At 47.4% G+C, this 64,714-nt stretch overlaps 1 protein-coding gene and 1 pseudogene across 10 annotated transcripts; one reads left to right on the top strand and one right to left on the bottom strand.

The window, feature by feature from the left end:
- Positions 1–14,025: 14,025 nt before the first annotated feature.
- LOC114200634 (protein FAM156A/FAM156B) lies at positions 14,026–63,391 on the top strand. 10 transcript variants are annotated; one of them, XR_015767524.1, is made up of 5 exons: positions 14,057–14,291; positions 22,282–22,444; positions 57,946–58,027; positions 61,064–61,130; positions 62,039–63,391. XR_015767524.1 is itself a non-coding variant. In XM_028092857.2 (4 exons), the coding sequence occupies exon 4, from the start codon at positions 56,015–56,017 to the stop codon at positions 56,654–56,656; it is 642 nt and encodes a 213-aa protein (XP_027948658.1). In that variant the 5' UTR covers positions 14,068–14,291; positions 22,282–22,444; positions 22,701–22,797; positions 55,894–56,014; the 3' UTR covers positions 56,657–57,337. The 10 variants fall into 10 exon arrangements, 6 of the variants coding, with proteins under 6 accessions (XP_027948660.1, XP_027948658.1, XP_027948657.1 ...); XR_015767523.1 differs by lacking the exon at positions 62,039–63,391 and adding an exon at positions 61,288–61,710; XR_015767522.1 differs by lacking the exons at positions 57,946–58,027; positions 61,064–61,130; positions 62,039–63,391 and adding exons at positions 22,701–22,797; positions 22,924–23,643 and having other exon boundaries at positions 14,058–14,291.
- On the bottom strand, positions 28,561–29,336 carry LOC114200633 (transcription initiation factor TFIID subunit 9-like; annotated as a pseudogene).
- Positions 63,392–64,714: the final 1,323 nt, after the last annotated feature.

Below are 64,714 nucleotides of genomic sequence, written 5' to 3'. Positions count from 1 at the left end.
CTGTCCCCAAAGAAGGCTCAAATGACTGAATAATAAAATGGGAAGAGATAGTCAAGTTTCTAGTTTCTGTGTCTGATCAAGTAGAGAAAGTGCATGTAGTCACTAATGCTCAAGGCAGCTGTAAGATACCTATGCTAAGCACGCTCCTTGTTCCCACTGTCAGTCTTCATGAGCTATGGATGGTATGATATAATCACCTCTAACCATCTCAAACATGGCATATTATTAATTTTTGCCTTGAGGCATAAATTAATAAGATTTGAAGTCCAAAGACCAGTATCTTAATAATTCCTGACTAACCAACTTAAGTATGTTTTACACGTGTCTTCCAAATTGCTGACCGTTAATTATAAGAGCTTCTGAGTTTAAAGGAAGCACTTGATGTTTAGGGAATAAATTACCATGTATTAGTATACTTAAGCTTTTTGTTCTAAATTGTTGAACCGTTCCTTTAGACTATTTACATTAAGAGACAGTTTTCAGACTGCTTCCAGGAGCCTATTTTACATGGCTAGAATATACTCATAGGAGGATCACAGCCTTTAAATGTATGTTTTTAAATAGATAATACATTGCATGACCATCCAATATAAAAAGTAAGGAAAAAAAGAGCAACAGAATAATCCTAATGGAAAAAGAAAGAGGTACTTAATAAAAGGTATGAATCATTAGTAAAAAGAAAATACAACTAATAAATCGAAAAGTTGCTCTTTCTAAAAATACTTATGAAGAGTATCCACTAGCGTACATAATCTTGAGGAAAATGGAAAAAGCCCAAATATATACACCCAAGTGTATGTAATATTGAAAATGAACAAGACACTGACATTGAGTATTTTATGTAATTTAAAGTGAATACATTTTTGAACTCTGATGTTTTCAAAATATGGATCCATTTGATATACTAGGAAAACATATTTAATAAATCCCAGCAGCACCTAATTATGTAAACATCACAGAGACCATAGGAAAGCTTATGAAATTTGTCAGAGTTGTCCCTCACAAGTATTTACTTTTAGAAGATAAGATGGTATTGTATACTTGAAAGGTGATGAGAATACATCTTAAGCATTCTCACCGCAAAAAAAAAAAAAAAAAGAGTTAACTACATGAGGTGATAGGTGTGTTAGTTACTTATGTTTATCTGGTAGTCACTCCATAATGTAAATGTGGAACAAATCATCATTTTGTACACTTTAAATATATACAATTATATTTGTGAATTATTCCTTAATAAAGGTTTTTTAAAAAGTACTTACTTTAGAAACAAATGTCTGACTTTTCTAGATATCTTTTTATCCCCCTCTCTCTCCCTTTTCTTCTCCCTCCCTGTCTCCATTCATTTCTTCCTTTCTTTTTTTTTTACCATGCTCTAAGACACAGTATACATGAGCTTCACATTTTCATATCAGAAATGAAGGCAATGACTCAAAACTAGTGTGATTATATAATTTATTATACAAACTCAACACTGTCAAGTGTGAAAAAAGACATTATTCATAATCACACTAGGACTACAGGTAGAAATGGGGACAAAATGGTTATCCTACTTAGCCATTCACATCAGCACTAAAGTAAACCAAAGAAACATTTTTGCACTTCTGCATAATAAAGAAAAAACAATTGTAGTACTGGAATTTCTATTTACTCAAGCAGTAACAAATGTGACATTACTGTTTTAATATCTTATATTCAGAATATTTTTCGAGTTGTTTTACTTAAATAATATTGATTTATAAATTTCTTTTATTTCAAGTTGATTTGTGTGTTATTTGGATTTTTAGTAAAAGTACACACAATTTTTGCCTTCATTTATAACTACCTTTTAATAAGTTCATTTCATTTCATATGTTTTGAACATGAACAACCTTTTTGTTTCCTTATACCAATAGAAAGAGTGGTGTGTTTAAAATACATTAGTAAAATATGTTTGGAAGTCTATCTTATAAAACAAAAACTGTGGTGTCCTTTGTATAACATTAATGTCATCTAAATAAAATTCTACTAAGTAAAGTTCCCAAATCTTATTTTGTCTTACAGGTGAAGGGCAACCACATGTTTAAATAAAGACAAGCTAAAACCATGCAAGCTGTTCTTTGTTAGATATTTGACAATAAAATTATCTTAATAAAGTTTTAAACTCTCATCAAAACATCTTGTAAATATTTTATTAAACTTATAAATATTTGGTGTTACTGAAAATTATATCACTTTTTAAAATGTTATATTCTGATTGAACTAGTAAACACAAATATATCCAGACATCGATATTCTTTCCAGAAACCTTGCTAAATATGACTTAATTCCACAAGTTTATATCTAGATTGTTTTTTATTTCAAAAATTAAGCTATTAATAAACTACTTCTGACCGGAATCCTAACCACTAAAACATTCAACACATATTTTTTCTTCTTTTTTTTAAAGATTTTATTTATTTATTTGAGAGAGAGAATGGGAGAGAGAGAGCACATGAGAGGAGGGAGGGTAAGAGGGAGAAGCAGACTCCCTGCTGAGCAGGGAGCCCGATGCGGGACTTGATCCTGGAACTCCAGGATCATGACCTGAGCCAAAGGCAGTCGCTTAACCAACTGAGCCACACAGGCACCCACATATTTTTTATTCTTACGTATTATATACTGTATTCTTAGAATAAAGTAATCTAGAGAAAAGAAAATGTTATTAAGGAAATCATAAGGACTTGAATTTCCCTGATGGCTAATGACGATGAACATTTTTTCATGTGTCTGGGAGCCATTTGTATGTCTTCTTTGGAGAAGTGTCTGTTCATATTTTCTGCCCATTTTTTTACTTGATTATTTGTTTTTTGGGTGTTGAGTTTAGAAGTTCCTTATAGATCTTGGATACCAGCCCTTTATCTGTAGTATCCTTTGCAAATATCTTCTCCCATTCTGTGGGTTGCCTCTTTGTTTTGTTGACTGTTTCCTTTGCTGTCCAGAAGCTTTTGATCTTGATGAAGTCCCAAAAGTTCATTTTTGCTTTTGTTTCACTAGACTTTGGAGATGTATCTTGAAAGAAGTTGCTGTGGCCGATGTCGGAGAGGTTACTGCTTATGTTCTCCTCTAGGATTTTGATAGATTCCTGTCTCACATTGAGGTCTTCCATCCATTTTGAGTTTATCTTTGTGTATGGTGTTAGAGAATGGTCAAGTTTCATTCTTCTGCATGTGGCTGTCCAATTTTCCCAGCACCGTTTACTGAAGAGACTGTGTTTTTTCCATTGCATGTTTTTTCCTGCTTTGTCCAAGATTATTTGACCATATTGTTGAGGGTCCATATCTGGGCTCTCTATTCTGTTCCATTGGTTTATATGTCTGTTTTTGTGCCAGTACCATGTTGTCTTGGTGATCACTGCTTTGTAATATAGCTTGTGGAGAAAGGGGAACCCTCTTACACTGTTGGTGGGAATGCAAGTGGGTACAGCCACTTTGGAAAACAGTGTGGAGGTGCTCAAAAAATTAAAAGTAGAGCTACTCTATGACCCAGCAATTGCACTCCTGGGTATTGACCCCAAAGACACAGATGTAGTGAAAAGAAGGGCCATATGCACCCAATGTTCATAGCAGCAGTGTCCGCAATAGCCAAACTGTGGAAAGAGCTGAGATGCCCTTCAACAGACGAATGGATAAAAAAGATGTGGTCCATATATACAATGGAATATTACTCAGCCATCAGAAAGGATGAATACCCAACTTTTACATCAACATGGATGGGACTGGAGGAGATTATGCTAAGTGAAATAAGTCAAGCAGAGAAAGTCAATTATCATATGGTTTCACTTATTTGTGGAACATAAGGAATAGCGTGGAGGACATTAGGAGAAGGAAGGGAAAAATGAAGGGGGGGTGGTATCCAAGGGGGAGATAAACCATGAGAGACTATAGACTCTGAGAAACAAATTGAGGGTTTTAGAGGGGAGAAGGTGGGGGGATGGGTTAGCCCAGTGATGGGTATTAAGGAGGGCATGTACTGCATGGAGCCCTGGGTGTTATATGAAAACAATGAATCATGGATCACTACATCAAAAACTAATGATGGATTGTATGGTGACTAACATAATAAAATAAAATTTTAAAAAAAGAAATAAAATCTTTTAAAAATTAAAAAAAGGAAATCATAAGGAAGAGAAAATATATTTACATTACTGTATTATCAAAAACATTGGGGTGCCTGGGTGGCTCAGTCAGTTAAGCATCTGCCTTCAGCTCAGGTCATGATCCCAGGGTCCTGGGATCGAGCCCCATGTTGGGCTTCTTGTTCAGCAGGGAGTCTGCTTCTCTCTCTGCTCTCCCCCAACCCCCGGCTTGTTCTCTCTCTCTCTCTCTCTCTCTCTCTCTCTCTCAAATAAATAAATCTTTAAAAAAATCTGCTATATAAGTGGACCCACATAGTTCAAACACATGTTGTTCACAGGTCAGCTGTAATCAGAATAGCCCCTTTTCCTTAAAAAAAAATATCTATCCATTCAGTTATTTCCATTTTATTAAGGAGATAACAGAATAAAAGAAGATAGTATCTTATTCAAGATCAACACATTAGTCTTCATAATTTCTTTAATCAGTATTATGATTTTCACTGTAAAGTCTTTTGCCTCTTTGGTTAATTTTTTTGTTATTTTCATTTTTTTATTTATTTTTGCTGTGAAAGTTTGATGGAGTATGCTTTTTTCCAAATGTTTATTTAAATTCTAGTTAGCATATAATGTAATATTCGTTTTAGGAGTAGAGTTTAGTGATTCATCACTTACATATAATACCCAGTGCGCATCATAACAACTACCCTCCTTAATACCCATCACCTATTTGGCCCATCCCCCACCCACCTCCTTCCATCAACCCTGTTTGTTCTCAGTAGTAGTCTCTTATGGTTTCCCTCTCTATTTTTCCCCTTCCGATATGTTCATCTGTATTGTTTCTTAAATTCCACATATGAGTGAAATCATATGGTATTTGTCTTTTTCCAACTGACTTATTTCACTTAACATCAAATGCTCTCGCTCCATCCACATCGTTGCACATGGCTAGACTTTGTTCATTTTGATAGCTATGTAATATTCCATTGTATTTATATATGCCACATCTTCTTTGTCCATTTATCTCTTGATGGACATTTGGGCTCTTTCCATAGTTTGGCTATTGATAATGCTGCTATAAACATCAGAGTGCAAGTACCTCTTCGAGTCTGTATTTTTGTATCCTTTCAGTAAGTACCTAATAGTGCAATTGCTGCATCCCAACTTTTTAACTTTTTGTGGAACCTCCATACTGTTCTCCAGAGTGGCTACACCAGTTTGCATTCCCATCAACAGTGCAAGAGGGCTCCCCTTTCTCCACATCCTCACCAACACCTGTTGTTTCTTGTGTTTTTAATTTTACCCATTCTGAGATGTGTGAGGTGGTATCTCATCATGGTTTTGATTTGTATTTCCCTGATGATGAGTGATGTTAAGCATTTTTTCATGTGTCTGTTAGCCATCTGGATGTCTTCGTTGGAAAAAAAAAAGTCAATTCATGTCTTCTGCCCATTTCCTAACTGGATTATTTATTTTAGGGGTGTTGAGTTTCATAAGTTCTTTATAAATTTTGGATACTAACACTTTCTCAGATATGTCATTTGCAAGTATCTTCTCCCATTCTGTAGGCTAACTTTTCATTTTGTTCATTGTTTCCTTTGCTGTGCAGAAGTTTTTATCTTGATGAATTCCCAATGGTTCATTTTTGCTTTTGTTTCCCTTGCCTCCAGAGAGATGTGTAGAAAGAAGTTGCTACAGCCGATACCAAGAGTTTGCTTCCTGTGTTCTCCTCAAGGATTTTGATGGATTCCTGTCTCTCATTTAGTTCTTTCATCAATTTTCAGTTTATTTTTGTGTATGGCTAATAAAGTGGTCCAGTTTTCCCAACACCACTTGTTGAAGAGACTGTCTTTTTTCCATTGGATGTTCTTCCCTGCTTTGTCAAAGATTAGTTGACCATTTAGCTGTAGGTCCATTTCTGGGTTTTCTATTCTGATCCATTGATCTATGGGTCTGTTTCTGTGCCGCTACCATATTGTCTTGATGACTACAGTTTTTAAATATAGCTTGAGGTCCAGAATCATGATGCCTCCAGCTTTGCTCTTCTTTTTCAGGATTACTTTTGACTCTTCAGGGTCTTTTGTGGTTCCATACAATTTTAGGATTGTTTGTACTTGCTCTCTGAAAAATGCTGGTGGTGTTTCTTAGGGATTGCATTAAGTGTGTAGACTGCTTTGGGTAGTACAGACATTTTAACAATGTGTGTTTTTCGAATCCATGCACATGGAATTTTTTCCATTTCTTTGTGTCTTCTTCAATTTCATTCATAAGTGCTCTGTAGTTTTCAGAGTACAGATATTTTACCATTTTGATTAGGTTTATTCCTAGGTATCTTTTTTTTGGTGCAATTTTAAATGGGTTGATTCCTTGATTTCTGCTACTTCATTATTAGTATATAGAAATGCTACAGATATCTTTTCTTTTTTCAAAATTAAATTAATTAACATATAGTGTATTATTAGTTTCAGAGGTAGAGTTCAGTGATTCATCAGTCTTATATAATATCCAGGGCTCATTACATTACATGCCCTCCTTAATGTTCATCACCCAGTTACCCCATCCCCTCACCCCCTTCCCCTCCAGCAACCTTCAGTTTGTTTCCTATGATTAAGAGTCTCTTATGGTTTGTCTCCATCTTTGATTTCATTGTTTTATTTTTTCCCCTCTTCCCCAATGATCCTCTGTTTTGTTTCTTAAATTCCACGTATGAGTGAGATCATACAATAATTGTCTTTCTCTGATTGACTTATTTCGCTTAGCATAATACCCTCTAGTTCCATACATTATATATATATACACCACATCTTCTTTATCCATTCATCTGTCGATGGACATCTTGGCTCTTTCCATAGTTTGGCTATTGTGGACATTGCTGCTATACACATTGGGGTACAGGTGCCCCTTCTGATCACTACATTTCTATATTTGGGGTAAATACCTAGTAGTGCAATTGCTGGGTTGTGGGGTAGCTCTATTTTCAACTTTTTGAGGAAACACCATACTGTTTTCCAGCGTGGCTGCACCAGCTATTGCAAGAGATTTCTGTACATTGATTTTATATCCTGCAACTTTGCTGAATTCATTTATCAGTTCTAGCAATTTTTTGATGGAGTCTTTCAGGTTTTCTTTCTTTAAGATTTTATTTATTCATTTGACAGAGAGAAAGAGACCACAAGCAGGGGAGCGGCAGGCAGAGGCAGAGGGAGAAACAGCCTCCCTGCTAAGCAAGGAGCCCGATGTGGGGCTTGATCCCAGGACCCTGGGATCATGACCTGAGCTGAAGGCAGATGTTTAACCAACTAAGTCATCCAGGAGCCCCTTAGATTTTCTGCATAGAGTATCATGTCATCCATCTACAGATAGTGGAAGTTCAACTTCTTCCTTGGCAAATTGGATGCCTTTTATTTCTCTTTGTTGTCTCATTGCTAAGGCTAAGATTTCTAGTACTGTATTAAATAGTAATGGTGAGAATGGACATCACTGTCTTTTTCCTGACAGTAGAGGAATAATTCTCAGTTATTCCCCATTGAGGATGATATTAGCTGTGGGACGTTTGTATAACGCTTTTGTGATATTGAGGAATTTTCCATCTATACATACTTTGTTGAAGGTTTCTACCAAGACTTTATGCTGTATATTTCTCCTCATTTATGTCATTTATTTCCTTCCTTAAGTTAACTTTGGACTTTGTTTATTCTTCTTTTTCTAATTCCTTCAGATGTAAAGTTACATTGTTTATTTGAGATCTTTCATCTACACCCTGAATTCATGGACTGGAAGAGTTAATATAGTTAAACTGACCAAAATGACTAAAGCCATCACATACACACACACACACACACACACACACACACACACACACACACACAAATTCACCCCAGGTCCTACTATGACCATCTCCCATTTTTTCACTGCCCCCTCTCCACCACTAACAGCATGTCCTGAAGAAGAACCTTGTGATCAGTATAGACTAGTCCTGTCATTCAGTTCCAAACTCAGTGGGCCTTCCATGGTAAAAGATGAGCCCTTCATCTTTCAGATACCATACAATGATCACTGACTATTAATGGACAGTTAGAGGTTGTTCCTGATTGAATTCTACTACCTTCCTTGAATGTACAGCTCTGTTCATGTGGGTGTTGATTATACATTCTTTTAAGAGGAATTACTGGGTCAAAGATCAGTCATTCAGGGTGCCTGGGTGGCTCAGTCGGTTAAGCGACTGCCTTCGGCTCAGGTCATGATCCTGGAGTCCCGGGATCGAGTCCCACATCGGGCTCCCTGCTCAGCAGGGAGTCTGCTTCTCCCTCTGACCCTCTTCCCTCTCGTGCTATCTCTCATTCTCTCTCTCTCAAATAAATAAATAAAATCTTTAAAAAAAAAAAAGATCATTCAGTGAGCATTCAGTCAGTGCCCACTATGTGCTAGGCACTACAGAGACTAAGGATATTGAACAAAAACAGTCCTTGTCCTCACGAGCCTAGCTTTGCAAGGTTTTTTCAGGTTGATAGATGGTGCCATGATACTGTTCATCACTGGTCCAGGGTAGGGAAAGTGTATTGACTGGCATTCTCACATCATTCATGGGGCAGGAGCTCTGATGCAGAGTACTAGACACTTACAAATTTGACCTCATCAAGATCTTCAGGGTCTAAGGATAAGATTCTTCATCTGGGTGTGTTATGGGGTGAGGAGGGAGAGAGACAGGAAAGGACTGGTCCACTAGTAATGAGGTGGAGGGAGATGAGAATCCGAGTCCACTCAGTCATATGAGAGGGAGGCTGAGCCTGGTTAGAAATGAAAATTCCTGGACCCCACCCCTGACACACTGAATCAGAAACTCTGGGGGTAGGGCCCAGCAGTCATGTTTGAACAAGACCAACAGGTGATCTTGAAGTTTTACCTTAGCATTAGAACCACGAGAATGATCCACAGGACTTAAGTGAGAAACAGCCCCTCTGAGGTCTCACCTCCTGGGGGTGTACCGGGGATGAGGTATGAGGATGAAACTATCCCCTGCGAGACTTAGCACTGTGGGTACAGAGATGGACCACAACCACTACAAATACTGTGTATGCAGGGGCAGGAAAGTCCACCCCACCCCAGGGTGATTAGCCCCAGCTTCTGACAGAGGTGACGATGATGCTATCTTGCACTCCAGACTGCTAGCCCGGCTGCGGGCAGACACCCATTCTAGGACATTGCCACTCCAGTCCCATTTTGGCCATGCCACCTCCTACACATCTGAATGATACAGGAGGTGGCCAAGGGGAAGGTGGCTGGTGGTGGGATGAGGCAGGCTGGAATCCAGGGTGGCTCTGGGTGGCCCACCCAAAGACAGCAAGCTCTGGCTCTTGCAAGGCCGAGGGAAGGAGCCCCAAGCCCGGTACCTGTGCTCACATGGTCAGGCGCTATGGTCCATGGCTGGGCATTTGCAGTGGAGGCCTGAAGGACCAGTCCAAGCCGGTCTCCAGGAGTGGTCCACTGTCCAGTCAACAGGGCTGAAGATGCTGGCCCATCCATGCAGGGTTTAGTGAGATCACTCTAGGAGTCAGCACCCCATGCACCTGGCTCTGAGTGTTAGGTGATCACTGATCGGTTTTGCAGCGTCCTAAGAACTTCCTAGCTGCCAGCTCACTTAATCCTCACTAGGCCCCCTTAGAAGAAAACCCGGTCACCAGCGAGGCCACTTGGGCCGAGACAAAGCAGGTAACAGACTCGGGTTGTCCAGCTGCCTTGGGGCATGGCTGGCCAGAGGCTAAAAAGCCCATAAGGACAGCCATGGGAATACTAATGTGATCATGCAGCCCCAGTCCCTCCCAGGGGCCCTTCTCTGTGCTCACAGACCCAGCCCTGCACAGCGTCATCCCACCTCCTGAAGGGACACTCACCGCAGCTCCTCCTCTAAGAAAACCTTCCCTTTACTCTCAGCCCTGGGGAATTGCCTGGGACTCCCAGTCTGGCGCTGGAGTTTCACCTGCATCCTGGAGAATTTTCAGTTCCTCCCTAACAAGGACGTTAGGAGAGACCCCTGCGTGATGAAGGAAAGAGATCTATCCTGCACAACGTTGTGCACTTGCAAGGGAGAAGGAAAGGTCCTGAGTGGGTGCTCTGAGGCAGAGCTGGGGTGCTGGTTGACAGGATGAAAACGGTAGAGACGGGTGTACCTGAGGCCCCGTGACTACGGCTGGGGAAGGGAGCTAAAGAGGCTCGGGGGTGGAAGGGGATGCCTGGTGCAAGCAGAGCAGACAGGTGTCTGCAGAGAGAGGGTGTAGCTGATGCCAGCAGAAGAGGCGGTTTGGGGAAACGACAGGGCCGTTCAGAGGGATTTAAGGGGGGGAGTGCCAGAGGCAGTGAGAAGGAAAGGCCTCTCCACTCTGCAGGATACAGTATCCTACAGTGGGTGCTAAGAGATGGCAGAAATGACAGGATCCACAGGTTTCCATTTATGGATCTAAGATCACCATAAGACCCGAAGGGGCAGGATGCAGAAGTCACTATGACCAGAGGTGAGCAGGGTGGGTCAGATAACAGGCATCCCCAGGATCCAGACCTGAGAGGTCACTCTCAGAACCCTTCGGTCCCAGAGAACTCCCCAGCCCTGTGGTGAACCTGACTTCCGGATGACACGGTGTGACTGCAGACAGCGAGGAGGGCAAGACACCAGGCCTCTCCCCCACTGGGTGGCCGGAACAGAGACTCCCTGTCACTGCCCTCACAGCAGCCCTGAGCTCAAAATTCGTGGCACTGTGTCACAGGGTGCAGCCCGTAGGCTCTGGGAGTCGGTGTGCAAGGCCTCTGAGCAGAAGGGCAGCTGTTACTAGGACTAGGAAACCTCTCAGCCAGTTGACACTATGTTGTCAGGTTGTGACAGCTTTGAGCTGTTTGTGGCTGGTGTCTAGGTTGAGAGAAGTCTGAACGATTTGTGAGTCTCTATCCCAGGGTATGAGGTCTCTGAACTATTCGGTGTGGGGGGAAGGGGGGTCTTTGTCCAGAGAGCTGGGTCTCTGAGCTGTTCGCATATCTGCATCTGAGAACGTGATTGCGAGGAAGGCAGGATGGACCTCACGCTCACAGGGCTCTCAGCACTAGCCTGGGAGCTCACATTCGCCGTGCTGCCTCCCACGCCTGCCCCGCTACCACAGGAATGAACGTTTAGTGTCCCCATCCTCAGGGAGGGCCTTTCCTCAGTCCCATGCAGCTCCTAGGAGCCCGTGGTAACAATACAGGTAAAAGGAATATCTGCTAACATTACCCCCACCCCTGCTAGGGGCCAACCGCTGTCACAAACCTATGTACATGTGCTAACTCAGTTAATTGACAAACCCCTAAGGAGAAGGTCATCGTCTGCACGTAAGGGGGCTGAGGCCCAGGGAGGAAGGGCACTCTCAGCTCTTGAGGAGGGAGGAAGTGGATGTGACTTAAGCTCTTTGAAGGAGGCAGGCAGAACTCAGCACAGCAAGGCCTGGTAGGGGGTGACTAGGAAGGGGGAAGGGTGAGGGTTGCCCAGGGCCACAAGGACCCTGTAACCGACTCACTTTCAGGATGTCTCTCTGTCTCTCACGCACACACCCTGTTCCCCGGCCCAGTACTTGAGGTATGAAATGCGGAGGTGGTGGTGGAAGGTAGAGAGGTGAGGGAAGCACCTCAGTGCATCAATTTGCACAAAGCCTCAAGCAAACCTAGAGATTCCTGCCTTAGCTTCCCTCCTTGCAGCATTTTTGGGCACTGAGATCAGCAGGAGGGCAGTCAAGGGCATGAGGGGTTGTGAGGAACCGTGCGTACAGCATATGCCTCCCCATAACTGAAACGTGTCCTTGTCCTTAGGGGCAGAGAGTCCCTATGTAGGACAAGGTGGTGTGACTGAGGGCCAGACCACAGGCAGCTGAATTATTACGTCAGGTGCCTCTTTTGCTCTGGAGAGACAGGCACGTACATCATCCAGTAGCAGAGCTGGGGGCCCATAGGTGGGTACTAATTCAGTGGGGACAGTGTGCGGCCAGAGAGTCTCTCGGTCCTGGTCTCTCTAATGCTCTTCTTTCTCTGGCTTCTCTGTGCCTGTGACTTTGTCTCTGTTGCCCACCCACCTGGGTGGGACCTCACTCATGCCAGAGGGCCCTTGCTTGGTCTTTCCTGAGGCTATCATCCTTTGACAGGGATGTTCATGGGGGAACCGTGGGGGGTTGCTCATGAGTCTATGGAACTGTCCAAGGAAGGTATGTTCAGCTGCAGAGGCGTAGAAGGGAAGTTCTCTCCTGGGGCAAGCAGAGAGCTGCTCCCCATACACTGGGTGGCCTGGGCCTCTGGCCTCTGAAAGAACCTGAGGGGCTTTTCTACTACAAACAACAACAAAACAAACCAAACCAAACCAACCAACAACAACAAAAACCCCAAACCAAAACCTCCAGGGCTCAAACAGAGTAAATCAAAGTCCTCACCAAGGCCCTGAAGGTGCTACAGGATCTGGCCTCCCGCCTCATCTCCTACCTCTCTCCCTCAGCCTTGCTGAGCCAGCTACATTGGCCTCCTCACTGTACCTCATACACCCTGGACGAATTTCCACTCTCGCACTTTTCCATCGGCTCTACCTCTGTCTGGGATACTTTTCTTGCAGATATTCATGTCCTCTAGGTGTCCGCTCAAGGATCACATGCTTTGAAAGACTTTCCTTGACCTGTTTCTAGAAATTGACCCCTCTATTTCGTTTTTCTGATTTAATTTTTAATCGCAGCCATTGCCAAAACCTGACAACTTCCTTACATTTTTGTGCTGTATGATCCCAATAGAATGTAAGCTCTGTGGGAGCAAGGTTTTCTTTTTTTTCTATGTCCGTTCGATTGTATTCCTAACAGCCACAATACTGCCTGACACCTAATTTGGAGGGAATTAATGAACGAATGAGAGAATGAGTAAATAAATGCAAGGCTGTGATGAGGCACATAGCTACACAGGCTAAAGGATCCTCCTAGGGAACATGTTCACGGGTGACAGGCTGGTGACGGAGTCGGAGGTCTTTATCTCACTTTCTCAGTGTCCTTGGGGCTCCTGGGAGATGGCCCCTTCCCTAACAGAACCAAAGATCCTGCTATCCCTCTGACCTATTACTCATAGTCAACCACAGAGGCCTGCCCCACACCAGGCCTCTAACCCCAGTCCTGTGCTCTAGCCTTCCTGCCCCTGCTCCCCCACTAGCCCCATTCTGCATTGCCCAGGGAGACACAAGCCAGCACAACGCCCAGCACATTAAAAAACAAAAAAAACAAAAAAAAACAAAAAACGCTTGCAACGCTCCCTGGTACAATGGTGGCCACTGGAGGGAGGTAAATTTCAGCTCAGGAAGATTTTTTTCCCCCGAGTCCAAGACTGCAGCGAGCTGTGGAGTTTGCATCCTGGTTCGGCCCTCCCTCCCTCTGGGGCCAGCCTGGAACGGCCCGTGGGCACGGGCTTCAAGCAGCCATTCCAGCTTCGCACCACCAAGGGGCGCTCGAGATGGAACAGGAAGAGTCTCTGGAAGTACCTCTCCGGGGCAAGGAGGTAGGACCGTCCTCGCCGGGAGGTACCATTAGGGAGGGGGCGTCCGATTTTGGAACAATCCATTGTGTAGGTGACAACACCGAAGGTCTGCATCAGCCACGGTTCCCAACGGAGGCGCTAATAGCGCCGCCGGGCCCTTCCCGCCCGCTCCACTCCATTCTCCTGGCCCATCTGAGCCCGAGTGGACACCCGGTGGGAGGCCGCAGCCTTCCCTTCACTTCGCCGATTCCACCCCTCCGTCTCTACATGGTCACGTCCAGTTGAGCAACAACCGGGCGAGGGATTGGCTCTCCACTGTGGGGGGCGGGGTCAGAGGCTTTCTACGCAGCGATTGGTTCCGGTGAGATGGCCGGAGTAAACCCTTCCGGGGCGCACGGTGCCTCCGAATTAAACCTCCTAGTCCCCGCCTCCGTCCTCGCCTACCCAGTTCCTATTGGTCGTCTGGCTGGGACGGGCAAGACGCTTGCAGAGCTGGAACTCAGGGTGAGGGGTGTGTGTGGTGTTTGTGTGTGTCCGTGTGTGTGGCCTTTCAGAGTGTAGAATTTTTCTCCGAGTTGAACTGCTCACCGACCGACTGCCCCGAGGGGCTGAAGATGCTGCCCTAGTCGGTGGCGAGGTTCGGCGCAACAGCTGGCTGGTAGCCAGTGTCTGGCGCCGGACGCGCGCGGTGAGTGTGCCGTCTTCACGTGAGCTCTTTCAGTCTTGTTCAGCCCTAACCCAGTCACAAGCCTAGTTGGGCGCGTCTGGCGCGGTGCCGTCAGTCCTCCAGATGCAATCAATTAATGTCCAGGACGAGGTCTGTGTGCTTGGTTGGCGTCCCTGCCTAGGAAGTAAAGTGTGTCAGGCAGTTTGGGGATGTGTATCGCTACAGATAGGTCAGTACAGATGCAGTTTGGGTACATTTGATCTTTCTGAGGCTTTTGGGGGATTGTTGAGTGAATGGGATATGCTGTCTGAGTGGATTGTGTACGCCATGGGATAAGGTGTTTTAGGCTGTGTGTGTCTGTATATCTGGGGGTGCACTTTCTGAGCGTTTTGTGCATTGGTGTCCCTGAGTTTGAGATCTCTATGTTGGCAGCTGCACCCTAGGGTGTGAGATCTCTGAGCTGTTTGTGATTCTGGGTTTCAAGTTGTGATGTCTCTCAGCTGCCTGGGGTGGGGGGCACTGTCTTAAGGTGTAAAGGATCTGAGCTGCTTGGAAGTCTGTGTCCAAGGTGTAGGTTCTCTGATTTGTCTGGGGGCTTTATCTGAAGGTTCTGTGATGTTTCCGAGTTGTTTGAACCTAAATGTCTTTCTGTTTTTGGAGGTCTTTGTATTGGCTTGGGAGGTGTCTGCATGGTTTGCGAGGCTCTCTAGGATGTGACGTAGCTGAGCAGATTTTTTAATTTGTGTCCTTAGAGGGAAGACGTTGGTCTGTTGGCGTGTGGGAGTTGTCTCCGTGTGTACGATCTCTGTTGCTTTGGGGAGTCTGTGACTCAAGTTGTGAGCTCTTTGTGCAGAGATTTTGGGGATCTTTTTTAGGTTGTGTTCAGTGATCTGTTTTTGTTGTCGCTGGGTATCTGAGCTGTTTGGGGTCTGTGTCTCAGAAGTAAAATCTTTGACCTTTGTGGTTGTGAGGTCTCTGTCCAGGAAGCGAGGGTTTTGGAACGTGGCAGATATGATTCCAAAGCCCAGAGCCCCAAATCCTGCTTGTGTCATTGGGCAAGTCACCTGTCTCCTGAAGCCTAAATATGGATCACAATCAATAAAATGGGGCCAGTGCCTGTCTTGGAGGGTACCTGTGCAACTTAGAAGTGTGTGTCAGGGTCCTGACTCCCAGCCGTCCTTCCCCAAGAATTTTCTGATCACCTGCTGTGTGCCTGAGTACTTTTCTAGGAGTTGGAATACAACACAGGACAAAACTGACAAAGTCTCGCATTTCATAGAGTTAGCCAGTGAATATATGTTGACTATCAGAGGGTGGCAAGTGCTACATAGAAAGATAAGGCGGTTAGAGGAAAGAGTATGTGCGGAGCATGTTGTTATTTATTCAGGGTGATGAGGGAAGGACTCCCTCAGACGGTAATGACTGAGCAGAGGCCTGAGGAAGTGAAGGAGCAGGCCGGGGAACCACCTGCATTGTTAGAACATTGCAGGCAGAAGGTACAGCAGGTGCAACAGTGCTGAGGGGAAATCCACTGGGTGCGTTCCTGGATATCAAGGAGTCCTGTGATGCTGGCCAAAGCCCTCATCGCTGGGTTTGACACATAGAGCTCATTGAAAGGTGTCTGGTGTTGCTGTGTCTGTTTCTCCCACAACCTGTGAGGGAGGTGGTCTTCATCCCCATTTTACAGACAGAGGACCCAAGGCTCCGAGAAGCGCACGGAATCTGCTCTCCTGCTTACACCTGAAATTGCTAAAAGAGGGGGAAACCTTGTGCTCCGCCACGAGAGACAGAGGGCTTGAGTGTCAGAGCCGCAGGGTGGATGCCGTCCACCCTGGATGTCAGCCAGCCAGCTGATGTAAATGATCGTACGGGAATCATGACCCTCATTACCTTTCTACACTTGATGGAGGTCAGGACTGAGAAAGAACAGGGTTAGAGAAGAGAGGCAGGAAGAGGAAGCTGGAGAGCAGTGAGGGGAAACAAAAGCACTGGCTTCATGATATTGCCCAGATTTGGCCCAGTTCACCTTAATTAACTGATGGTACTGAGATATATTCACCTCTTCCCCTCCCCTTTCTTTCCCTTCTCTTCTCTTCTGTGCCTGAGCAGTTCAGCGCTAAAGCCATTCGGTGCTACAGAGCAAGGCAAGTGTGTGTGTGTGTAGGGGCATCCCATACTTGAGGAGTCAGAGCCCAGGCACAGTGACAAGGGCATCCATACATAGGAGCAGGCTGCGCTGGGGACAGAGCCCAAGGTGGTGAGGAGGATGTCCCCGGGGGTCGGATGGGGAGAAGGCTAACTGGCTCAAGGATTCTAACTCGAGTGGTGTATGGAGGTCGAGGTCAGGGAGTGGTTCAGCAGAGCATGTGAGGGTGGGCCTCTGTCGTGCAGGAGGGGTGGCTTATATACAGTGGGATTCATCAACTCAGTAAATGTGTAAAAAGATACTGGGAGACATGACTCTCACTTTCGGAAAAGGGAGTTTCAAATACAGAAGGGAAGAAAACAAATTCTGAGGTGTTACATTGGGATTGGAGGTCTCCATGTGAACTCATGCTTTTCGGTATGTATGTGTGCATATATGCGGAGACTGATAGATACAGATGTTCATACGCGTTTGTGTTGGGATGGCAGAGGGAAAGGAGAAATGAACCTGGCTCAACTTGTGGTACCAGTTATAAGGGACAGGTCAAGGAAGGATTGGCTGCTGTCAGAAGGACACACAAAATTGCTCAAAGGGGCTCCCACTGGAACATACTGGCGATAATTTTGTTTTTTCAGCTTTATTGAGATACTGTTGATATATAACATAAGTAAACGTAAGGTATACAAGGTGATGACGTGATACATGTATACACTGTGAAATATTTACTACGTAAAGTTAGTTAACACTCTGTTCTTTCACATAATGACCATTTCTTTTTTTGTGGTGATAACATGTAAGATCTACTCTCTTAACTTTCCATATCTAATACAGTATTGTGAATGATAGTCACCATGCTGTCTATATACATTAGATCCCCATAACTTATTCATCTTCTGGCTGGAATTTTGTGCCGAAGACCAACGTTTCCCCCCAACCTCTGGCAAACACCATTCTCATCTCTATTTCTATGAGTTTGCTTTTTAAATTTCCACATATGTGACACCATAAGGTATTTATCTTTCTCTGTCTGACTTATCTCAGTATAAAGCCTTCAGGGTCCATCCATGCAGTTGCAAAAGGCAGGATTTTCTTCTTTTTTATGCCCAAATAATATTCCATCGTGTATCTATAGCACATTTTCATGATCCATTGATCCCTCCATGGACACTGATGTTGTTTCCATATCTTGGCTGTTGCTGCATAGTGAATCATAAAATCGGTGTTACTCCTCCAATTTCCTTTTTCTTTTTCAAAATTATTTGACTATTCTGCTTCCTTTGCCTTTCTGCCTAAACTTCGTAATCAGTGTATATTTCCAAAAAAGTCCTACTGGGATTTTTGATTGGAATTGTATTAATATGATGGATCCCTTTGGGACCTGTTGACATCTAAATTGTACTGACTTTACCAACCCATGAACACAGTATGTGTCTCCATTTATTCAGGCCTTCTTATACTTCTTTCCTCCGCCTTTTGTAGTTGAGGGCATACGGGTCCTGTGTATGTTTCGCTAGATTTGAGGGGGGAAGCTATTTTAAGTGATATGTGCCAGTGATTTCTGCTTTTTGTTTTGTTAGGTAATTGTTCATTGCTAGCATGTAGAAATTTGCTTGACTTTTTGTGTTGAGCTTGTATGCTGCAACAACGTTGAATGCACTTACTAGTTCTAGGAGGTTTTTTGTTTAATATCATGGGATTATCTATGTACATCATCATGTCATCTGTGAATTGGAACAGTTTTATCTCCTCCTTCCTGATCTTTCTTTTTTCTTTCCTTTCTGGAATGGCTAGGACTTCCAGCAAATATTGAATAACAGAGGGGAGAGTGGATATCCTAGCCTCATTCCTGGTCTTAGGGAGAAAACATGTAGTCTTTCTCCATTAAGTAGGATGGGAGGTGTAGGTATTTTTGTAAGATGTTTTAAATCCAGGTTAAGAAAACTCCCTTCTGTTCCTGGTTTGTGGAATGGTTCTATCATGAATGGCTGTTGAATTTTGTCAAATGCTTTCTCTGCATGAATTGATATGGTCATGTGTTTTTTTCTTTGATACGCTAATATAATTGATTTATTAATTGACTTTTAAAAAGATTTATTTACTTATTTTTGGAGAGAGCGAGAGTGCACGGGAGTGGGGTGGGGGGAAGGAGCAGGGGGAGAGGGACAGGCAGACTCCCTGCTGAGCATGGAGCCCAAGGCAAGGCTCGATCCTAAGACCCTGAGATCATGACCTGAGCCAAAACCAAGAGTGGGGCACTTAACCAACTGAGCCACCCAGGCGCCCCTATTCATTGATTTTTGAATACTGCACTGCCTTTGCTTTTCCAGGATAAACCCAACTGGGTCATGCTGTATTATTCCTTTGATATATTATTGAATTTTATTTGCTAGTACTGTCTTTGATTTTGGTATCGGGGTAATGGTGATCTGATAAAATGATTCAAGAAACGTTCCCTGTCTTCTGTTTACTTGAAGGGGTTGTATAGAATTGTTGTTGTTTCTTAAACGTGTGGTAGGATTTTCCAGAGAAACCGTCAGGGCCTGGAGATTTCTTTCCTGAAAGTTTTTAAAAGATAAAAATTTTTAAATAAGATGTATGTTTTTCAGATAATCTGGGTGGTTTTTTTTTTCTTTGGTTGAATTTTAATAGTTGGTCTCTTTCAAGCAATTGATTGTTTCATCTAAGTTGCCGAATGTAGGTACGTAGAGTTATTTGTTAGAATCTTTTCACTGTAGAGTCTGTAACCTATTTCTTTCCTCATAGTGTTGTATCTTTCCTTTCTTTCTGTGTCAGTCTGGATAGAAACTTATGAATTTTATTGACCTTTTCAAAGAACCAGCTTTTGGTTTCAATGATTATTCTTTTCCTGATAACTGTTCTAATGTCTGTTTCCCGTATTTACTTGCTTTGAGTTTATTTTTATTTTCTTTTTCTACTTTCTTAAGGGGGAAGCTTTCATTATTGATTTGGGTCCTTGATTCTTTTCTAATGCAAACATTTGATGCTGTACATTTACTGCCCAACGCTGCTGTAGCTGCATCCTGCAAATTTGGATATCTTGTATTTTCATTTCCATTCAGTTCATCTGATAAAGGGTTAGTATCCAGAATATTTTCTAATTTCCCTTGAGACTTGCCCTTTGCACGCCCCATGGATTATTTAGAAGCGTATGGTATAATTTCCTTGTGTTTGGAGATTTTCCTCTCCACTTTTTCTTACATATTCGTAGTTTTTCTCTTTTGCTCAGGCAGCATTCTCCGTATGATTTCAACTATTTTATAACTTGTAATATTTGGCCTTCGGCTCAGGTCATGATCCCAGGGTCCTGGGATCGAGCCCCGCATCGGGCTCCCTGCTCGGCGGGAAGCCTGCTTCTCCCTCTCCCACTCCCCCTGCTTGTGTTCCCTCTCCCGCTGTGTTTCTCTCTGTCAAATAAATAAATAAAATCTTCAAAAAAAAAAAAAAACTTGTAATATTTGTTTTAAGACCCAGGATGCAGGGTACCTTGGTGAAACTCCCATATGCCCTTGAAAAGAATATATTCTGCCACTGCTATGGGAAGGGTTCTGCACTTGTCGCTTACGTCCAGGTAGTTCACGGTGTTGTTCAGTTCATCCACATATTGCTGATTTTCTCCTGTTCTTTCTGCACACCTTCTGCATCTGTTGAACTCTGCAGCTACCATTTGTAGATTTGTTCATTTATCCTTCCCTTCTGTCTGACTTGGTGATGTATCTTGAAGCACTGTTGTTGTTGGGTGTTGTGCAGAGAAGAGTTAACATAGCAGGCCTGAAACCACTATCCTTGCAGAGATCAGCATGCTGGCCCTTACCTTGCATCCGGGAACTTGAATTTTGGGAGGCTTCCCACCATTCCCTACCCGAGCAGGATGCTTTACTCTTCCTAAACTGTCCAAACAATATGTTTCATGCTAAACACCTGCTTTCCTTCTGGAAATCTGAAATCTCTGTACGTGCTAGGCAGAGTGTGTCTCTGTGTCCAGCCCCCAAAACAAACCTCAGACACAGTGTTAGCCATGAGCTTCCCTGGTAGACAGCGTTTTGTGTGACTTACCATGATTTGTGGCTGGAGGTACAAATAGCATGACTGTACTGGGAAAGGACTCTTGGAAGCTTGCACTGGTTTCCTCCAGATGTTACCCAGGGGACCTTTTCCCCTGAGTAATTTTGCTTTGTATCCTTCTGCTGTAATAAATCTTAGCCCGGAGGATGACTGTGGGCTGAGTCCTTTGGGCCCTCCTGGGGATTCAGCAAAACCAAGGGTGGTCTTGGGACATCGGAAACAGCGGTGGTAGCCGTGGGACTCACTAGCGAGAAGACCCTGCCTCACTAAAATGTGCTGAAAGGCTTCTCTGAGTAAGGGAAGGCTGATGCGGTAGAGATGATGAACCGTTTGTGCCCAGTGACTGTGGATATACCCACGGTATGAAACAGCAGCTGAACTGTTGTAGCCACCTTATGACTTGGGGCTTGATTTTCTCAGGGCCAGGGAAGAGGATACAGACCTTCCCAAAGGTGAGCTTTGGGTCAGCCAAAAGTGTTGAAAGTTTAACTTGCTCTCTCCTCCCAAGTGGGAGGAAACAAATTTAATCAGTTCCCTGAGCCGGAAAAAGCTTTCTGTAAACTAGAGGCAAAGACGGCGTGGGGGGAAAAGCACTCCAGCCTTTTCCTCACCTTGCTTACTGCTTCTGTGGCTGGCCCTCCCCCCATTCCAACCAGGAAGCCCCCTGGTCCCTGTGTGGTCACCGGTAAGTGTCAGTTTACTGCTAGCAGTTTCCATAAACTTTCAGTGAGAGGGGAAAAGGGAGGATTTCAAAATGGCTTCGAACATTGTGGCTGTTGGTGCCTGGATGCATTGAGAAAATTGATTCAAGATGTGAGGCAGGGCCGCTGTTCAATGCAGCTGCGCCCAGCAAGGGAACGACCTTTCCTAGCCTGGTCGCTGCATGAATGAGAGAGACAAAAGGGGCAGGAGGTGATGTAAACCCGTTTTGAAAATGTTGAAAATTCAGGATTTCATCCTGACAGTTCCTAATGATCACGAGTCTTTGTCGTTATGCAGTAGGTTTTTCCTATGCAAACGCTTTTGTCCCTTTTGAGAACAGGCCCTCCATACAGAAGGTTTAGAGGAGAGGAGGGGATAAGTAAAGAAATGTGAAAGTTCAATTTCAGAATCGTACACACTGATTTTGTAACAGTGGAGAAAACGCAAACCTGGCACCTGGGGAGAGGCAGAGGGAGGAAGCAAAGACATTAATGACCTCTGTGTGTCCAAACTGTTCCTGGAAACTGTTTATTTTTTTTTTTAAGATTAAATGTATTTATTTGACAGAGAGAGAGCACAAGCAGGGGGAGCAGCAGAGGGAGAGGGAGATGCGGGGCTCCATCCCAGGACCCTGGGATCACGACCTGAGCCAAAGGCAGACGCTTCACCCACTGAGCCACCCAGGCGCCCCCTGTCTATTTTGTTTTGAAGAAATACTCACAGTGCAGTCTTTCCAAGTGGCTGTGAGCACTTGGATGCAAACTGGCTGCTGAGCCTGCAGCCACACCTGCCAGAGCTGGGACTGTGGGACAGCAGGCGTGGCCCCAGCTCTTGGGCTTTGCCGGCGCAGCACTTCCACGTGACCTCCTCCCTCGGAAGGAGGTGAACTGGTGTGTGGACAGACCATACTTTTGGAACTGACTGCCTCCAGGCAGCCCTCTGAAAGCAAGGGCTCAGACGGGGAGTCCTGGAGGGGAAGATCCCTTGGTGGGAGGCCACAGCGAGGCCCTGGTGAGCTGTATTGCCTGATTCGTGTGTGTCCAGCTCTGGGCTCCCTAACACTTGTAAACTCTGTTTCAGGAGTGTCACATGTGCCCTCTGCGATTACACTTCGTGTGTGCGCGCTCTGCCTAGCCTGCCGCTGCCTCAGCCTGGAAGATTTCAGGTCTGCTTCTGCTTCCCGACCAGAGTGTGCTGTGCCTGAATTTGTGCTAAAAACAAGGTTCAGACAAACACTTAAGCAGTAAGTTTTCTCTTTTACTACGTTAGACTTTTATGGTTGGTGAGAATTGTTTTAACTGGTCAAATCTGGGACCCCTGAGGGATGTAATGGGAGATGAGTACCGCAGGCTGCTGGGACCCTGCTGCAGGGGTCCTAAGACAGGCCTGTGGCACTTGCGTCCTGCCCTCCGCAGCCTGACGTGCTTCAGTCTGGACATGGTTCTGTCGTGTGGTTCGTCATTTTGACGCGGGGTCCAGCCATTCCCGGTTTCCTTCAGTTCCACAGGTGTGGACTGGCCTTCTGCTAAGTGTCGGGGCCTCCGGTCTGAGGACACCACGATGAACTGGGTGTGTGTCCAACCTTCCAAGAAGGAGGTAAGAGTCTGGTGAGGGAGACAGACGTGGAAGCAAAGTGGCAGTGGTTAAGCTGGTTTCGTTCGGCCACTCCTGGCAGATCACACGATGAACGTCTCCCACTGAATTCTTCCCGTCCTTTCCCAGCATGTCCTGCAGAAGCTGCATCTGGTCCGTACACTTGGGTTCCCCTCCTCCTGTCTCCTCCATGCACAGCTGCAGCTACCGAGTGATAACTGGCATGTGGTCGCAGACTCAAAGCCAGGAAGGGAATGGCTTTCGCTGATGTGTTTTCCAAAACGGTCAAGGGTTATTGGTACCTTTCCAGGTAAAACAACATGCCAGTTTCCCTCAGTTTACAGGGAAGTTACATTCATGGAAAATCCAGTGTACTGAAGTCTCTGCAAAAAAGGTTTGCATCCCTGCAACTTTCCCTTCCTAAATGCCGGGACCTCCCTTTCATCATTTCAACAATCAAAATTGCCCTCTGAACTTTTCAAAATGCGCCAGTATTTTGGTTTAAATATTAAGTATTATTATGCAGGTACCCTCCCCCCAAAGCCTCGTATTCACAACCGAAGGACAGGAATGTTGTGGTCCTTGCCTGCATTTGGTCAGAGGAAATAGTGTGGCAGCGTGGAGTAGGGCACAGTACCCCCCAGGAAGGATTCCGGGCACCTTCCTCTTCTGTCTGCTTACTGTGATGAGAAAATGTTTCTGGGACAGCTAGGGTGTGAGGTAAAGCTTTGTTTCAGGGGTCACCACTGCCATGGGATGGCAGTGCCCAGGATGGTTTTGTGGTAGTCATGGCTCTTAGCTCCTGGACCTGGGCTTCTCTTCATTGATGAGAAGCCCTTCCACGTGCGGACAGCGGGGCGGGAGGTGGGGGTGGGGGCGTGGGGGCTGGGCTAGGGCTTGGGCTTGGGCTTGAAGCTACTGTCCTGTTTGGGCCAGCAGATGAGATCACAGACGGACAGCTACAAGAAGAAGAGGGAGACGATCTTCTAAGGTCAGGGGCAGGTTTCTGGCAGGGGAAGGGAAGACATTGGCCCCAAGTTCTGGTTGCTCCTGGCTGATGTGGAATGGAGTGTGGGTGCGAGAATGAGCCGAAGGCTGAGAGGAGGTGGGGATAATAGATCGCGTAACCTCACATCATATGGGTTACATGGTCCTTGAGAAAAGCCCATGCCATCGTGGGATCTAAATGTCATCTCCTGTCACCATCCCCATCCACTGGCCTTGAAGAAAATGGTTTTTTGTTTTTTGTTTTTTGTTTTCTTAAGATTTATTTTATTTATCTGACAAGAGAGAGACACAGCGAGAGAGGGAACACAAGCAGGGGGAGTGGGAGACGGAGAAGCAGGCCTCCCGCCGAGCAGGGAGCCTGATGCGGGGCTCGATCCCAGGATCCTGGGATCATGACCTGAGCCAAAGGCAGACACCCAATGACTGAGCCACCCAGGCGCCCCAAAGAACAGGGTTTTGAGATAGACAGAAGCCTTCAGGAAGAAAGGCCAGCGGGGTCATGATGTCTTCTCAGAAAATGCACTGCCCTGCCCTTGCTTTGCCTCTCATGCCGTGTTCATTATGTCCCGTCTTCTTGCCTGCTTTCAGGCTGGTCTTCTCATGTGCGTGTCTGTCAAGAAAGTCACTACCTTGGAGACAGGCTCGCTCCCAAAGGGGCTTAATAAAGTTCTTGAGTGTTTCCTAGGCAGAGTTAAAAATCACAGTCTAGGGCACCGTTGTGGCCTCACTAAATGAGATTCACTGGGTGTGGATCAGAGTGTGTGCATTTGTTTAAAAAGATTTTATTTATTCATTTGAGACAGAGATAGAGAGCATGAGCAGGGGGAGAGACAGAGGGAGAGGGAGAAGCAGACTCCCCGCTGAGCCAGGAGCCCGATGTGGGGCCCGATCCCAGGATCCTGGGATCATGACTTGAGCTGAAGGCAGACGCTTAACCATCTGAGCCACCCAGGCGCCCCAGCATGTGCATTTTTTCAAAGTTCCTGGGTTCTGACTCATGTGGACAGCTTGTCTGGGAACTACTGGAGCAGGGGAATGGTCCTGTTTTTCCTGCCGCCAGGCTTCTCTCTCCACTGTGAGGGTGCGGAAGCGACACCACTTTGGTGCCTTCTCTGGTGCACAAACCCAATGCCTTTGGCTAGGAGACTGATGTGCTGTCTGCTGTTCTAAGGAGGCTCTGAGAGTACTGTTTGCAGAAAGTCTCCTGAATCCAATCCTGTCGAGCTTCCATCTACGTGATTGCTGTTGAAATCACATTTCTGTTTCCTGCGCGGTTCCATGCTATGAAACCAGTCTGGTCTGGGTTAGCCGTTATTCTAAATATTTTGCAGTGGCCATTGGAGCTTACCATTGATTGAACAAATACACAGCAGGGTGAGTTTTCCACAGCGCCTTCAGACCTGTGCCTCCACCGCTTACAGCTGGGCGACACTGAGCACGTTCCCTAACGTCCGTGAACCTCGTTTCCTGTAGCAACATGGAAACGCTAGTTAGTGGTAAATGTAGCTGCTGCTTGGGGCCGTTTAGAGCACCTTCTATGTTAAGATAAGGAAAGTTGTCAGGACAGCGCCTGGCATGTGGAGAGCTGTCAGTCATTTCTAGCTGCTGTTCCTGTTGTCCTTCCCACATCTCCCTGAAGTGTGTTCCGGACAGATGGTGTCGAGGCTACCTCTGACTCACTGGAGGGACTTGGCACGATCACGCCAGCTCCTCAGGGACTCCAGAATCGAGTCGGGGGCGGGGGCACAGGGGAGGGCGTATGTTTCTCAGCATAGGGAGTATTCAGCTCTCCTTATGGGTGATTATGAAGTCCGAGTGGAAACTTCTCTAGGAAATTAGACCAAATGACCCGTTTGTACGTCTTGTACGATGGTTGGAAAAGTAAGTGGTCACTGGATAAGGATAGAACACGAGTCGGTGAATTTGCATGATCATGTCAAAGAGTGAAATTTAAAGGCCAAAGAACCTCATCACGTGGCTCCTTTTCTTGCTCTTAGTTCTACTGAATCCACTTCTCCTGCATCAGACGGTCACGGGTGAATCTGGGAACGCTATGAAACGGTTACTAGGTCAAATTGTCATCGGTAAGACTTTATTTCTCATGGAGTTCTCACGTGGCCTGTTTTATCGTGTGGATTTTTCTCTTCCACTAATATTCATTATTGATTGAACAAAAGGCCGATGTATTAATATGTTCTGAGCTCCATCATGAGGAGATGGTAAACGGTGTTTTTGGAGAGTCTGAGGAAAGGGGCGGTGGGGAGGGAAAGGGAGAGGGCGAGGTGAAGGTATACTGGGGGCAGGAAGAGAGAAGTCGTGGCAAACAGGAGGGGAGGATGAGGGGCGCAAGCAGAAAGCAGAAGTAAAGAGACATAGGAATAGAAGCTCACATGTCAGGAGGCTTACTATAGGCCTGGCATTGTTTTTAGCTCTTTCCCTACAGATAGAATTTTTTTTAAGTCATTGACTAGTCACTGCAACACTGGGAGGTAAGTATTTTTAAGGTTGACATGCCCTGTTTACAGACCAGGAAACTGAGACACGTGGAGGTTAAGAGGGGAAGTAACTTACCCAAAGCCACCTAGCCAGCAAGGGCAGAGTCAGGGTGGTGGTACCCAGGTCAGAGAGAAACATAAAGAGACGTGGGATTTGGCCCTAAACTGCAGTGCACCTCCGTGTCCGGTGTCCTCTGGCTCAAAAGACAGGTGAACGTGTGCAGCAACTTAATCTGATTACACTGGATCTGGGTATGGATTGAACATGATGTCTCTTCAGTGCATGAGACCCTGTGGGGTGACAAGTCACTCTAGGCACATCACTAAGTGGGCGTCTGGTACATATCAAGGTCTGTACATGTGGACGTCAGCATCAGTATCCTCATCGTCATTATCATGATGGACAGTAGTTTATGGTATAACGTTAGGAAACAAAACAGCAGATGAAAGAGTGTAGATGACCTCCCCACTCCAATCTCATAATTTAAAAAATGCATAGCGTGAAGCCTGGAAGAGAGTACACCACATTAAGTCATTTACCCTAAGTGTGAGATGCTAGATAATTTGCAAATAACATTTTGTTCACTGTTTGATTTGCTGTATCTTCATTCTTATTGCACAGCCAGTGTCTCTGGTACGAGTTTCAAGTCGTTTTTATGAAGACTCCGGCTTTGATACCCTTGCCAGGTGAAAACCCAGTCTGGGCATTTAATGCAGAGAGGAGCGATGTGGTACAGTAGAGAGGAGCAGCGGGGGAAGCAGAGAGCTTTGGATGGAAGGTTAGCTAGGTCTGCAAGTGCTATGAAATCGCCCCAGAGGATGCAGGCTGAAACCAAACCAAACTAGACAACAGCTTGCATGTCCCTGAGAGGAGACGGTTGTGCCGTTGAGATGAGGGATCTGCACTAAGATTTCTTAGGCTTTCATTCTCTTTTGGCCCCTGCGGTGCAGCGGGGCAGCGTGTGGTTCTTATGAGGCAGCACTGCTTTGCACCACGCTGTGCATGAGAGTGGCATCCTCACCTGAAGCATTCTCCTTTTGTGGGCCAGCTGGAGTACTTTTCTTGACGTCTGGAAGCTTACAGATTCAGATGAGAAAGCAGAAAGAAAATACATCGTCCAGTAGTTAGATCCAGCTCTCCTCCAATAGACGCCTACATCGCCAGTGAGGCGCATGCACAGGTGTTGTAGTCACTGGTTGGGAATTAGCAGGTTGGGTTGGGAGACTCAAAGGAGAACCATGGAAGTGAATAAAAGGTGAGAAAACACGTCAGGAGGGGACGAACGGCAAAAAACCTATTTTCTGGCCTTGCTTTTCTGCTAAGAGAGTAGCGTGCTCCATTATTGTGGGGAGAGAGCGCCCTGGCCCGAGGTCTGGGAGGGAATTACTGAGCGTGGTGATGAGCAGTCTGAGGACCCACCATTGGCGGTAACAAGGGGACACTGAGTGTGTGAAGGCACAAAGGTCTCAGCCTTGACCTTAGACTCAGAAAGCTTCTTAGCCCCGCTGACAGTCATGCTACTTCACCTTACGGAAGCTCAGAGCCACCATCCAGCAAAACTGCTGGTGCTCCTCCACCTCCTAATCCAGGTCAGGGTGTGTGCCCAGGCACTGCTCACTGATCTGCATGAGTATGATGGCGACCGTGTGTGTGTGTGTGTGTGTGTGTGTGTGTGTGTGTGAGAGAGAGAGAGAGAGTGAGTGTGAGAGAGAGAGAGAGAGAGAGAGTGAGTGAGTGACACACAAACACGGGGAGACTCCATTCATTTAACTGTGATTCACCAAGTTCCCAACCACTATCTAGACACTGTGTTGGGTGCCTGGGGGATAGAATGAATAAAGACACTTCCGTGTTTTCGTGGCGTTTATGCCAAATCAGAAGAGAATAGTTCATCTAACCATCATACACAGAAACATAAAAATTACCCCCGTGATTAGTGGTGCCAAAGAGGTGCATTTTATGGAGGTATGATTGATAGGTAGAGCTGCATGTATTTCATGTGTACCACTTGACGAGTATGTATGCAGATATCTGCCATCACTGCCATCAGGGACGTAGATGTAGCCATCACCTCCCACAGTTTCCTGCCACCCCATTTGTTTTTTTGTTGTTGTTGTTCTTTTTGGAAAGGATAACCATATTTACTCATTAAATGCCAGTTAAGTTTTCTACAACACAACTTGAAAATACCCAGCATGCATGTTTAATCTCAGTACAATGGTTTCAAGACCAAGTGTACATGTTACAAGCATCAAGGCTAGATTACAAATTATCATAGTCATCATCGTCATCATCATCATCTTCTCGTTTTCAGCGCATTTGATGATTCATTGGCAGTATTTTCTGATGACACCATGTTAGTGGTAATAAGAATGTTTTTAGACCCAATTAATGATGGATTAATCAGAACATTCTGAACTGCGGATGTTGCAGGAATTGGTGCTTTTACAGTTGGGGACTGTGAAGTGGGCACCTGTACTGTAAACCTTTGCCCTGTGAGGGACATTGGAGTCCCTACTTTAGTTGACACAGACATGGTTTTGTGGGGTTGGTGTGCCAAGTGTGGGAGTACTTGGTCTGCTAGTAACTGAACCAACACCTAACCGTGGAACTGTTATTCTTCCCGCAGAAGTAGATGCCTTTTTTGGTAAAGATTTAAGTCTATAGTTTGGAGCAGTCAAGCAGTATCTATCAGGTGGCAACCTGGGGCCTGAATATGGCTTGATTAATGGCAAAGGAGTTTGATTTCTTTGCCTTGCAATATCTAATAAAAAATCTCTTGGGGGAGGAGAGGTAAAAGACTGATCAGCACGACACTGGATGGCCAGTCGCACATCATCTGCATCAACAGTGGCTTTCTTAGCATGGCTGGAATAAATTTTTGCATCATCTAGAATTGTGGTCACATTTCGGAAGGCAAACTCCAACATCTGATTTATAACTCTTGGCTCATACTCTGTAATCCCCATATCCTTCAGGATTTGTGCCATCATCTGTGCATCTTTCGGCATGCTCTTGGGAGAAGCCATCTTGCCAGACTCCACGATATCCGTTGATCAGACTTCTCGAGCTAAATCACCCACATTAATGTATTTCAGTCCTGATCTTGATGCAAGTTCTTTGCCTAGCATGGTTTTTCCAACCCCTGGTGTACCGGTGAGCAGGATGTTCGGAAGCAACATGGTCCTCACCGCGCTGGCTCCGGGCGTCTAGCCCCGTTTGTTTTTGTTGGTGTGGTTGTTACTATATTATCATCATTAGTGGTAAGGACACTTAACATAAGATCATCTCTTAGCGATTTTAAGTCTACAACACGGTATCATCAGCTAAAGGCACTGTGCTGTAGAGTAGATCTCCAGAACCTGTTTTTCTGGCATAATTAGAACTTTGGACCTTTGACCATCACCTCCCCACTTACCCCTGCCCCAACCCCTGGCAACCATTGTTCTGCACTCTGCTTCTAAGAGTCTGTTTTAGATTGCATGTATAACTGAGATCACGCAGTGTTTGTCTTTCTGTGTCTGCTTTATTTTACTTAGCCATCATGCCCACCAGGTTCGGACGACATGCTCTTATCCGTAGAAAACCCTGAAGACTCTGACAAAGACCAAACCAAACCAAAACAACCGTTAGAACTAAGGAACAAATTCAGTAGTGTTGCTTTCATTTTTAAAGAGTTTACGGGATATGAGATTCTTGGTTGTTGAGCCTTTTGAATGATTATCCCACTTCCTTCTGGCCTCCATTGTTTCTGCTGAGAAGTCTGCTGTTAATCTGATTGGATTGCCCCCGTAAGTGAGGGGTCATTTTCTCTTGTTGTTTTCAAGAGTTTCTCCTTGCCTTCGGCTTTCAGCGTTTTTCCTATGATATGTCTGAATCTCTTCTCGTTTCTCCTGTCTGGAGCTCCTTTAGTTTCTTTCAGGCAGTTTCCTTTTGAATATTTTTTCTGCTCCTTTCTGTCTGTGTTGTGGGATTCTCATCCTCTCTGTGGGCGTTCCTAAGAGTGTCCCACATTCCTGTGCAGCTCAGTTTATTTTCCTCATTTGTCTTCCTCTCTTTCTCCAGATTCTGTAATCTCTATATGCCTGTCTTCAAGATGGCTAAATCTTTCTCTGGTAGTTCAACAACTGTCGCTCTCCTTGAGTGAATTTTTGACTTCAGTTATTGCACTCTTTGACTCCAGAACTTCTATTTGGTTCTTTTTGATAATTGTTCTCTCTTTATTGTTATTCTCTATTTGATGTGACATTTTCATCATACCTTCCTTTACTTCTTTGATTGCGGTTTCCTTTTGTTCTCTGGACCTATTTATAACAGCAACTTTGAATTCCTTGTCAAATCTGACATCTGGTTGCAACCACAGGCAGTTTCTGTTGCTCGCTTATTCATACTTCCCTGTTTCTTTGCATGTATCCTAAGTTTTCTTTCTTGTCTGGAAACCTGACAATCTAAAATAGTCTGGTTGCTACACCGCCGTCTAAAATATTATAGCAGTTCTGGGTACTGGACCGTCACACCCCTTCCTGGATTTGTTATTGCTGTTAGCTTGTTTAGTTGTTTAGTGTCTGGCTGGTTTATTTAGAGTCTGTTTTCACTCCTTACTCTCCCCCTAGCCTCGCCCCCCATCCTAGCTGTGTTATGCTTCAGATTTGACTCCTCAGGGAGAGCCGACACGGGTATGCCCACTGTCACCTTGGGGTGACTGGTTTGGGCAGGGCTGTCTTTGATTGTCTCTTTCCCTGACCAAACCCAGCTGTCCAGGTCCGCTAACTGGGGGCTGCTTCTACTGTTTTCAACAGTGCCCTGGCTATATTGCTTCATAATCTGAACCTGAACCTGAAATCCCCGCTCCTTTGAAGGGCCAGCTGTCAAGGTTAGTGTCTGGGATTTTGTTCCGACCCTAGGCAGGCTCCTTCCAGCTGTCTCTTCTCCCTGATTGTGTCAGGTAATCCAGCCAGCCTACAGTTGATCCTCTATGTCCAGGAATTCCACCAGTCTCCTCCGGGGTTGCCTTTTACCCCACGGCCTCCACTGTTTTGAAAGTGCCCCTAGGCCTAACCTTCAAAACACTCCATTGCAGATGGAATTCATTCCTCTGAGAGGAGCTCTCTGCTTCAAAACCTCTGAGCCACAATTCTGTAGTTGGGGAGTGGGGACGATGGTGGCACACTTCCCTTTTCCTGTTTTTTAGTAGTATACTATGTAGTGTTGCTTTTTACAATGTCCGTTTTTGATTGTTTATGGCCGGTATATACAAACAATTGACTTTTGCATACTGATTTTGTATCTTGTTACTTTGCTAAACTGGCCTCTTAATTCAAGTAACTTTTCTGTGGATTCTTTTTATGGATTCAGGTTTTGCCTGTGAATAATGACTGTGTTACTTCTTTCTTTCTTCTTGACTTTTTTATTGGCTAGAACAGCCAGTAAACTATTGACTAGAAGTGGCAAAAGTACACATGCTTGCCGTGTTCGCTGTCTTGGAAGGGAAGCATTCAGACCTTGACGATTCACGATTACATTAGCTTTCGATCTTTTGGTAGGTGCCAATTATCCGTTTAAGGATGTTTCCATAGACGGAATGAATATTGCCATCTCCCCAACATTCATAGTGAAGCCTTTCTCCGGTATGATGGTAATTGGAGGTGGGGCCTTTGGGAGATGATCAGGTCATGAGCATGGAGCCCACACGAACGGCATTAGCACCCTTATAAAAGAGACCCCCGAGAGCTCCCTCGGCCCCCCTGCCGTGTGAGGAGTAGAAGTCAGCAGTCTGTGTGGCAGGACGCAGGGCCTCCCCTGATGCCGAATCTGCTGGCACCTTGATGTTGGGCTTCCCGGCATCCGAAAGTGTAAGAAATACATTTCTCTTGTTTCTGTAACTCATCCAGTCTATGGTAGTTTTGTTACATCCACCCTAAGAGACTAAGATGGAAACCCCTCTCTACTCCTGATTTGCTAGGAGTTTTTATGAGGTACATTTTATCAGATGCTTTTTATGCATCTGTCGAGATGCTCATATATTTTTAGTCTGTTATTATGGTCAGTTAGAGTGATTGATTATCAAACACTCAACCCATCTTGAAGCCGTAGAGCAAATGCCATTTCACTATGGTATTTTATCTTTTGTATATATTGCTGGTTTCAAACAGCTAATATTTTATTTTGGATTACTGCATCTGTGCTCATGAGTTGCATTGCTCTTGTTAGCCTTAAAAGTAAAACAGCCAGTTATTTTACCAGCAAAAAAATGGGTCTGTTCAGGAATAGCGGAGAATTAGAAATTGGAACGAGCAACCTAAGGCAAAATCCTAGGCAAGTCCAACAAAGGAGAGGAATGTTATTTTATGGAGAAGGAGGAAGTCGGAAGGGGTTGTTTTGAACAAAAGTCCATTGGACAAAAAGCAGGAGTTCAGAATGATGACAGTTTCTCATCGGCTGAGTTGCAAGGGTAGTTGCTGTCTTGTAGGCGATGCCGTGTTGGGGCCTGGAATTGAGGTTCTATCATGTTGATTAGTCTTCTGTTGGGTCTATAATGGACAGCCCTTCCTGTAACTGATGTTGAGCAGTATGGCTCTCCCTTCTAGGCTCTGAACTCTATAGTGATATTTCCCTTTATTTTTTTTCACAGTCTGTAATTTATATTCTTAAAAACGTTTTGTCTTGCTTTGATGTCAGGATGTTGCTGGCTCTATAACATGCTTTAGGATGTGTAACATCATCTTCAGTTACCTGGAAGATTTTGTACAAAACTGGCATTATTTCTTCCATCTGTGTTTAATAGAATTTATTTTTTTTTATAGATTTTGCTTATTTATTTGACAGAGAGAGCACAAGTAGGCAGAGGGGCAGGCAGAGGGAGAGGGAGAGGGAGAAGCAGGCTCCCTGCTGAGCAGGGAGCCCATGTGGGACTCGATCCCAGGACCCTGGGATCACAACCCGAGCCGAAGGCAGCCGCCTAACTGACCGAGCCACCCAGGCGCCCCTGATAGCATTTAAACAATGAAGCCACTTAAGCCTTGAGTTTTTTGTGAGGGAATGGTTTTTTGTGTTTGATTTATTGAATTCATTCTCTTTGATAGGTATAGGGCCATTCGTGTTAACTATGTCTTTTTTTTTTTTTAAAGATTTTATTTATTAATTTGAGAGAGAGAGGGCACAAGCAGGGGGAGAGACAGAGGGAGAGGGAGAAGCAGACTCCCCGCTGAGCTGGGAGCCCGACGTGGGGCTCAATCCCAGAACCCTGAGGTCATGGCCTGAGTCAAAGGCAGACACTCAACCATCTGAGCCACCCAGGCGCCCCCGTGTTAACGACTTCTTGACTGAGGTTTGCTAGCTAGTGTCTTTCAAGGAGTTTTCCCATTTCATCTTTGTTTGGATAATATTTTTAATAATATTTTCTTATCCAGTTCATGTCTGAAGGATCTGTATTTGATGTCCCCTCTGGCGATACTGATATTAGTCATCTGTGTCACTCTGCCCTCATTTTTTTTTAAAAGATTTTGTCTGTTTCTTTGACAGAGCCACAAGCAGGGAGAGTGGCAGAGGGAGACAGAGAAGCAGGCTCCCCACTGAGCAGGGAACCCGACACGGGGCTCGATCTGGACCCTGGGATCATGACCTGAGCCAAAGGCAGACTCTTAATCGGCCGAGCCACCCAGGCGCCCCTGCCCTCATTCATTTTTATCACTCTGGCTAAACCTATTAGATTTAATGATCTTGTCAGAGAACCCGTTCTTAGTTTCATGGATTCCTTCGTATCGACTTTATGATTTCTACTAAGTTGATTTCTGTTCAGACCTCCGTTATACTTTTTCCACTTGCCTTAGGTTTAAATTGATTTTGCTTTTTTAATTTCTTAAGGTGACAGCTTAGATAATTGATTTGAGACAATTCTTCTTTTCTAATATAAGTATTTAATGATAGAAATTTCCCTCAGTGCGTTGTTTTAGATTCACCTCGCAAATTTTGATATGCTGTGTTTTCCTTTTCACCTTCTTGCGGTTTCTTCTTTGATCCCCGGCGTTATTTAGAAATGTCATTTAATTTCAAAATATCTTGTGGTTTTCCAGGTACCTCGCTGCAACCCATTTCTATTTTCATTCTTTGTGGTCAGAGAACCTAGTTTGTATGATTTTGGTCCTTTAGAAGTTGAGGTTTGCTTTATGGCACAGCACATGGTCTGTCTTGGTGAACTCTGTATGTGCACTTCAGAAGAATGTGTATTCCACTGTCCTTCTGTAAGTATCCGTTAGGTCATGTCTGTGGATAGTGATACTCCGCTGTTCCATAGGGTGTCTGATTGTATTGTCCACTTGTACTGTCAGTTGTGGGCAGGAGAATGCTGAAGGCTCTCGCTATAACTGATTTGTCTGTTTTTCTTCTTAGTTTTATTACTTTTCAGCTCTTGTGCTTTAAAAATGCATGCGTGTTTGTGATTTTTATATCTTCTCGATGGCTAGACCTCCCTTTTATTACGTAAATCTGTCTTTTCCCTTGTGAAAATCCTCGTTCTGCAGTGTATTTGTGCAATATTAATTTAGCCCCTCCGGCTACTCATTTGATTCACGTTTGCTGGGTGTGCCTTAGTGTGGTCGGGATGCAGGAACAAAATACCACAGACGAGGTGGCTTATGCACAAACTTATTTCTCACGGTTGTGGAGGTTGGAGAGCCAAGATCAAGGGCCAGCTTGGTTGGGCTCTAGTGAAGGCCCTGTTCTAGGTCACAGATTTGTGGTCGTGTGACCTGGATCTCTCTGGAGCCTCTTTTATAAGGGCCCTTGTCCCGTTCATGAGGGCTCTGCCCGAGGACTTACGCCTCCCAAAAAGGCCAGCCTCCTAATACTGTCATCTTTGAGGGTTATATTTAACATGAGAGTTTGGGAGGAGACACCTTCAGACCATAGCATTACCATTTTCCACTCACTTAACTTATATATGTATTTATACTTAAAGTGGGATTCTTTTGACAGTATATAGTTGGGTCTTGCTATTTTTATCTAAAGTGTCAAATTAGGTCTTTTAATTGATGTGTAGGCAATGTACATTTAGCGTGTTAACACTTTACATGTACAGGTACCATCTGGCTGGCTGTATATTTCTATCGTATGTATTTTTTATTCAGATGCTCCTATTCTGTCCATAATTTTGGATCAGTTGAACATTTGCTGTTATTCCATTTTATCCCCACTGTTGGCTTACTAGTTATACACCTTAAAGGGTCTTTTCAAATGGTTGCTCTAGGGTTTACAGTATATATTGGTGCTTGTCACAGCATGCATTCAAATGATACTCTACCACTTCATGTACACTCTAAGAATCATACGACTGTACCTCCACTTCCTTTCTCCATCCTTGGTGCCGTGGTGGCCTTGAATTTTATTTCTACCAGTGTCTTAAACCCCATAATACATTGTTACTATTATTACTTTAGATACTTCTCCTTTAAGGAGATTAAATATAAGAGAAAAAATTCCTATTCACCCACAAATTTACCATGCCCAGCCCTATTCAATTCTTTGTATAGATCCTGATTTTTCTTTCTTTTTTTTTTTAAGATTTTATTTATTTATTTGACAGAGAGAGAGGGAGAGAGCACAAGCAGGGGGAGCGGCAGGCAGAGGGAGAGGGAGAAGCAGGCTTCCCCACCGAGCAGGGAGCCCGACGCGGGGCCCGATCCCAGGACCCCGGGACCATGACCTGAGCCGAAGGCAGACGCCTAATCGACTGAGCCACCCAGGCGCCCCAAGATCCCTGATTTTCTTTGGCTATCATTTGCCTCTTCCCAGAGTACTTCCTTTAACATGTTTCGTAGGGCAGATCTGCTGGGTATGCATTTCCTCAGCTTTTTTGTTTGTTTTGAAGTTTTCGTTTCACCTTCATTTTTCAAAAGCATTGGCATGAGTCCGAAAATTCTGGGTCGCATGGATTCTGAGGAGTAAGTAGCCTTCCATCCTATTGGTTCCCTTGTATGTAACGTGTCCCTCTTGTTTGCTTTTTCATCAGAGGGTGTTGGTGTTTGAGTCGATCTTTTCGTTAGTCAAGTTGGACTTCAGTTCTGTTGTTGCTATAGTTAGTTTAACCCTAGCATAAACTAGATTGATATACAAAAATCAATTCTATTTCTATACATTAGCAGTGAATAATCCAAATAAGTAAGAAAAGAAAGCAATTTCAGTTACAGTAGAGTCAAAAGAATGACAGATTTAGGAATAAATTTAACCAAACAGGTGTGAGAGTTATGCACCGAAAATTAGAAAACACAGTTGAAAGAGATTAAAGCATACTTAAATAAATGGAAAGACCTCCTGTGTTCATGGATTGGGACACCTGATGTTAAGTTAGCAACATTCCCCAAATTGATCCAAGCATTCAGTGTAATCCCTATCGATACTCTAACTGCAGTGTTTTAGAAATTGAGAGACTGATCCTGAAATTCATGTGGAAATTTCAGGGCCCCAGAGTAGCTTAAACGATCTCGCAGAAGACAACCAAAGGTGGAAGACTCATGCATTCCGATTTCAAACATTATTTCAAAGCTCCAGTAATCAATACGATGTAGTACTGCTCTAAGGGTGGACATAGGGATCAACGGAATAGAATTGAGAGCCCAGAAATAACCCGTACAACCACGGTGAGTTAATTGTTGGCAGCAGTGCCAAGACAATTACATGTCCCAAATGGTGCTGGGACAACTAGATACTCACATTTAAAGAATGAATTTGAATCCAAACTTCCTAGCATAGATAGAAATTACGTCAAAAGGGACCAAAACTCAAATGTAAGCGCTAAAACTATAAAACTTCTATAAGAGCATAGGAGTAAATCTTTGTGACGTTGGGTTAGGTGATGGATTCTTAGCTGTGACACCAAAGCACAGATAATAAATGCCAAATGGATAAAAATGACTTCCTCAAAATTAGAAAAAATTTTTGCTTTAAAGGACACCATAAGAATGTGAAACAACAAAAACAAAGAATGGGAGAAAATATTTGTGTATTGATAAGCGTCCCGTATGCAGAATGTAAAAAGATTTCTTACAAATTAACAGTAAAAAGACAACCCAATTAAAAACGGGCTAAGCATTTGAATAGACATTTCTATAAAAAAGATGTACAAATATCCAATAAGGACATGACAAGATGTTCAAAAAAAATATTAGTCGTTAGGGAAACAAAACTTGAAAGCACAGTGAATTACAACTTCCCACCCACTAGTATGGATAGAATTTCAAAAATGAAAATAAGAAGGGTTGGGGAGGATGTGCAAAAGTTGAAATCCTCATACACTGCTGGTGGGGATGCAAAACGGAACATCTGCTGTGGAAAACAGTTTGGCAGCTCCTCAAAAAGTTAAACAGAATTGCCGTGTGGCCCAGTTATCCCCCTCCCAGGTATCTATCGAAGACAAGTGAGGACATAAGCTCTCACAAAAATTTGCATACAAATGTTCCTAGCAACATTAATCACAACAGTCGAAGAGTGCAAACAACCCAAATGCCAACCGTGTCATGAATATATCACATATGGTGACCTATACATATAGTAGAATAACGTTCAGCCAAAAAAGAATGGAGTCGTGATACTTGCTACAACATGGATGAGTCCTGAACATATTATGCTAAGTGAAAGAAGCCAGACTCAAAGGCCACATAATGTATGATCCTGTTTAGTTGAAATATTCAGAATGGACAAATCTGTGGAGACATGAAGCCGATGAGTGAATATCCAGGGTTCCTGGGACAGGGGATTGGGGAGGGACTGCTAATGGTACGGGGTTTGTTCTGGAATTAGATATTGGTGACGGTTTGCACAACCTTGTGCATATAGAGCTAAAAAGGGTGAATTTGATGGTACACGACTTACAGCTCAATAAAATGAAAAAAATTAAAGGATAGCATGGACCTTTGGATAGGTTTTTGGCCATTTTTAGAAATACAGTTGGCTACACCTGAAGACATAGTAAGCTGTCCAAATCTTGCCTTCATCAGTTTGGTCATCAGAGGTGACCGCTGTAGCCGGATTAGGTGTTAACCCGTGTTTACAAACTGCATGTCACATACATATATACACATACAGACACTGGTTGACTTAGGGGTAGTTATTACATGCTGCTCCCCGTTTAAAAATATATGTAAAAATAAAATAAAACTCCTGGCCAGTACAGATTTGCTCCTCTCATTCTGTTTCAAGGCCAGTGGGTGGTCCATGGTATGATATGAACACTTCATCTCTCATTTCCCCTTCCAGAGGTTGTTGACTGCTAATGGCCATTGAGAGTTTCTTTCCCCCAGAAATTTATCTTGTCATTGTACACAAAGCCTGTGTAAATATTTCTCGTTTTTTTGTTAAGATTTTATTTATCCGTTTGACACAGAGAGAGAGAGCACAAGCAGGGGGAGTGGCAGAGGGAGAGGGAGAAGCAGGCTCCCTACTGAGCAGGGCGCCCGATGCAGGGCTCGATCCCAGGACCCTGGGATCATGACCTGAGCCGAAGGCAGACGCTTAACCGACTGAGCCACCCAGGTGCCCCTCAGCCTGTGTAAATATTTCTTTAAGACAAGTTGGCAGCAGTGGAAATTGCTGGATCCAAGGTTCCTTTGGCTACTACAGAAACATCTCCGGAGTACCTACTTGTGTACCTGATATTGTTCTAAATGCTGGGGAGACATCACAGAAGACCCACGTGTGCTCCTCTTTTCATGAAGCTGAAATCGTACTGAGGGTGGGGACAGGGTAGAATCAGATTTTGATAGATGCCACCACAGAGCCCTGCAAAGTTCTTTTACCAATTCATGCTTCCCTCGGTGTGGCTGGGGTAACAGATGCCCCCTTGCTGGCCTCCTCAGCACCCCATTCGTGCAGCAGGGGCTGTTGACAGGAGGCTGAGCTCTTTATCCCAGGCTGTCTACACGATCTTGGAGTCTGCAGCTGGAATGATCCCCCAGGGGATTTTAAGAGTAGCAAGACCGAGATGGAACCATCCACTACCCATTTAGGTGTATTCCCGGGCAGGAGGGGGAGCTGGAGGGTGTTGTGACCCTGTCTGGGCAAATTACCAGAGTGTGCGGTGACAGGAGAGGGTGAAAGGTTGGTAGAGGAGCAGTGGGAGGTACCTTCCCGTACTAGGATGTACCGCTGAGAGGCCCAGAAGAAGCAGTCCGCTCTGGGAGGTACAACCGGGAGTGAGGGAGGCTTGTGTTCCCAAACCAACCATTGTGTGCATGGTGCGGGGAGCTCACCACCATGCAAGGACCTCCACCTCCCCTGAGGTCACCATCATCCCACTTTTTTTTTTTTAAGATTTTATTTTTTGACACACAGACAACGAGAGTGGGAGAGGGAGAAGCAGGCTTCCCACCGAGCAAGGGAGCCCGATGCGGGGCTTGATCCCAGGACCCTGGGATCATGACCTGAGCCGAAGGCAGACGCTTAACAGCTGAGCCACCCAGGCGCCCCTCCATCATCCCACTTCTGACCCCACCCCGTCAGCTCTACAGATTCTCATCAAATGGGGACCAGGGAAGATGGCAATGGAGCTCGTGGATGGTTCCCTGATAGGTGAGCAGGGCAGAGATGAAGGACACCACTGGATCTGACTGGTCTAGATGGGATTGCCTACCAGATTCTTCCAGGGGAGAGAGCTCCCGTTGGCTGGAGGTGGGGGTGTCCTCAGAGAGATTGTGGGTGCAGAGGTGGGGCTTGGAAGAGTGGAGGTGGAAGTGGGGGGGCGGGTTGCAGTCCTTCTCCGGAACCTCAGGCTGCTGATCTGCAAAAGAGGCTGAAGATACTAGCCAGCTCAGTGGGATCACTGGCTTTTATTCTGTCCTCTAGTCTATTTTCCTGTTAGGTTTTTTAACAGTGGGTACTGGATCCCACGATACGGATATCAGGGCCCAATAACCAATCACTAAATCTTACTCCAGTGTCCCGTTATGTGCCCACGAGACTACATGGAGGTCTTGGATGGGCAGAGAGCTTCTAGAGAGCTCATGACCTACTCCAGGCCAGGTTTCTCCAGGGAACCCGATGGTGACCTACTCAACCCAAAGAGGTGAATGCTTAAATGATGGGATTTTAAGCATTAGACAGGGGAGGTGTTTGGCTGAGGGTAGGTGAGTAAGTCATAGGTGGGTTCTCAAGTCAGTGAACTTCTCCCCAGTCAGGCATTAAGCCCTGACTGTATTCACACCTGAGTCTGAAAGGCTGCAGATGCAACACTGGGTTCCTGGGTTCCTGGGTTCCTGGGTTCCTGGGTTTGTGAAAATCCACCATGGCCTCGGAGGTGGGCCAGTGTGTGTGTCCCCTGAGGAGGACAAGGTGCACCAATTGGGCCCACATCAGCCTCTGTCCCCAAATTCCACACCTTACAGTAGATACTGCCCGTGAGCAAATAGCCCTGCTCTGGTGTTGGCCTCATGGTGCGAGAAGAGAGGGGGGAAATGCGCGTGCCTCCCTGTTTGCACAAAGCCCGGCAGGAACTGGAGACCCTCATGCCACCTTTCCTTTAAAGCAGAATTAGGCATTGAGAGGAGGGGACAGGTTTCCTCTTTGGGGAGAGGATAAGGTGGAGCGGTGGGTGGAACAGGGGTGCGCCTCAGTGGTCAGGCACGTGGTCTGTGGCATATCTACCTGGCAGGGCAATGCAAACCCCTTCCCCATCTCCTTCCCCCGCTCGTGTTCACGGGCTTGCAAAGGATCTGCTGGCTGAAGGTGTCCTTCTGGTTCCGGGCTCAGATGGACCCTGGGAAAACCAGGTGGCTGCAATGCCTCCGAGGTTTAGGAGCTGAGAAGGCTGAAGGAAGCGCTGTGTTCAGGGTGAATGGGATGTGGGCCAGGCCTTCCACAAGGCTCGGGGTGGGGGTGGGGGTGGGGGCTGCTGGATCCACCCTGAGCAGCATGGGACTGTGCTGCTCCACCTTCCACAGCTTCCACTCCTCAGCAGGAGGGCTCTGGGGCCTTAAGGACAGTGTGAGTCTCCTGAGGATGGTATGAACACTTCCAACCTAGAAGATAGCCCCATTTTGACGGGTGGAGGGCTCTACTGTGTGTCAAGCCTGGGGGGAGGGCCAGCTGCCCTCCTGGGTGTGGCCTGGGCCTAGTGCAGCTGTGTCTTCGTCCGGAAAACAGCCAATGACGGCAACACCAGGGGGTCATCCTTCGCCTGGAAAAGGACGTTCCTCAGGTGCCTGGACGGGCACACTGGGATAGGGGCTAATGCCCTGGAGACAGCTGTGTTCCAGAAAGGCTCTCTGTAATTCTGTCTTTCAGTCTCTGTGTCTCACTCATGGGGCTGGGTGAGACCTCACTGTGGCTCTCATTGGCATGTGTCCTGTGTGGGGTGACTTTTTGTGGTCAGAAGCAAGATGTCATTTCTCTGAGCTGGTTTGGGGTCTGTCCAGGCTTTGAGGTGTCTGAGCTGTGTGAGGGTGTGTCCGGCGTGTGGGATCAGTGAGCTGTGGAGTGTTGTGTGTCCCAAGTGAGAGTTCTCTGGTCTATTTAGGGCTCTCTCCCAGTGTGTGCGGTATCTGGCCTGTTTTGGGTGCAGTGTGCAGAATGTAAGGTGACTGGGGCTGTTGCCATGATGTATTTCGGGAATTAGGGTTTGAGCTCTCCTGAGCGTCTCTGTCGAGGTTGACATAGTTGAGCTCCTGGGGGCCCATACTGTAGGTTGTGAGATCACAAAGGTTATTGGTCACAGGACAGGAGGTGTCCGAGCAAGCTCTGTGTTCACAGTACAGGTGCTCTGTGCTGTTTGTGTGTCTGCATGCAGGGTTGTGAGCTCTGTGATTGTGTGGCATCTATGTGCAGGGTGTGAGGTCTGTGAGCTGTTAAGTTTCTGTGTTGCAGGTTGCCAGGTTCCTAAAACGCATGTGGGTCTCTATTTTAGAATTTATTGTCTCTGAGCTGTTTCGTGTCTCTCTCCTCATTTCTCGAGATCCCAGGAGTTTGAGTTCTGTGCGTTGTTTAATCTTGTATGTCCAGTGCGTTGAGGTCTCCTAGCTGCCCTTTCCTGGGTCTGGAGCTCATCCACTCCAGCTCCCAGCACCTGGGCTTCCTTGTCTAGGCCAGTGAGTCTATGTGGTTGGCTTCCCTTGGTGTGTTACTGGGATACGAGTCTGTGTCCAGGGTGTGATGCTTCTGAGCTGGGGGCGATCCGGGTCCCAGGGTGAGGCCTCCTCTGTTTGTGGTGCTGTGTTGCAGGCATTGAAACTTCTGAGCCACGTGGCTGTTCATATCCCCATTGAGAGACTTTGTCACATACCGAGTTCAGACATGAGGTGTTTGTGACCTCTACCCAATGTTTCAGTCTGACAACTGTCCAGAAAGACAGAGCTTGATCTGAGTTGCCCGTCGGGAGTCATGCATTCCAGCTCCCAATAACCTGGCTTCTCGACCACTGACTCTGTGGTGTGCTTCCCTCAGACCCTTCCCTAGGGTTGGGTTCTCCCAATCCAGAGCTGTAACTTACCTATTTCACGCAGATCTCAAGTACAGTTTGAAATGTCGTCAATATCCAACTAAAACACCAGAACCAGTGCTTCCCTAAAAAAACTATTCACAAAACATTTTACGGAATCCCAAGAGGTTCCATCCAGGTAAGAGCCCCTGCCCTTTTGATAGGGAGTTGTTGCAAATCTCCTTAAAATATGGAATCTTTTTTTAAAAATCCTTTCTCTCTCTCTTGCTGGTACCTTGAGAGGCGCAGACAGGAAAGGCCATTCAATTTTACGTTTTTGACAAAACAAGCAAAGCAACCCCCCACACCCCCCCCCCCACCCAGTACACCCAGTAGTAGTCAACATAAGGAAATTGTATTGGAAATGTAAATGGCATCCTGTGATTAATTATAAAACCAAATTTCTGATCACACCAGCCCTGTGTCTACCTACTGTCAGGATCGGCTGTATTCCAGCAGACTGGATAACCAAAGATGCCTTCTTTCTCCAAATCTCATACACTGCGGCTTGTAATGTGATTACAACGGTCTAAATAATTGTAACCATTGTAGGAATCACAGCCTGTTAAAAGCATATCTTTTCCTATGTCACATGACCTCTCTCTCTCTCTCTCTCTCTCTCTCTCTCTCTCTCTCTCTCTCTCTCTCTCTCTCTCTCACCCACCCTCACCTCCTAGACAGAATTCTCAGGAGATACAGGAGGCACTGCCTAGGAAACGGACTCTTTCTGACCCCGTGGACCACTGACTGGAGCCCAGTGATGCCCCGGGGTCTAGCAATGCCCACTAGAAGTCTCAATCTTGTGTCCGCCAAAAATGGCAACCCTTTTAGAGAAAGAGAAATACGCCATACGCAGGTTTTCAAAATCGCAATCCTGATACTGCTGAGATAGGGCTTGTGAGAGAAAGAGCTATTCTTTCAGACAGCACCGGTCGCGCGTGGCCCAGGGAGAATGCTGGTCCTGCGACACTAATGAGCACACGGCCTGTTTAGGGAGATTCTCCTCCTCTCACTCTCAGACCCTCGCTTTCGCTCGTTCTTTCCCGGGATCAGGTTCCCGTCATCCCGCCGCCAGCGCACCCCCTCGGTTCCTCAGCGCAGCGCGGTGAAGCGCGCCTCCAAAAATAGAAGGGTTAAGACCACCGAGAGGAGACCTCCCGGCTTCCTAGAGAGACGCACCACGCGCGCGCATACAGGAGGCGGGGCTCCGCGACGGCCGTGACGTCATAGGGGTGGGACCCTGTGCCCAAGCCGGGTGCTTTTTAGCCTCCCTCGGGCTGTACGGGGCCGGCAGGGAGACGGGAACGTCCCGGGGCACAGTGGGCTCCTCTCCGTGGGCTTCGGCGTGGGTGCATGGAACCCGCGACGTAGGCACCCGGCGGGTTGGGAAGGTTGAGCCCGCCCCCACGGCGGCGCACCAGGTGACTGCACGGGATGAATGCTTCCTGAGGCCGCAGTGAGAGTTTCCGGGCGCAGCGGGTGACGTCACAGACGATGCACCTGGTGCTGAGCCGGGTAGGGTGGGAAGGGAGGGGCTTTTCCGTGACAGCCTGGTTACGTCCCTCGTAGAGCGCACGCGTGAGAAGTACCTGTTACTAATTTTTGTTTTCTTACTAGGAGTTTTTGCATAGGCTGTACATACACGCTAGGAAGGGCAAAAGCAAAACTAGTAGAGAGCTTGTCTATTCAAGCTCTTGCAATCCGGAGAGCACCGGGATCTGAGCATCAGAGTGTCTCGACGGGGTGGTTTTGCCTTTTCTTCGTAGGGACGCGTAGACCCGTTATAGTGGGGAGATTTAAGGTAGAGGTGTTTCTGCATTCAGGATTAGTCTCAGTCAGCCGGACAGGAAATGTCTCTCTCTGTGTCTAGCCAGTTTCAGGAGGACTGACTTTTAACCTCAGTCTGCTTTTCCTGAGACAGCAGGGAGCTGGAGGGACTGTGTCTGGCCCTTCAGCCAAAGGAAGAAGGTCTGTGTTTGGCCTTGTCACGAGTAAACCCAAGAGTCCCCCGAGAGGCTGATGGCAGGTATGACAAAGAGTGAACAGCAAGGCTTCTCAAAGTTATAAGGGGATGAGTGGTCCTTTGGGGTAAGCCATTTCTGGAACGGGAAAGCCTGTGGCTTTTTTCAGGGCTCAGGTGAAGTTCAACGTTGTCTACAGGGTAAAAATGTGCTTGGCCTCTTCTGTGCCTGTCCAAGCGGATATCCAGACAAGCAGAGATTCTCTTTTTAGCCGTGGAAGTAATTGATACTTGAAGAGCACTTTATGGTTTTTAAAAGGTACTATCCTCCTGATCTAAATGAAGGAAGCAGAAATGAGTCATTATCCCAGAATAAGGTCATCGTCCTCATCTTACAAGCGGGGAAACTGACCACAGAGAGGTGAAGTCACCCGCCCAAAGGCACACAAGGAATAAGTGGTGGAGCCCTGATTTCAAATCGTGGTATGGATGGCTTCATCACCTGTTGGCTGTGCAGGAACACAGTGTTGGTTTCCAGATCCACACATCTGGCTCTATCCTCCCCGAAGCTACACACCTCCTGAGACAACTGACAGGCCCACAGACACATTGCACTCAACGAGTGCTAGCCACTCTTGTGAGACGCGGGAGATGACTTTCCAGGGAAGAGAAGTGTTGGAGAGAGTAGGTCCCAAAGGCTCACCACCATCCCCGAGGGATGAGGGAGTGAGACTACAGGAGGAAGACTGGAACACACAAGGCAGTGCCTGAAGCGGGGCTGTGTCGCTGAGAGACAGGCTGATGGGCTGACCTATGGCACTCATGTGTTAAACACATTGCTTTGAATTAATATTTTTTCTCTTGGCACTGCCAACGTGTGCTGCATGTTGAAAACACACAAGGCAGTTAAGTAAAACCGACCAATATGTGGATAAGTAGAGAGACTCCCATTTTACCTAGGGAGTGCCTGTCAAACGGCACTGTGCTGTGCAAAGGGAGAGCGTTATCCTAGACTAAATGAAACAGAAATTAGGTATTTTTCCTAATTTTTAGTATCCTTCATTCCAGGTGAGGCATCTCAGGCACAGAGAGGCTGGGTCAGCTCCCTCGAGTCAGAGGTACTAGGTGGTTGAGTGCCACAGGCAGAGAATACACGGCACGTCCAAAACTGACCATGCCCACCCCCACTCCCCATACATCTGCATCTGCTCCGGTGTTGCCTAACTCAGTGAAAAGCAACTTTCTACCCAGCTGCTTAGGCCAGCGATCCTTCAAGCCATCCTTCCTTGGGCTCCTGGGTGGCTCAGTCAGTTAAGTGCTGCCGTTGGCTCAGGTCGTGATCCCAGGGTCCTGGGATGGAGTCCCGCATTGGGCTTTCTGCTCAGCGGGGAGTCGGCTTCTCCCTCTTCCCTTCCCTCTGCTCCTGATCTCACACTCTCTCTCTCTCTCTCTCTCTCTCTCTCTCTCTCTCTCTCTCTCTCTCTCTCAAATAAATAAATAAATAAAATCTTTTAAAAAAAGAAGCCATCCTTCCTTGCTGCCTCGCTCACCACCCCCTCAGTCACCAAGGCCGGCCAATCCAACCTCCTCCGTCCTTCTAAATAAGCTCTTGACACGTCTTCCGTCACTAGGGTTCGTTCCCTAGGCCAGATGACCGTCGTCTCTGCTTGATAATCACCACCAATCTTGACCCTTGGCCACGAATGTTTTCATCCCACTGCCTGAGGGGCCGTTCTTAAATCCTGACCTGGTCTTGTCTACCCTGCTCAAAATTCAGCAGGGGCTCTCTGCTGTCCTTAAGATAACGTCCAGCCTCTTGGACTAGGCACAGCAGGCCTTGCCTACCCTCAGCTGCCTCATCTTCCGCACACCGCCTCCTGCCCCACCCCACGCCATATTCCAACCCCTTCCACCTCTTTCTGTTCCAGTAGATGGCCAGTGGACCCAGACACACTCTCTTCTCCCTGCCTCTCATTTCCTCGGCCCCACGCATTGCCATCCCCTGTAGATCGAGGATTCGCTTCATTTGCCTGATTTCCTACCTATGTTCAGCTGTCAGGTTCAGTAGAGAGCAATTTCCATTTATCCGGAGCAGTACCTGGGTGAAAAGGCACTGTTCACCGAACTTTGTACTGAAAAGAAGTGATGGAGATTTCATTATAAATTCCGCCAAATGGACAGATGTTTTACTCTGGTTCACAGTGAGCTAATTGGAAATGCAATCTGACCGCAGAGTTTTTCTGGAAAAGGCTTCCTTGCTTAGAATAGGATTACACTCGGCAAAGATCTCACCTCATTTTACATGGAGCCTCGGATCCATTTGAACTCGGGGTTTGGAATGTGGCACAAATTTTCCTAATGTGAAGGGATCCTGCCTTCCACTGAGGAGGGATAAGCAGAAACATGGAAAGAATATGTGACTTTATGGCACCTGTGACTCAGGAAATTAAGCAGGCCTTCAGCCACCCTCCCCCTCTTGGGCTTTGTTTTGAAGAGCTCACTTTTCACCGTAAGTTGCAGTCTGAGTTTTCTGTTAGGACAAGAAAAAGTATACTAACTGGTGTTCCGTTTACAAGAGGTTTGACTAATTCGTCCCTGTGGCCCTCGAGGTGGCAAGGATCAGCTGCCTGCTCTTATGGGAACCCTCCAAGGGAATCTGACAGTGCCTCCGTATGACTCCCTAGGGGCCCCCACCAGGTGCCAGCAAGCCCTGGAGGAAACTGTGTCGGTTCCTCCAGCATCCAGTGGAGAGTGTGAACCCACTGCTGATTCTCCCTGCCATAGAGTAGACTCAACCGGGGGGATTACCCTCATTCACTGCAACCCCTCTAGGAGCAGCACACCTCGGTATGAAACAAAGTGTGTGCCTTGGACAAGGGAAAAGATGGAACCACCAGTCCAACCACCACCGCCCCAACCCCAACCTTGGCCACAGGGTGGGACTAGACTCCCAGGGGCCTGGCATACCTCGCTCCGTTGCTGACGTGTCCCTAACACAGGGCACAGTGTGATTGCCTTTTCCTGCAGCCTAGCTCTTGAGGAGCTAAAGTGTGCGTGGTACATACGGTTTGATTACCCAAAGGCTCAGGTGAGTCTCAAAGCCCAACGTCTGTAGACAGGGAAGCAGACTGAAAGGGGTTGTTAGGTGGCTGACGCAGGAGAGGGTGGATCTGGGAATCCCGCCTCCGTTTTGCCCGACTCCAAAGCCGGTCTTCGCGCTCACAATGACACACTTGGATTGTGTTTCAGTTGCTGAAATGCAGATGCCGTTCGACGATTGCGTGGTCATCATGGTCCCAACTCCTTGTCCACCTTGAAACGCAGGTACCCTGCAGGGTAAAGCAACCCCAAAAGGTTCTAAGACCCTGCATCTGCCCTCTGAGGAGCAGCCCCAAAGCAACAGCCCCGGAGTCCCTTGGCGTGGAAGGCTTGCCTCAGAGCCAACCGCCAAGCAGGACTTCAGCTTCCAGGGTGCCCCTGTCGAGAGGTCCTTTGCCATATTACAGAGACTTTTGCAATCCACCCCACCCCCCAAACTAGGTCTGCGCCAGGCTCACTTTATTCACCAGCGATTATGAATCGCGAGGCAAGCAGAGGCCGACCAAGTGCTTTTAGTGGCTGCGTCACAGCCGTGGGGCTGGCCAAACGGCAGTGGTGCTTGGAGCTCGGTAGACCAAGGACGGAACTCTGGCTCTCCCTGTGGGGATCTCTCGGTTCCTCAGCTCGCAGGTCTGTAAAATGTGGGTGATCGAGAGTGCCTACCTCATCATGCTCCCCACCCCTGAGAAGTGCGTCCTCACCAAACACACACACACACACGGACACTTAGGTAGGGGTAAGATGCCCTCCTCTGTGTTCCTAAGGTCCCGTGACTTAAATTCCGCCATCACTCTTCTCACGGGACATGTGGTGGTCGTCTGCTGGCTGACTGCAGCCTAAATCATCCCTGCGTCCCCAGACTGTGTCCAGGAAACTGACGCATGGTATTCAGGTGGTGCTGAGGACGTGTTTCTTCAATGACGGAAGGACCCTGACCCAAGGTGTCATTATGACTTCATCATAAAGGGTAGCTAGTGTACCAGCTGTTTCTGGATTACAAATGGAGGAAACAGGACATCTCTGTGCTCAAGATTCTCTTTGGGAGGAGGAGGAAGCTTGCATCTTTTGTACCATCTCTGATTGCAGATACTTAAAAAAAAAAAAAAAAAACGAGGCTATAAAGATATTTTAATTGCGTGGGACATTCTGTCGCCCCATCAGCCGCAGTTCTCGTCTCGCAGTGGAACTTGGATCGAGATCTTGGGAGCACCAGTCAGCTCAGAGAACGTTTTCCAAGCACCAAGTGGCCGGCACACATAGCAGGTGCCCACAGTGATCTGTCCAACAGGTGGACTGTTGCGTGAATTCGGGCTGCTAATTAAGGGTGTGATGCTATGGCTAGAGCACAAATGCCCTTTGGGACGGGGACATGGGCACCCAGGTGGAGGGTGTGCCGGTCCGGGTGAGTGCTGTCAGCCTCCCAAGGAGGCGCTCCTCCTCACTGTCCTTCCAGCGCTTTGCCCAAACCTGCCTCTTCTCTGAATGGTTGCATGGTCTTCTCCGTGTCCCTCCTCTGCCTACCTTACAGCCTGATACAGGCTGTCACTCAGCATCTGTGATCCGTGGGTGTCCTTCGTGGTCCAGCTGACTGAGTAGAAGCTTACTCACCCAGCCGGATCCAGGGCCCGTCACCCTCTGCTGTCCCCGCTTTCTGTGAGGCTCTCACTCCCTGCCCCGCCCTCAGTTGCTCCAACCTCCCGACAGGATCTGCACTGTGTCCAGCAGCCTCTGCTTCAGACACTTCTTCCCGAGTGTTCCCCCTTGCCTGGAAAGTCCTGACGCCAGATATCTGCCTCTCAGACTCCTCTCCCTGTTCACGTCGTTGGTGAAAGGGCACCTCCTCGAGAAGCCTGAACTCACTCCCTTGGGGTTACTTTTCTAGGCTAGGCTTTGGGGCTTACAGATAATCCAGAGAGGCATTGCCACCGAGGGTGCATACCTCTGGAGTCAGGACGCACCTGGGCTGCAGTTCTGTCTCTTACTGGAGGTGAGCTTTTGTGATGTCACTTACCCTCCCCGCACAGGCATTTTCTCCTTTGGGACAAGAAAGCAGGGATTCTGCAGGGTTGATACACCAAACGAGATGTTTAGAAAGGGCCTCACATTCTCCTTTATTCCGTTTGGTAGATAGTTGTGAATGTCCACTGGGGTTGAGGCCCTGATGGGTGAACAAGTCAAAGTGCCCGGCCTCTGTCAGCTCCTGGGCTGGTTAGTGAGTGAGGCAAATAGTCCGCCTCTGAGAGCTGGGTGGGGTTGGGGCTGGGCTAGGGGAAACGCAGGGTGCTGTGGATGTCCAGCGGAAGGTCCGCTGTCCAGGGTGAAGGAAAGAGGGCAAAGAAGGCTTGCTGGTAGAAACGCCGCCTGAGTCTCCAGGGGTGAGTAAGGGGCGAAGGGCTTCCTCAGAGCCGTTACATTCCCAAACCTTGCATGCGGGACAGATGTGGCGTCCCGTTCCAGTCCCTCCTGACTGACTGAGGGATGGGGGTGTGAGCCCGTGCTTTACGGCGAGAAAGGAAGAGACTGTTTGCTGGAAGGCTTCTGGGAAACTTCCTCGTTCATAGGAAAGATACAGGACTCGAAAGTCTCTTTCTGCCCTGGACATTGCCGTATCTGGCTGTTGGTCCTGGAACATCTGTTCCAGAAAAGGCCAGATCAGAGCTAGAAAGAACCTACGTCCCTGATGGCATCACTGGATCCCCGAGTGTGTCCCCGCCTGCGCCCACCCTTCCTTCTGATTTCGTTTGTGTGATTGTGAGTTACCTTTGTGCCCAGACCTGTTTGCGGAGGCGTCTCCTCCTTACTCACAGCACAAAGCTGACTTCCTGATCTGGTGAGCATCGGTGGGGTCTGGTTCTCTGTTGTTTTGTGGGAGACATGCCGTCTAATGGCTAAGGACACAAGCTCTGATCCTAGACACCCTTCCTTCCAACCCAGTTCTGCCACTTGCTGTCATGTCCTCTGGAGAAATTGACTTGGCCCTGTGTGCCTCACTCTCCTCGCCTGTGAAATGGGTTTACTGTTCTTCCTAATGACATCACCAAACAGAGAGGGTTGCGTTTCTGAGGGTGTAATGAGGTAATGCAAGGATGGTTCACAGAATTGTGCCTGGCACGTTCCCTGTCTTTGCAGCCACTGAGGCTGCCCCGGGGTAGGTTGCAGGTCACGCTTCACACTGATGAGCCACAGCCAAGACCACGAAGACAGCATCCGACGTGTCCGCTCAGCCCCAGAGACTCTCTTGCTGTGCCACTCTCTTCTCATCCTTTGCATCACGCACGGATGACCCTCACCAGAAGGCTGGCTTTCCCGCTGTGGGTCTCCCACCTGGGAGAAACACAAATACACATCATCTTCCATCTTGTGCCTGAATGCCGGTCACTCCCGTTCTGTCCTCGGACAGCTAGGGGCTGCTTCTGGTGCGGGGGGCTGGGGAGGGGGCAGGGCAGGTAACAGAGCATGTGACAGTCCGTAACTGCCACATGGCATCGGAAGCTCTCTGTGTCCTGGTGCCTGCCTGTATCTCCAGACTCCTCTCCCTGCACCCCAGCATTCGGTTGACACTCTTGCTGGATTCCAGGGCAGACCCGCCATTCAGTCTCTCTCCTTCAGCCTCAAATTCCTCCTGGTGAAAGGGCAGTCACTCTGCCTCCCCGAGGTTTGTTGGGAGACCTGCAGGAGACGATAGATGTGAAACACGGAGCTGACATTACCTGGCCCGTGGGAGGCACTGAGTGAGAGGCGGCATCATCTGTCCCCATTCTTGAATCCACAGCAGCTGGCCTGCAAATGGCATGATCTCCTTCTCTCTGGTGCGGCTGCTCATGTCCCATTGTGTACACGTGCCACGCTTCCTTTATCCACTCCTCTGTTGACTGACAGTTGGGTGGTTTCCATTATCCTGGATCCGGGGATGAAAGCTGCAGTAAATACGGGAGTGCAGACAGCTCTTTGAGATGCCGATTTCAGTTCTTTTGGACATAGACCCAGGGGTGGGATTGCTGGGTCATATGGTAGGTTTTTTGGTTTTTAGTTTTTGTTGTTTTGGAGGGGGGCACTCCGATATGAGCAAGAACCTATGGCAGTTTTAGCTTTACCTTTCTGAGGAACCTCCGTAGTGCTTTCCGTTGTGGCTGCGCCAGGTTGTGTCCCACCGACAGGGCATGAGGGTTCCCGTGTTCCACATGCCCAGCGACACTTGGGATCTGCTGTGTTTGGTAGTTGCTCTGACGAGAAGCTTCCTCACGTGTGCGGCCCGACAGCTCATTGTGATGTTGACTGGCCTTTCCCTGATGATTAGGGATGTGGAGCCACTTTCCATATGCCTTTTGGCCATTTGTATGGCTTCTTTGGAGAAATGTCTATTCAAATCCTTTGCCCATTTTTACATTGGTTTGTTTGTGTTCTTGCTGTTGAGTTGGGAAAGTTTGTTATACGTAGTGAAAATCAACTCCTTGTCAGATACGTGGTTTGCAAATGTTTTTGCCCATTTTGCAGATTGCCTTTGCGCCTTGTTGGTGGTTTCCTTTTCTGTGCTGAAGCTCTTAAGTCTGATGTAGTCACACTTGTCTATTTTTGCTTTTCTTGCCTGTGCCGTGGGTGTTGATTCCACAAGATCATTGCCAAGACCAATGTCATGCAGCTTTACTCTACGTTTTCTTTCAGGAGTTTCACAGTATCGGGTCTTATATTGAATCTTCAGTCCCCTTTGGGTTGATTGTCGTGTGTGGTGTAACAGAGGGTCCAGTGTCATCCTTCTGCACGTGGGCATCCGGTTTTCCCAGCGCCATTTGTCAAAGAGAGTGTCCTCTCCCCGCTGGGTATTATTGGCATCCTCGTCAAGATCAGTTGACTGTACATGCCTTGGGTTTATTTCTGGGTTCTATTCTGTTCCATTGGTCTGTGTCTGTCTTTCCACCAGTACCATACTGATCTCCTTACTGTAGCCTTGGACTGTGTTTTGAAATGAAGGACTTTGGTACCTCCAACTGTGTTCTTCCTCAAGGTGGCCTTGGCCGTTCTGGGTCTTGTGTTGTTCCAGATGCATTTTAGGATTGTTTCTCTGTTACTGAGAGATGCCGTTGGGATTTTGATAGGCATAGTATTGAGTCTTTCATTTTTCTTTTTAATGAGATGACGTTGCTTAATCAGTTATATGCTAAATCTGAGGATTGCCTTAGTTGGTTTTCAGTTACTGAACCACCCTTGCTTTCCTGGACTAACCCACTTGATCATGGTGTGTTTTCTCTGAATGGATTGCTGGATTGCACTGCTGGTATTTTGGTGGGGAATTTTGTGCTTGTGCTAAGAAAGAACATTGGTCAGTGGTTTTCTTTTCTTACTATCAGTGAAATGCTAGCCTCCTAAATCACTTGCAAGTGTTTCCTCCACTTAGTTTTCTGGAGGAAATTGTGTAGAATATCTGCGTCTGTCTGTTTCTCCTGTCGATATTTGGTAGAATTCACTGGCGATACCGTCTGGGATTGTTGTCGAGGTGCTTTTTTTTTTTTAAGATTTATTTATTTATTTATTTGACAGCGAGAGAGAGGGAACACAAGCAGGGGGAGTGGGAGAGGGAGAAGCAGGCCTCCCGCTGAGCAGGGAGCCCGATGCGGGGCTTGATCCCAGGACCCTGGGATCATGACCCGAGCTGAAGGCAGACGCTTAATGACTGAGCCACCCAGGCTGCCCTGTCGTCGAGGTTTTAAACAACTGAGTCAGTTTCTGTAAACGATACTGAACTGTGCATGTTATCTCGCCTTGGGTAAGTTTTGATGGTTTATGGGTTTCGGGTAATCAATCCGTTCCCTAGCTGTTGCATTTATATATGTTGATTTGAACGTAATATTGCCGCCTAGTTTCTTTCATATTTGCTGGGTCTCTAGCAAAATCTCCTCTTTCATCCCTGCTATTGGTAACTTATTTCTTCTCTCTCTCTTTTCTCTCTCTTTTTCTCCACTTTTCTTGAGATGTAAGTGACACAGGCAGCGTAGAAGGGAAACAGCATAATACTTGGACTTACATATATCATGAAAGGATTACCGCAGTAAGCTTAGTTGACATCCACCATCTCCTATAGATCGAAAAAGAAGAAAAGGAAAACAGTGTTTTCATTGTGAAGAGAACTCTTGGGATTTACTCTCAAACAACTTTCATTTATACCACACGGCAGTGTTAACTAGTCATCATGTTGTACGTTACACCCCCGATACTTATTTATCTTATAACTGGAAGTTATCCTCCAGTTGTTTTCTCCCTCCCTAAATCGCCACCTCTGATAACCACAAATCTGATTATCTTTTCCACACCCTGAGCCGAAACCAAGAGTCAGACGCTCAACCAACTGCACCACCCAGGCGCCCCATGATTTCTTTATTCTCCACATCCCAGCGAGCATTTTTATCTCTTGTCTTCTTGATGCTAGCCATTCTAACAGGTGTGGGGTGATACCTCATTGTGGTTTTGATTCGCATTTCTCCGATGTTTAGTGGTTTGGAGCTGCTTTTCTTGTCCCTGTTGGCCATTTGTACGTCTCCTTTAGAAAACTCTCTATCCACAGCCTTTACCCGTCTTTAAATTGGATCATTAGCCCTTTTGCCATGGAGTTGTATGAGTTCTTTCTATATTTTGGATATGAACCCCTTGACAGATAACACGGTTTGCACATATTTTTTCCCATCCTATAAGTTGTCTTGTCACCTCGTTGGTGGTTTCTTTGGTGGAAACAGCAGCAGCTGTTTAGTTACATGTAACCCCACTTGTTTCTTTTTTATTTTGTTGCCTGTGCTTCGGGGGTCATATCCAGGAATTCGTGGCCAAGACCCGTGTCAAGGAGCTTTTCTGTTATGTAGCCTTCCAGCAGTTTTATGGTTTCCGGTCTTACATTGCAGTCTTTAATCGATTTCAAGTACATTTTTGTGTGTATAAGCCAGGAGTCCGGCTTTCTTCTTTGACGTGTGACTATCCCATTCTCCCAGCACCATTTATTGAAGAGACTGTCTTTTCTCTGCTGCGTATTCTTGATTCCTATGTCGAATATTGGTTGACGGTATATGCAGGCGGTCATTTCTGGGCTCTCGATGCTGTCCCATTGGTCTGTGTGTCGGTTTTTATGCCAGTACCACACTGTTCTGATTTCCCTGGCTTTGTCGTATGGCTAGAAAGCATGAAGTGGGATGTATCTTGCTCTGCTCTTCTCTCTGTTTTTCTTCGTTTCCTTCCTCAGTCTTGTGAGAGGTGTATCGATTTTATGGATCATTTCAAAGAAGCAACTTTTTTTTAAAGATTTTATTTATTTATTTGACAGAGAGAGAGAGAGCGAGAGAGAGCGCACAGGTAGGCAGAGAGGCAGGCAGAGGAAGAGGGAGAAGCAGGCTCCCCGCTGAGCAGGGAGCCCGACGTGGGGCTTGATCCCAGGACTCTGGGATCATGACCTGAGCCAAAGGCAGCCGCTTAACCGACTGAGCCACCCAGGTGGCCCTCAAAGAAGCAACTTTTGATTTGAGTTCCTCTAATGTGTCTTGTTAGAAATATCATTGATTTCTGTTCTTTTGCGTTGGTAAATTCTTATTTATTCTTACGGGGGAATTTTCAAATGATGTCCATAGGCTTGAATATCCTTTTTAAGTAGATGAAAGCCAGTGAAACTTGAAAAGAATGTGTCCCTCCCGGGGAGCATGGTGAAATGCTTAGATTTTAGCAAATGTCTCCTTTTCGAAAGTACATGAACACCTAGGAGGAGGGCACAAGCCAGTCACACATGGATTGTTCTTAAAGTGATGCTTGAGAACAGTTACAACACGTCTGCAGGAATTACCGTGGTTGACTGCAGGACGTCGTTTTGCATGGCGGGTCACGTGGGTGGACACGATATTAGGCTCTCACTTCTGAGACCCTGGTTATATGCCATCAGTGTTCTGAGCTCTTGGAACTGTATTATCTCACTGAGAGCACAGAACAGTCCTCGTGACTAGGGCTCACTGTCGTCCCCATCTCACAGATAGGAGACAGAGGCACGGAAAGCTGAAGTCAGAGGAACAATAACGGGTTTTCTTTCTTCTTTTATCACCATGTGTTGCAGTCTGGGTTCTTCCGGCCGTGCCCGTCCCTCCGCTACCTTCCAGCTCTTTGAGAACCTTCATCTTCACCATCCTGTCTAGACCCAAGGGCCAGGCGGAGCTGTGAGCAGCGACGACGCCTCCATGGATCCAGTTCAGAAACGTAACTCAACACTGATTCCCGAATCTTCCCCGATGAGCTCTGAAGAGACCTCCCGGGAAGTCACAGCAGCCTCCCCTCCGTCCTTCTCAGAACTGCTAATCATGGGCCTCGGTGACCTCAAAACCAGTCCGGGCACCAGATGCCCTGCCCCTCTGCCAGAGGGGCTGCTCCAGCAGCGGTACAGGGATGAGAAAACCCTCCAAGAGAGGCGGTGGGAAAGGGCAGCGTCCCCTCAGAGGAAGAGAACACTTCTGGGGCCTGTGAGACGGCGACACCTCGATCACGTGGCACCTTACCGGGTCGAGAGGAAGGCCAGGATCCCTTCCTCGGGGGATAGGGATCCGAACAGATTCCGATGTGAATGTCGATACTGCCAGAGCCATAGGCCCAGCGTCTCCGGGATGCCTGCAGAGAGGAAAGGGGCCCCGCATCCTTCCTCCTGGGACACGCTGGTGCAGGGCCTCAGTGGCTTGACCCTCAGCCTGGGGACCAGCCGGTCCGGCCTTCTGCCCGAAGGGGTGCTCCAACAGCAGGAGAGAGAGGAGAAGCTCCAACTGGAGATGCAGCAGGAAAGCAAAAGAATGTTCCAGAGGCTCCTGAAGCAGTGGTTGAAAGAAAACTGAGGCTCTTGTCCTCACGTGACAGAGATCTGAACGGATTCAGACGTGGAGGCTGGTGTGGCCAGATCCTGAGCGTGGGTTCCTTTTGGGGACCGAACAGTAAGCGGTCAGAGAAGTCAGAGAAGGAGCAAAAGCAGCGTGAGGACTGGACACTCGGTCCGTGTGAGCGTGGAGCCAGTCCCTTTCCTGCCTGGAATTTCTGGGTCACCGTGGGGCTTTCTGTGGTTCACTGCGTACCAGAGGTCCTTAACTTCCGTGTTTCGGCTCCCGTGATGCATGTTGTCACTTTCCCACCCCGGATGTCTGTCTCTCCTCCCTGCCTTGTCGTCAGTAAGATATAGGGTTTCTCTGTAGCATGAATGCCCTGGTGATGGCCATGTGCTTTCGTGCCGTGTCACTGACCGCCTCCCAGAAGCAGCACTAGGTCTGCTGGGATGCCCGTGCGCTCAACTGAGCCCCACTTCCGAGAATCTGACGCTAAATCGAGCATCTGACGGAAAGGGACGTGGAACGGGAACGTGGGGGTTCACCACGGTGTTCTCTGTGTAAGCCATTATGAATACGCTGAGCTAAATGTAGGTCAACGTTTCCCTGCTTCGTGACATTGATGGTACTCCCCTTGGCGGAATTTCTGATGGGTTGCCTCGTCATGCGTACCAAATAAATCTGCGTATGAAAGGAAAATAGCTTTTGAGTTCTGGTTTCTTGATCCCTGTCGCTTTGTTCTTTGTTAGGTCTGAGATGACGACATTTAAATCCTAGAGCAGCAGATCACGGTTTATCAGGCGGAGCTGTAAACTGTGCGGGTTTGGGGCAGGGGACGGGGAGGGCACCAGGGAGCAGCATCACGTCACCGTCTGCGGCCCTGCAGCAGGACCGGCCTTCACATGATCCAGGAGCCAAGGGGAGGAGAGTCTTCCTGCCCACAGAGAGTTGGAAGCAGAGTCCGCTGCACACGGTAGGAGCTCCCGCGGGATGGTGCCGGTTCCCCTGGCCTCAGGATCTTCAGGGGCCATTCCTCGTTCGTTGCCTGGTGGCCCTGGGTTGGTGCATGGGAACGGCAGTTGCATGCCTCCTGCGGGACCACCAGAGCATCGTTGAATAATTGGAGAGTCGTTTTGGGATTTAGGCACGTGCCTTTTCATTTCAGGATTCATTGAATGAATCGGTCACCCCACCCCCACCTGGCGCCTTCCCCCCTCCCCACACACAAACACAGGATCCAATGCTGTGTACCCACGAAATGCCCATGCGATTCCTCTAAACTGACAATAAATTCTGCTTTCTGTCAGGCTCTATTTTTAGGTAGTCCCCAGGGCTGTGTTGCTGCCAAGATGTACGAGTCTCCCACAGAGGGAAGTGGCTTGAGCACAGGTATGTTTATTATGTTCTCAACTTGTGATCTCATCTGAGAGCTTAGGAGCTCACCTGACCCTGCCAGGCTTGTCTCCCACTTGAAGGAGAGGGTCAATAAAGCAGGACTTTTCTTTTTTCGTTTTAGATTATTTATTTATTTATTTATTTGAGAGAGAAAGAACATGGGCAGGGGGAGGGGCAGAGGGAGAGGGAGAAGCAGACTCCCCGCCAAGCAGGGAGCCCAACGTGGGGCTTGAACCCAGGACCCCGAGATCATGACCTGAGCCGAAGGCAGACGCTTAACGGACCGAGCCACCCAGGCGCCCTAAAGCAGGACTTTTCTTTCTTGAAACTCTGAGGCCTCAATTCAGACTGGTCATTCGGGGTGTGGGGAGCAGGAGTAACATGGCATTTCAGTCTCTTGATTGTGTACTAGCTGTCAGACCCTATGCTGCATATTTGCAAATATCGGCTTATGGAATCCGCTCCCAGAGACCCTTCGTGGAGCAAGACCTCAGTCTCAATGGGTAGGTGGGGAAGCGGAGCACAGAGAGGTTAGGTGACTTGCTGAGTGTCGCGCACGTGGGCACCGGAGCGGGGCATGGCACACAGACCTAGGCGGGCTGCATTCAGAGCGGGCATCTCAACCAGCTCACCACCTGTAACCTCCACAAAGGCTGTGGGTGAAGTGCGGAGAACCGGTGACTTTGGTGGACGTTTCCCAGCTGGAAGCACCAAGTCTTAGGAGCTACCTCGTTGAATCCTCTGCAGAATGCCCTGGGGCAGGGCCAGTCTTCCCCACCTGGCAGAGTCACAGAGACGGGAAGGAGGTGGCCTCACCTCTGCAGCCACGCCAACCACCATCAAATGCAGAGCCACTCGTGAAGGTTTCCTTGTCTCCCTTGCCTCCCCGACTCCGTGCTAGGCTGGCTGCCGGGGCGGGGCAGTTTGGAGTAATGGCGAGACGGTCCCGGGCCTCGGGACTTGAGCCTTCAATCAGGGAGAGCTGGGACACCCAGACGTGTGGCAGGGAGCCGTCACGGATCCCCTGTGCGGCTGCCTCGCCGGGAGACGAGAGGAGCGGGCAGGACCCGGGCAGGGCAGTGCAGACCGGGGGCTTGCTGAGGGCGCTCCTCACCACAGACTTACGGCCTACCTGGGGGCCCATGGAGAATGGCTGGGTGGGTGTCCCCGAGGGACTCATTGGTGCCACCCCGTCCCCCCCCCTCGAAGGCATGGTCCCCTTGCCTACGTATGGAGCGCGCGAGCATATCTGGGGGTCCCATCTGACACAGCATACGGTCCCAAGTTCCGGACTGGGAGCCAGAATCCAGTGAGGTCTAGAGATGTTCCGCACGCCAGGTTCCAGACCAGAGACCCGGAGGCAGAGCCACCAGGAGGCAAGAAATCACAGGGAGAGAAGAGGGGCAAAATGGAATATGCTCAAAGAGAAAACTCTGAATGGACCTATCGCAAGTAAAGACATTGAATTTGGGAATTAAGAACCTTCCCACAGAGGAAGGGCCTCATTGGTGAATTCTGGTAAACTGTGGGAAGAGACAGTAGCCGTCCTTCATAGACTCTTCCAGAATAGACAGGAGGAGGGAAGACTTCCTTACTCAGCCTATGAGGACAATATTACCCTGCTACCGAAGCCACACAGGACAACACAAGACATCTATAAACCAATATCTATTACGACTGTCCACCCGTAAACCCTCACCAAAACGGCACACCAGATCCAACACCATTCACAAGGGAGTATGCAACTAACCAAGTGAGACTTACCCCAGGGTTGCAATATTGCTTTAGCGTTCAAGATGCAATTAAGGTAAACACCATCATCATAGAGTGAGGACGGGAACCATGTAGTTGATCATCCCGATAGAGAACAGACATTTGACAAAATTCAAGACCCATTCATGCTAAAAAAAGGAAAAAAAAACAAAAACGCTCAGCCGCCTAGGGCGAGAAGGGCACGTCCTCATTCCGATTCCGGTAAAGGGTATCTAGAAGAAAAATGAGTCTCATGTCACATCCCGTTGAGTAGTGCAGGAATGAATGCTTTCCTCCTGAGAGGCGGACCAAGGTGAGGATGCCGGGGCCCACCGTTTCCGTCCAACACTGACTGAAGGGTCCGGCCGGTGCAATCATGCAAGACAAAGAATGAGGACATGGAGAAACCGGAAACGAAACCTATGCCCAAGCAAAGACTTGTACTCAGATGTTCACGGCGAAAAAGGGGAAACAGTCTAAAAGTCTCAACGGGTAAAAGGATAATCAAAAGGAAACAGTCTAAAAGTCTCAACGGGTAAAAGGATAACCAAACTGGCAGTGGATGCCACTGGTCTACGAAGACGGATGACCTTGCGGTGTCTGCAGCAACACGGAGGAGCCTCCACGGTGTTATGTTACGTGCAAGAACACGGACACACAAGTGCGCCTGAAGCATGAGTCCGTTTACGGGAAGTGCCCAGAAAGGGCAAACCTACAAGAGATAGAAATTCCCTTAGATGTTGCCTCGGCCTGGAGGTAGGAGTGGGACTTGAGTGCTGACGGATACGCAGGGTCCTTCTGGAGGGATGAAATGTTGTACAGCGGAATCCTGGTGAAGGCTGCGCAACTCCATAAATCTACTACAAGTCACTGCATTGCAGCCTTTAATTGGGTGAACTTCCTGGGAGATAAATCATAGGCTTTATTATTTTTTTTTGTAAGATTTTATTATTTGGAGAGAGGGAGAGAGGGCATGAGTGGGGAACAGGGGTGGAGGGAGAAACAGGCCCCCCGCTATGCAAGGAGCCCAACGTGGGGCTCGATCCCAGGACCCCGGGATCATGACCTGAGCTGAAGGCAGATGCTTAACTGACTGAGCAACCCAGGCGCCCCAAATTACAGCCTTTAGAAAATGTAATGCAGATGTCTAAGTAAGCCCTGGAGGAAGAGGTATGCCATTGACTTTATAACACTAAGAAACTGCCCCATCTCTCGTTCCATGTTCTCTGGGTCCTGCCCGCGGGACCCATCATCACCTGCCTCCTCCATGTGAGCTAGCAGCTCCCACCAGCCCGAGCCCTGTGCACAACAGAACGAGCCCTGGGCACGACGGAACGGAGTGCTGGTGAGTGCAACGTCTGCGCGTGTCTGCGTGTCCACGTGTCCTCGTGCGCGGGCAGCCACTGGGTGAACAGAGTGGTTGTCTCAGAAATCTGGCTGGGGCCACGTTCCCATAGTCCATGCTGCATCTGAAACCCACTTAGGACTTTTCCATTCTTCAGGAATCCCATGGAACCGGCTGCGGTGTCCCTGGTAACCAGCCTCACCCTTCACTTCAACCTCTGGCCACAGGAAGACATGTGTAGACTGGGGAGTGATGTTGTCTCCCCCCTGCTCCCCCCGTGCGTGCGCGCACACGCACGCACACACACACACACACACACACACACACACGGGCCCCTGCCTCACTCAGCAAGCCAGTGGGGATCCACGGCATAGGGGTAACCAGGACAATGGAAATCCCGCTGCCTTTCCATCCTTGAGGCCCTTCTCCCTCCCCTCCGCCTGCCTGAGTGTCCTGTAGAGAAGGGGACATTGGCGCATAAACACACCCCTGAGTCCTTGAAATTATTCTCAATATGGCTGTAAAGTAAATATGTCACCAATAGCTCCTGACCTATGAATACAGAAAGCAAACTGATGGCTGCCAGAGGGAAGGGGGTGGGTGGATGGGGAAGTTGGAGTGAGCGGGGCGGGGGCGGCTCGGGGGAGATACAGGCTTCCGGTGAAGGAATGAAAAAGTCACGGGATCGAAGACACAGCATAGGGAATATCGTCAGTGATGCTCTAACAGCATTGTCTGGTGACAGATGGTAGCTACGCTACTGGGGAGCAGAGCGTGACACTAGATATGTTGAATCACTGTGATATACGCCTGCAACTAACGTGACATTGTGTGTCAACTAGACTCAAATTAAAAAAAAAAAAGCTCCTGCAAGAGAAGACACAGGAGGAATTTTTTTTTAATTTCAGTATTAGTACACATGGCTGTAGACTCCAAGATTCTCTTTAAACCAGGACCGGGAAAGTTCAGCGATGTTTCTCAACCTCAGCTGCACATCGAATCTTTCCTGGAGCAGCTCAAAGAGGACTCAACACCTGAAAAACAAATAATCCAGTTTAAAAATGGGCAGAAGGCATGAACAGACATTTCTCCAAAGAAGACATCCAGGCGGTCAACAGACACGTGAAAAGATGCTCAGCATCACATACCATCAGGGAAATGCAAATCACAGCCACAGTGAGCTATCCCACCTCACACCAGTCAGAACGGCTAAAGTCAAAAACACAAGAAACGACAGGCGTTGGCGAGGATGTGGAGAAAGGGGAACTCTCTCACACTGTTGGTGGGAAGGCAGACTGGTGCAGCCACTCTGGAAGAGAGTATGGAGTTTCCTCAAAGAGTTGAAAATAGAACTGCCTATAGTCCAGCAATCACACTGCTGGGCATTTAACCAAAAATAGAAAAACACTAATTTGGGGGGGTACATGCACCCCTATGTTTATAGCAGCATTGTTTACGATAGCCAAAGCATGGAAGCAGCCCAAGCGTCCATGGATAGATGAATGGATAAAGAGGATGTGGTATATATACAATGGAATATTACTCAGCCATAAAAAGGAAAGACATCTTCCCATTTGCATATAACACAGGTAGAGCTAGAGAGGATGATGCTAAGCCAAATATGTCAGAAGACAAGGGCCATATGATTTCACTCGTGGAATTTAACAGCCACAAAGGAGCAAAGGAGAAAAAGAGACAGAGACAAACCAAGAAACAAACTCTTAGCTATAGAGAACAAACTGACGGTAGGCGGAGGGGAGGTGGGTGGGGGGATTAATTAGTGCCCCTCTCCTAATGAGAACCGGGTGGTGTATGGGATTGTTGAGTCACGGTACTCTACACCTGAAACTTATATAACACTATCTTAACTATACTGGAAGTAACATAGAAAAATTATTAATAAAACAACAACAACAACAAAAAGAGGGACAGATGCAGGTGCTCCATCCCCAGGGAGTCTGAGGTAGAGAGTCTGGAATGTGGCCCCAGCGAGAGCATTATTTGGAAACTTCTATGAAAACCTAGTTTGCAGCCGTGGAAACAGAACCATCCTTAAGGCGAAACCCTCAAGTCAGAACTTTGAGATTCCCCTTACAAGGCCCGCAGGTTTTCACCATTACCTGCTGTGGTTGGCCGATCTCATAGGCTGTGAGGAAAGGAAAAACACGTCAGAGTAAACGCGGGCTTTAAAACTGCCATTGTACTGGCTGCTCTCAATGTTCCCGAAAACCAAAGTGTGAAGTTAAAACCCTACAAAGTTTGCTCACGAGACGTAAGACTTTTTATTTCCTGTCAAGATCCCTTGTGCTTAGCTACTTTAAGATCGGAGGAAACATTGTATAGACAACTTCATCGGACAGATCCCAATAATTCTTTGAAAATGCGTTGGCTGAGATTTGTATCCATTGATGGCAATGGCTCGGCTGTCAGGCTTATCTGCCAAGTTTACTGAGTTGTGTTTTTTAACTTAGACTTTATGTTCTCAAACTCATTCCCATGCTCAGATAAGAGCCCAAACAGGTCGGGGTATTTATGATGAAAAGTAAAATTGGGCAGTCCCTTGTTTCATGCTCACCCAAGGACACGTGCCTCCCCAAACTTTCTCCTTGAGAGATTGCTTCCAGATACTCAACTCCATATTCCAAATCCCGGGCTTACTGCTGTGCCTCATTCATCGAGTTTACACAGGGGGTTCTTACAGAAGATGGGGATGTCAGTCTCCCAGGTGTATTGCAGGGCCCAGGTGTCCTCGGGAATTCCTGTGGGGAACGCACCCGAACCAGGAGCTTTGTGAGGACGTGCTCAGAGTGTATCTGCGGAGGAGGAGCCCTCACAGGCGACTTTGCGAACACCTGTGGCAACGCGAGGATGATGGTGTAGCCTTTTCCTGAGCAGGTCCCAGAGAGGCGGGGCGGGGCGGGCCGGGGCGAGGCGGGGGGGGGGGGGGGGGGTGGAGGGCGATGGAGAGCACACCTAGCAACCTCCCCAGGATATTGCCTTAAGGCATTGGGTGGATGGTGGTGTCCACCCGAGAGGAGGGAATGGAGGTCTGGGGTCGTCTGCAGATTGGCAAGGCTTGTGGGACCTCTGAGTGCAGATGCCCCATAGGTTCAGCCCACTGGGGATCTGGGGCCCAGCAGGCATTTCTTCGGTGGACTCGTTGACGGGAGAAGCCACAGGGATACATGGGGATACAGATGGAAACGAGTCGGGGGGGTAGAGCTCTGGGTGGCGATGTCGTCGCCCACGGATCGTGTATAGAATGAGAAGAGCACAGAGCAGAGGTTGGATCCCTGGGAGGAAAAAACAAAACAAGATTTAGGACGGGATCAAATGAAACGGGCCAACAAGGAGACTTAGAAGTGAAGATCTGGGAGGCAGGAGGAAAGCCAGGGTGGGCTGCGGTCCCAGAAGCTGAGGAACCACAGCATCGTGAAACCGAGGGCTGTTACTGTGGCCGAGACGGCGCTGGGTACTTTGGTTTGGCAACATGGAGCTCTTTGGAGAATTTGGCAAAGGGATGATCCGCGGGTGGGGGACATCGCGGAGGGATCCAGAGGTAGCCAAGTAAGTCCACACTGCGG

The sequence above is a fragment of the Eumetopias jubatus genome, unplaced genomic scaffold (assembly GCF_037043125.1).
Source record: "Eumetopias jubatus isolate StellerSeaLion01/CBP00866 unplaced genomic scaffold, mEumJub1_p1.0 scaffold_159, whole genome shotgun sequence".
Lineage (NCBI taxonomy): Eukaryota > Metazoa > Chordata > Mammalia > Carnivora > Otariidae > Eumetopias > Eumetopias jubatus.
This window is presented reverse-complemented; position numbering and strand designations above follow the sequence as displayed.

Excerpts from the sequence above, each read along its gene's own strand:
- LOC114200634 (XM_028092859.2), top strand. The coding sequence starts at position 56,015 with ATGGATCCAGTTCAGAAACGTAACTCAACACTGATTCCCGAATCTTCC.